The 72,089-nt window shown below is 38.6% G+C and overlaps 1 protein-coding gene across 1 annotated transcript; it reads right to left on the bottom strand.

Moving 5' to 3' along the window:
* Positions 1-28,451: 28,451 nt before the first annotated feature.
* LOC137242622 (uncharacterized) lies at positions 28,452-29,210 on the bottom strand. Its single transcript, XM_067769894.1, has 3 exons — positions 28,967-29,210; positions 28,751-28,891; positions 28,452-28,691 (listed from the first exon to the last, which is right to left on the bottom strand). The coding sequence occupies exons 1-2, from the start codon at positions 29,011-29,013 to the stop codon at positions 28,789-28,791; spliced, it is 150 nt and encodes a 49-aa protein (XP_067625995.1). The 5' UTR covers positions 29,014-29,210; the 3' UTR covers positions 28,452-28,691; positions 28,751-28,788.
* Between the last annotated feature and the right edge of the window lie 42,879 nt (positions 29,211-72,089).

Genomic DNA, 72,089 nt, shown 5'->3' on the forward strand with positions numbered 1-72,089 from the left:
TATGCCGACTCCGAACGGCATCTGCAAGGCAGATGAGTTTTCACTGAGAACTTTTCATGGCACAAATACACCCGGAGCGCTTGCCAAACACTGCCGAGGGGCGACCCCGCTTAGAAAAATTTTCTTCTAATTGAAAACCCTTATTTCTAAAAATTTTGGTGTTGCTTTGCCCGAGGTTTGAACCCAGGGCATCCGGTGTGGTAGGCGGAGCACGCTACCATCACACCACGGTGGCCGCCAGGGAAACTAATAGGCCCATCCTTTTTAGCGACTAAGCAAATGATGGGGACGTATGCAAGTTGCTTTTCATTAAAGATAAAAATTCTAAAATTTCCTTTTTGATAGATACTGGCGCGGAGATATCTGTTGTTGCACGCAACAGCAACGACAACCCTCAGGCATCGCTGTCGAAATTGACAGCCGCAAACAACACATTCATAAATACATATGGACAAAAGCAACTAATTTTAGACATTGCCCTCGGGAAGAAGTTTGTATGGATTTTTGCCACCGCCGATGTAACACACCCTATATTGGGAGCGGATTCTTTGAAGCATTTCGGTGTAATGGTAGATGTAAAAAACGGAAAGATGGTACACGACGCGTCTGACACACGTAGTTCATGCAAAATGTTTTGCCAACAACATCAAAATATAACCACGATTAAATCAACTAGCGTATTTCATGATTTGTTGATTCAGTACACGGACCTATTGAAGGACACAAATATGTCACTTCATTGAAACGAAGGGTCCGCCGGTGTTTCAAAAAGTACGTAGGTTAGCACCTGAAAAGTTCACCATAGCAAAAAAGGAATTTAATTGTCTTTTGGACATGGGTATATGATCTCGTTCGAAAAGTCAATGGAGCAGCCCACGGTGCAGTGAAATAACTCCCATGAAATAACTCCCAATGAAATAAGTACCAATAAAAATGAAATAACTCCCAAAGAAGGAAATGAAATAACTCCCAAATGAAAATTTGAAATGGTATCTTTATGCTATATAATCAGTTACAATGAGATTTGAAAAATACAGCAAACTATTATGTACATATGTAAAAGTTACAATTACAAGAAAACTTGAATAGTGTCGTCGAAGTAAACGTAATTTATTTTAAAAAATCGCATTTTTTTTATGAAATTAACATAATTTATTAAAAGTAAAAAATAAAAGGAAAAAGTCTGCGTAGAACACCTTTCTGCATAGGCGGCCTTCGGCCGCGCTTATTAAAAATAACCCTGGGCTACGCCATGCCAAGTCCGGGTGTGTGGTATAACCGTGGCTACCGCCACCAGCGTTGACAAATTGACGACGCCGTCGTCTTTTTGACGATTTTTAACTAGAATGACGCTTGGACGATTTTGTAATGAAAAATGACGATTTAAGACTGCCTCTAACATTTCTGTGCAAGAGAAAGTTAAATCTAAACAAGATTGTATTATCTTTATAGTGAACTGTATGATCAAATTAAAAAGCATTTCGATTTTAACAATGTTGTACTACAAAACTTAAGTTTCATGGATCTAAAAGAAGTTGTTCTTTGCATTTGGTCTTGCAACATTCTTTACACACAATAGATCAGAAAATTGTTCTGGATATTGATAGCGATTATAGGTAATTGAAGTTTTTAGAATTTAAGAGATATTTTGAAGACATTTCTAAGGTTCCACCAGAAGTTTTTTGAAAACTATTTCTACTACTAAAAGAGCTGACTCTACATAGGCTGCATTCGTTGCAGATGTAACGTGCTTGTCATACTCATCAGCGAATGTAGAACGAATTTTTCTAAAATAAATTTAAACAAAATAAAAATCAAAAACCTCCTGGAAACTGATACATTAAAAGGAATATTGCGGGCTCAAAATTACAATTTTTGTTGTTATATCGGTCTACTGACTTGTAAGATCGCTTGTTTGAATCGAGCTCAAGGCCTAACAATAATTATTTTATCTTATTATTGTTATGATAAATTTTTTCTTAACTGAATTTTTTTTTTTAATTAAATTATAATAGAAGAAAGAAAAAAATTTATCATAACAATAATAAGACAAAACAATTATTGTTGGCCTGGAGCTCAAGATTATTTAAAATTAAATAACTTTTCCTGTCATAATATTGAACCGCAAATAAATATGCTAAAAAAATTTACGTGAAAATGTTTGACTAAGAAATGAAATAGACTGAAAACAAGTACCTTTTATATGAAATACAAAAAAATATATGGCAACGCTGACCGCCACGGTTATACCACACACCCGGACTTGGCATGGCGTAGCTCAGGGTTATTTTTTATAAGCGCGGCCGAAGGCCGCTTATGCAGAAAGGTGTTCTACGCAGAATTACTGTGCATCGCGCGATTTTTTATTCCAAATTTTCTATTTTTTTGTAAAATAAATAAATTGAGTTGAATGAAAAAGGTCCATTTTCCTCGCTGGTACTATTTAAAAATTTTTCATTCGTTGGAACAATTTAAAGCATCTGCTACCACCGAGCAAGCAGTGAATTAGATAAAATGGTTGTATGCTTGTGTTCGCGGAAAGTAAACAAATTAATCATTAAATTTTACAATAATACGCAAATTTAACCAAATAAAAATATTTGATTGTGGTTTTACAAACATTGTAAAGTGTACTTATGTATAAAATTCTTGTGAAAGTGTTCGTATATTGATAAAAAGTGATAGTTATACCATGGTAAGTTTAACTACTAATTACTAGTAAATTGTTAATAACAATTAAAAATTACTTACTGATTCTCGTTGGGGAACTCCCTGAGAACCTATGTGCAAAATTTCAAAGTTCAAACAACTTTGGTTTACGAATAAAACCAGTTGGTTCCTTAATGTATAGCCGACCCATAGAAACTGTTAGAAGAACGTCAAAGTTTGATAAAATTGTATTTTTAAGAAAATGAAATAACTCCCAACAAAAATGAAATAACTCCCAATGCCTGAATTACAAACAATGAAATAAGTTCCAATAAAAATGAAATAACTCCCAATCTCAAAAAAATATGAAATTACTCCCAAAGAAATTTTATTGGGGATTATTTCATTTGGGAGTTATTTCATTATGAAATAATTACCAACAAAAACTATGAAATAAGTCCCAATGAATTGGGAGCTATTTCATAATGAAATAAGTCCCAATTTGTATGGAAAATATTCGGGAGTTATTTCATTTTTTTGTTGGGAGTTATTGCATTTGGGAGCTATTTCACTGCACCGCAGCCCACGGCAGTTGGTAAAGAAAGCGTATGGTTCGTGGCGACCGTGTGGCGAGTACAGGCGCCTAAATTCCAAGACGATTCCGGAGAAATATCCAGTTCGCCATATTCAAGACTTCGCTAGTGAGTTAAGGCTCCATTACTGATACTTAGCATAGACTTGACTTGGCTTGCGAACTGTCACTTACAGTTCTGTTAAATGAACATTGCATGTTACTGATTACTCAAAACTTAACTTGACTTAGAAGTCTGTTGAATTTTGATTTTCTATGTAAGTTCTAAGTGACGTTTACATTTTGAGATGCCATTTGTTTGTTTCCATTTCATTTTGACATTTTGTCATACAAATTGACATTTATTTAAAAATAAATTTCAATGCTGATTATGATGCCAGATTTTATGCGCCAAGTGGAGTATAATCGTGGCTAAGTTGCCAAGTTTACGCCAAGTCAAGTCAAGTCTATGCTAAGTATCAGTAATGGGGGCTTTAGCGGGAAAAAGATATTTTCAGTGATCTACTGCAACAAAGCGTACCACCAAATTCCGGTGCATTCGGCAGACGTGTCCAAAACTGCGATCAGCACACCGTTTGGGTTATTTGAATTCCGATACATGACATTCGGTTTGCGCAACGCAGCACAAACTTTTCAGCGCTTTATGGATAACACGCTAAGGGACCTTCCTTTTGTGTTCCCCTACTTGGGCGATGCATTAGTGGCATCAACTTCAGTTGAGGAGCATGTGGAACATCTGCGCGCGCTTTTAAATCGGTATAGGGTTAGTCATAAACATAGACAAATGTCAGTTTGGCTTGCCCGAGGTGAAATTTCTAGGACATTCGGTAACAGTTGAGCGTATTAAGCCATTGCCGAGCAGAGTCGAAGCTTTACTGGCCAGAACAAAGCCTAAAGTGGCACATGAACTGGGAAGTTTTTTGGGCGCCGTCAATTTTTACAGACGGTATCTACCACACGCGGCAAATATTGAGACACCCTTGCAGAATATAATGGGCCCATGTAAAAACGCGAGAAATCGGTGATGAAGTGGATGCCGGAAGCTTCTGTAGCCTTCGATAAATTAAAGCATCAATTAGCAAACGCGGCTTTATTACTTACTTACTTACTTAATTGGCGCTTAACCGTCTAAACGGGTATGGCCGTCCAACAAGGCGCGCCAGTCGGTCCTTCGCTCCGCCAACCGGCGCCAATTGGTGACACGAAGGGAGTTTAATTCGTTTTCCACCTGGTCCTTCCAACGGAGTGGGGGCCACTTTCTTGGCCGGAGCATCATCTTTCATTCGCATAACATGGCCTAGCCAGCGCAGCCGCTGCGTTTTAATACGCTGGACTATGTTGATGTCTGCGTATAGCTCGTACAGCTCATCATTAAATCTTCTTCGGTACTCGCCATCGCCAACGCGTAGAGGTCCATAAATCTTTCGAAGAACTTTTCTCTCGAACACTCCCAAAGCCGCTTCATCTGCTGTTGTCATGGTCCATGCTTCTGCCCCATATAGCAGGACGGGTACGATAAGTGACTTGTAGAGTATGATTTTCGTTCGCCGAGAGAGGACTTTGCTTTTCAATTGCCTACCTATTCCAAAGTAGCATGTATTGGCAAGATTGATTCTTCGCTGGATTTCAGTGCTGATGTTGTTGCTAGTGTTGATGCTGGTTCCCAAATAAACGAAGTCTTTTACTATTTCGAAATTATGGCTGCCAACAGTAGCGTGGTTGCCACGGCGCGTATGCGCTGACTCTTTGCTGGATGACAGCAGGTACCTGCATGCGCCTTACCAACTCCTCGCCGCCGTATTTGAATAGCTCCGCAGGCAATCCATCAGCTCCCACGGCCTTTTTGTTCTTCAATCTGGTTATTGCTATTCTATCTTCGTCATAATCGGGCGGGGGGACATATATTCCATCATCATCGATTGCGGGATCGGGTTCTTCATCTCTGCGCGGTGAATTTCTGCCTCCATTTAGGAGAGGAGATAAGTATTCCCCCCATAGTCTAAGCACTCTCTGGACATCAGTTACAAGGTCGCCGTTTGATTCCTGCAGGAGTTTGCCCCGGTCTTAAAACCTTCCGTTTTTTGGTAGAATTTTCGGGCGTTATTCCTGGTGGCTAGCAGCTCAAGCTCCTCGCACTCACGCCTTTCTCCTTCTGCTTTTTTCTTCCTGAAAAACGTCTCGCTTTCCTTTACAACTCACGATAGCGTTCACACACTCCTCTTGTCGCGCTCGCTTTTAACGTAGGCCTGTGGGCAGCGTCTTTTCTTTCGGTTGCAACGCGGCATTCTTCATCGTACCAGTTGTTTTTTCGTGGCCGCCGGTAACCAATTTTTTCCTCGGCGGCAGTACGAAGTGCTTTGGAGATATGCTCCCACTGCTCCTGTATTCCTTCACGATGAGTTGTGCTCTCAGAGAGCAGGTGTGAGAGTCGAGTTGCGAAATCATTGGCAGTCTGTTGTGATTGAAGCTTTTCGACGTCTAGCTTTCCTTGTGTTGTTTGTTCCTTGGTTTTAGGCGCGTTGAGGCGGGTGCGTATTTTGGCTGCAACGAGATAATGGTCCGAGTCGATGTTAGGTCCTCAGATCATGCGCACATCTAAAACACTGGAGGCATGCCGTCCGTCTATCACAATGTGATCGATCTGATTGCGAGTATTTCGATCAGGAGACAGCCATGTAGCTTGATGTATCTTTTTATGCATGAAACTCATGCTGGATATGGCCATGTTTCGAGCACCCGAAAAGTCAATCAGCCTCAGTCCGTTAGGAGAAGTTTCATTGTGTAGGCTGAACTTTCCGACTGTAGGGCCAAAAACACCTTCTTTGCCCACCCTGGCGTTAAAGTCGCCAAGCACGACTTTTATATCATGACGGGGCAGCGCTCGTATGTGCGTTCTAATTGTTCATAAAAAGTGTCTTTCACATCATCGTCTTTCTCCTCTGTCGGGCATGGGCGCAGATGAATGATATATTAAAAAAATTTTGCTTTTATTCGGATAGCGGCGAGACGCTCGTCCACAGGCGTGAACGCCAGCACTTGGCGACAAAGTCTCTCTCCTACCACGAATCCGACGCCGAAACTGAGCTTGTTCGTATGGCTCCAATAGATGTCACAATTTTTGATACTTTTTCTTCCTTGCTTCGTCCAACGCATTTCTTGGATGGCGGTGATGTCAAATTTTGCTTTGACGAGGACATCAACCAGCCGGGCATCTGCACCCAGGGAGCGGACACGTTCCAGGTGCATGCCCTCAATTCATTGTCCTCCAAACGTTTGCCATGGTCGTCATCAATAGAGAGTGTATTTATCCATGGCTTGTTGTGGCGGCTTTATTAGCGTATCCAAGTAAAGGAGCGGAGTTGACTGACGCGTCTGATAAGGCAATGGGAGCAGTGCTACAGCAACGTGTTGAAAGAGGTTGGCAGCCATTGGGATTTTTCTCCTGTAAGTTCAGCAATACTGAGCGGCGGTATAGTACATACGATCGGGAATTGTTAGCTATATACACGGATGTGAAATATTTCCGCTATTCTTTGGAAGGTTCGCAATTTATTATTTATACAGACCACAAACCGCTGGTACACGCCTTTGAGCAGAAATGGGAGATACTTTCGCCCGGCAGTCGAGGCAACTGGATTTTATTAGTCAATTTACGACTAAAATTGAACACATTCAAGGGGAAAGCAATGTTGTGGCAGACATGTTATCGCACATCGAGATTATCAGCGGTGGTACATTGGTAAACTACAAAGCGCTTCGAGACGAACAGATGGAGTGCAGAGAATTGCAGAACCTGTTGAAATCCAACTCTACATCGTTGAGGCTGAATAAGCACAAGCTGCACATCTCGGATGTGGAGATTATCTGCGATAGTTCTACGGGACGACTCCGACCCTATGTGACTAAATCATTTCGCGAAATAGTTTTTAACGCTTTGCATGGGTTAGCTCATCCTGGTGTCAAAACCATTATTAAACTAATTGCAAATAAGTTCGTATGGAAGGACATGAATTCAGACATTCGCACGTTGGTAAAAAATTGTCAGCAGTGTCAGCGATGTAAAGTTTAGCGCCATACGCGCAGCGAACTTCAGACCTTCGCCGTGCCAGATAGACGTTTCGAGCAAATAAACATTTATTTAGTGGGCCCGTGCCCGCAATCGAACGGCTACGCGTATTGCCTCACCTGCATAGATAGCTAAAGCTTTATTCAGTGGTTGGATATGAAGGTTTGGGGTATCTAAATATATAACGACGGATCAGGGACGTCAGTTCGAACGTGACCTCTTCAATGAAATGACTAGACTTCTTGGCATTAAGCATTTGCGAACTACGGCTTATCATCCACAGGCCAATGATTTAATCGTGCGGTGGCATTGGGTGTTTAAAGCAGCGTTGCGGTGTCACGCGGAAAGTGCTGACTGGATGGATCAGATTCCGGTAGTTTTGATGGGTTTGAGATCCGCAGTCAAGGAAAATTTAGGGGCGGAGTTGGTCTATGGTCAGACGATGAAGCTACCCGGGGAATTTTTCTTTGAGGCGGACACATCACGAATTAATCAGCACGATTTTTTGCAAAAGTTGCACATTTACTTTGAAAATTTTGGGCCCATTGCAACAACGACACACGGAAAGAGGGCAGTTTATGTACCTAGAGACTTACGGTTTTACAGATATGTGTTCCTGCGGGATGACACAATAAAAGCACAATTAAAAGCTCCGTACGAGGGTCCGTTCAAAGTGCTGGAGCGCCATCATAAAACGTTCATTATTCCTCGGTGAGCATCGATTTCAGGATAGGATTTTAGTGTACGAGGATTCTTCTAAGGAAGGGGTGGTGTAGCGGTAACACTGAACACTGAAGATCGATAATCGTTAGTCGATAATATTCCTGTAGGTGGTGTAAGCGCTAACAAAAAGACTTTTCCATTCGTCATTCAATCGTACATAATATAACACACATAGTTGGACTTTCATATTTGCTTTATTTATTATATCCTTTGTATCAGTACATTTGTTATTAAATCATAATATCAACAAATAAACTACACATGTATGTATGTTCACTCAGTGATGTCTAATCACTCTTAATAATATACCGCAGAGCTCGCCTTGTAGGATGTTGATAACAGAAGGTTATAACTAAGATAAGGAGAAGAGTGATAGAATAGGGTCAAAAGACTGGGCAGATGATATCGACCTCCCGTAAATTTGGTACTACCACCGACCATATTCACGTCGTGAGCTGGGCGATTGCCGGAATTATTGTGCAATTACGTTGATGGCATTGCGGTATCGACTTTCCGGCACTCGAAAATATTGGATGTAATGTTCGGTAATGACCTATACTTTGGCGACCAATGCAGCCGTAATTATACTTATACATATCAGAGTCGTAACAAATACCTCAAGTCCATCGCAGGCAGCACTTGAGGAAAAGACAAAAAAGGCTTATAGTTACCTATGAAGCAATTGGCCAGGCGCTTGTTGATTTTGCGTCTTCGATATGGTCTTCGAGCTCAAAAGATACACACTGCAGGAAGCTACAGGCCTGCCAAAACATCGTGTCTTATAATCGTATGAGACGGGAGTACTTTCTATAAAGGAGGGAAATGAAATACTGAGCAAATTTTTTGTATTAAATACTCAGAAGCCTGGACATCCTTGCAGGAATCTGATTGACGAGGTCTCAGGGCATTTAGGCATAGTCTCCGCAAGCACTATGAATAAATTCGGAGCGTAAGAACTGAGCCGTTTGAACCTGATGATAATAAACAGACTCCCGGCATCATACATGATGAGTTGGCAAAGTCCTATGCTGATAAATGCACAGTGCACCCCGTTCGCTGAGTCAAAAACTCCAAACTTGCAGTTGAGAAGAACAATTTCCCAGGGAGACGACCGTCACTCTAGCTGAGCTTCGATCAAGGTACTGTAAAAGGATAACTCTTAATTATTCTAAATCTACCCCGACATACGCAATAATTGTCCCGCTGATAACGTGTCCCCACATCACTCCAACCCATGTCTCTTTGGCTCAATCCTATTGAAATTGCTAGTCTCCTTGGACTTCAGTTAGCGGAAATCGATGACATTTTTGTGAGTCATCGCACCTATTGGATGGGGAGAAGCACTGTTACGAGAAGAAGAAGAAGGTAGAGGTTGAGACCGAAGCTAACGGAGAGTCAATGAGTTTGGCGAGGGAGCTCTAGGTGAGGCCAAACAGTACCGGACAGCATTAAGAATTGTACAGCGCTTAGGAGCTGTGCTTGATCCAAGCGAGCGAAAGCGAGCGTTGGCATGGACTCCCGAGGCTGTAGAAACGGACTGAGAATAGATCAATGTAATTCCTTTGGATTTTTTTTTTCAAATGTAAAAGAGCCAGATTATGTCTGGGACCAAAGCAAAGCCGTCATGGTGAAACAAAGAGCTGGCGATTCTTTGGAAGCAGCTGAGAGCTATTTTCAAGCTGGTAAGTGAAGTAAATGAGAGGAGAGCTGTAACCAATACAAGCATCTGTATAAGATCTAAAAGTCGGAAATGACCAAGGAAAGAGAACTTCATGTGCAGATACCGCATGCTCTAGCGAAACGGTTTAAGATTAAGAACAGTCTTATCGGGGAGCGAGTCCCGGTAGTGATACTAGAAGGACAATGGCGCTCATCGACGCAAGTTTTTCTTGGGAAGATGACGCGAAAGATGGCAGCCACCGTAGTGAGGTTGTAGCGTGCTCCGCCTACCACATCGAACCCGGGGCGAAGGAACATCAAAAATTTAAAAACAAGTTTTTTCAATTAATTCTAAGCTTGGTCGCCCCTCGGCAGTGATTTGGCAAACACTCCGAGCGCATTTCTGCCATGAAAAGCTTCTCAGTGAAAATTCATCTGCCTTGCAGATGCCGTTCAGAGTCTAAGTCTCTCGTCCTGCCGCCAATTTATTTTATTTGTTTTTTATGATGAAGAAGAGCGCAAAGACAGTAATAACAATAAAAATTGTAACTTTAAGAGTACCTGCCGACGTCGGCCTAACCTTATGATGCACCAATAACAAAGCACCCCGTGGTAGGAATTCAAAGTCTTTTTTCAGACTTTAGACAGTACTCACAGTTCGATCACGGGACGAACAGTGTCAAGTTTGGTGACTAAGACCAAAATCGATTGGGTGGAAAACATTTTCACCAGGCCCAAGGGGAATATTTCCGGCCTTCCTACAAGTGTCACTGTAGTTTAGACTAATCATAGATATGTACAAGGTAAACTATGGCGGGTGCATTCAGGTATTTTCCTAGATATTTACGGGGCTTTCAATTGGACATTTACATGGATTGTGAAGCCCATCCTGAACTACGGCGTCATTCTTTGGTGGACAGCCTGCACAAAACCGAACATACACTAAAAAACTATAGCGCGGTATGCAGACTGTCAATGGATGGTATTCGTCGGGACAGCTTTAGCGCAGGCCGTACTGCCATATTAGTACGTCGTCATCTAACATCAAGAGGACTGTACAAAAATTCGAACTAGAGTGGTTGGTATGTATCGATGTCTCCAAACAAATAGAAGGTGTGAGTTGTATCACTGTAGTGTCTTTAAGGCGGAAGTGGTAGCCATGACTAAAAGAGCAAAATCAATATCCTGCTTTCTTTCGTCAAACTCCAAATGTTTTTGGAGAACATATAATCAAGGTGAGTCGACCTGGAGCTTCGAAGGCACAAATCGTTCCCGTGACATTTGGATTAGTACTGAAATTAAGCGGATTCATATACGGCTGCAACAACAACTAGAGAGCATGGCTGGCATGCTTTGTTGAACTCCCCCATAATGGCCTAGGCGGTTAATAACCTAACCTATAACGAAATCGATCTTGTTGTATACGGTAAAATCATCAGAGCTTAGAAAAAGCTAGAAAGGTGAAATTTCCGCAGCTCACAGTCTATAAAGCGTTGGATTAAAGTTCGCTTGTAAAGAAATTTAATTTTAAGTGATACAAGTGACTATACACAAACAAATACTTAAATTAGCACCTATAGATATTTATATGTAGATAAATTTATGAATATTTATAAACATACATGCATGCTTATTAGAGCGGGTCAAATTGTATGGGGAAACATGGGAAAAAAACTTCAGGTGCACATCCAGTTTCTGAATCTAAGGGTCATACTGAGTAATATTGTCCATGGGACCATAGGTCTGAAATGAATTTCGAGCCTCCCTAATTTTGTTAGAAAATTTTATATCCCAATCCGAATAGCAGCTCCCACAAATAAAATACATGAAAATAAATGTCAAATTCGGATTCGGATTGGGATATAAAATTTTCTAACAAAATTAGGGAGGTTTGAAATTCATTTCAGACCTATGGTCCCATGGGCAATATTACTCCGTATGACCCATAGATTCAGAAACTGGATGTGCCTTTTCAACAATAAATTTTACCCACCCTAATGCTTATGTAGTACATATATATGTGCATTAACCTGGGTCGATTTTTATGGACGAAAGTTAACCGATATCGCGCCATCGATTTTTCGATAAGATTTGGGCTCAGGAAAAAAAGTTCCACTACGCATCACCAAAAAAATAATTTTCGAGCATGCGAAAAAAAAAATGGCGAAAGAGTAAATTTTTGACAGAAACACTCCCCAAAACCCAAAAAATATTGTTTTTTTCGGAGGCTCGAAAATTATTTCTTTGTGTATGCGTAGTGGAACTTTTTTTCCTGAGCCCAAATCCTATCGAAAAATCGATGGCGCGATATCGGTTAATAAATCAACCCAGTCTAATGTACATACTTACATACATGTGTAGCCATAAACATTATCAAATTATGCATAAATCTTCTCTCAATACTGTTGCTAACTTGTCTAAAACAACTTTTATCAAATCTGTTTTATAACCAGTTCGTTCATAAATATGTATTTATGTATGTGTTTTCCTTAAGTCAGCTGATTTTGTTTTTTAATTCAGATAAATTTAAATATGACAACAAAATCTGGCCGAGATACAAAAATTTGCATAAAATCAAAACAAAGTCATAAAACGTAAAAAGTTAATTCTCAGCTAATTTATTCATTGCACCATGGTACAGAGATTTGATTTTTGGGCTAAAAAGTGGTTTTTATTTTTAAATATTTTAGACATTTTTTGAACAAACTTAAGACGTAATACTAGGAAAAAATATAAAGTTATCAAATAATTAAAATTTTTTTTATAAGGAAACATATATTTTAAGCGCCACACTTAACTTATGGACTATTCCGGAAAAAAAAATAATAAAAAAAAATTTAAGCTACACGGTTTTATTGAAAACAATATTTACATGAAGTAATAATAATACTAAAAGCTAGAAAATAATTTGGTAGGTCCTAGGTACTAGTCATTACACTCTCCATCAATCTAGGGCGTTGATCAGATAAATAAATAAAAGCGTTGGGCGCGTGAAATTTCTAAAAATGTTAATCGTAGCATAACCTGATTAAGGTTCAGTTGGTTTTACTTATGACTATCAATAGAAATATGACGGATAAGGAATGTGATGACTAGTACCTAGGACCTACCTAATTATTTTCTAGCTTTTCGTATTATTATTACTTCATGTAAGTATTGTTTTCAATAAAATCGTTTAACTTAAAACTTTTTTTTTAATTATTTTATTTCAAGTTTTAGTATTGATTTAATTGCCTATTATTTCTCATTCTATTTAGTTCATTTAGTGCCTTATTATTGCAAGGACTCTTTCCTGACAATTTGTTACAATCTAAGTCCTCAATACATAATCCTTCCAAAGACTTTACTCGACTCTTCGTCGCGTATGCTTGTCCCCCCTCCAACTCCAAAATATTTTGATGTCACTTCTACCGAACTGTATGTAATATTTCTTCCAAATATGAGCCAAATCGGACATCATAGGTCGCTTTCTATTCATGTATGTATTATGTGTTCCAAATATGGACCAAATCGTACCACAAAACGATTTTTTTTTTAATATCTCTATCCTTGCTCCACCTAGCGGCGATTTTTTCGTAGCTCGCTTTCTATTCATGTATGTATTATGTGTTCCAAATATGAACCAACTCGGACCACAAATACGATTTTTGGAAATATTTCGAACCATGCGCCACATATCGGAGTTTTTTTCTTATTATTTCATTGTCATCGGGTTTTGAACTATATTCCACGTTTCAAGGTGGTAGCTTATCGGGAACTTACTTAAATTTTAATTACAAAATTCGTTCACAACGGCCGTGCACAGATAGTCAACCTAAAAAAAACCGTTTAAGAAGTGCGCACTATATTTTGATTGTAATTCGACGGGCTTGCACTTCATTGTATACAAAACAAATGTGATACCTTATCCGTCAACTTCCTGAGAGGATATTCAAGATGTCTTCTTTTTAGTGTTTTGACAGGATATTCAATATGGCGGCGCATAGGCTCGGCTATCTTCAGCGGGTGACAGAAAGAGATACAGAATGAGACCACGATAGTCAATTAAAAATAAGGTGATCGGTTCTATTTGTTATTATGACGTATATGCAGAAGTTATCACATTTGTCTTATCCACAATGCTATACACTTCTTTTTCATGCTCTTGTTCTTCGATTCGAGATACAGCGAAAACTGTAAAAATCATTCGGTGAAGTATCAGCCTCTTCAAAGCCAGAAAAGACCCCACTCTGTAACAGTGCTTTACCAATAATGATCACACACACACACCTCCAGAAATAACTAATTAAGATGCATGCAATTTCTTTTCGGAACATTCCTTACTTATTTGGCGCTTAGTCGTTTAAACGAATATGAGTTTTGAACGGCGTCCCCAGGGCCAAATTAACAAGTAGGCAGAACAGGCAGTTGCCTGGGGCCCCCGATTTTAGAGGGCCCCCGAAAAATGAAAAAGACTTCTAAAATAGACAATTTACAACATAACAAACATAAAATTCTAGAGACTGAAAGAAAAATATAATCAGAACTGAAAATAATATGAAGGTTCCGGGATATTCCTCCAGCGGGTTAGGGGATCAGAATATACTCGCGGTAGGTATGCCTGTCGTAAGAAATCGTTCCCGAGATGGTCAGGCTAGCACCTTAATGGTGCTGTAGTACCGGAGCGTACCGGATCTGTATCCGGCAAAGGACCATCACATCGATAACACTCCCCAAAGCCTTCGGGGAGCAACCTTATTGCTACAACAACAACAACAACATTTCGGGATATCGCCATAAAGGTGGACCAGGGGTGACTCTAGAATGTGTTTGTACGATATGGGTACCAAATTAAAGGTATTAATGAGGGTTTTAAAAGGAAATGGCCCTTAGTTGTATATGTGAAGCAGTTTTCGAGATATCGACCACAATGGGGACCAGGGTGACCCCGCGTACCGCTAATTTATTTATATATGTAATACCACGAACAGTATTCCTGCCAAGATTTCAAGGGCTTTTGATTTCGCCCTGCAAAACTTTTTCATTTTATTCTACTTAATATGGAAGGTGTCACACCCATTTTACAAAGTTATTACTAAAGTTATATTTTGCGTCAAAAACCCAATGCAATAACCATGTTTCATCCCTTTTCCCTTTGGTATAGAATTATCGAATTTTTTTAATTTTTCGTAATTTTCGATATCGAAAAAGTGGGCGTGGTCATAGTCGGATTTCGGCCATTTTTAGTACCAATATAAAGTGGGTTCAGATAAGTACGTGAACTAAGTTTAGTAAAGATATATCGATTTTTGCTCAACTTATCGTGTTAACGGCCGAGTGGAAGGACAGACGGTCGACTGTGTTTAAAAACTGGGCGTGGCTTCAACCGATTTCGCCCATTTTTACAGAAAACAGTTATCGTCATAGAATCTATGCCCCTACCAAATTTCACAAGGATTGGTTAATTTTTGTTCGACTTATGGCATTAAAAGTATTCTAGGCAAATTAAATGAAAAAGGGCGGAGCCACGCCCATTTTGAAATTTTCTTTTATTTTTGTCTTTTGTTTCACCATATCATTACTGGGGTTAAATTTTGACATAATTTACTTATATACTGTAAAGATATACAATTTTTTGTTAAAATTTGACTTAAGAACAATTTTTTTTTAAAAAGTAGGCGTGTTCGTCATCTGATTTTGCTAATTTTTGTTGTGCACACATATAGTGATACGAGTAACGTTCCTGCAAATTTCAGCATGATATCTTCAACGACTGCCAAATTACGGCTTGCAAAACTTTCAAATTACCTTCTTTCAAAAGTAGGCAGTACCACGCCCATTGTCCAAAATTTTACTAATTTTCTATTCTACATCACCTACCAAGTTTCAACGCTTTACCTGTCTTTGGTAATGAATTATAGCACTTTTTGTGTTTTTTGAAATTTTCGATATCGAAGAAGTGTGCGTGGTTATAGTCCGATTTCGTTCATTTTAGCGATCTGAGATGAGTGCCAGGAACCTGCACACCAAATTTACTTAAGTTATCGTGTTTACGGACGTACGGACAGACGGACGGACGGACATTGCTAAATAAATTTCTTTTTTTGCCAAGATCATTTTGATATATAGAAGTCTATATCCATCTAAATTAGTTTATGCCGTTACGGATAACCGTTATGCGAACAACGTTAATATACTCTGTGAGCTCTCCTCAGCTGAGTATAAAAACGAATTATTTCAAAATGTACACAGGTTGTTTTTATTTTGGAAAATTTCGGTTATTTTTGGAACAGAGGGTGTAGAAGCCTTCAACTCTAATTTGACTGCTATGCGTTCAGTGAGTAAGTCATTGCCAAGTAAAAAATCAGATTTTCAAACGTGTGCTTTTTTCGTCGTGTCGTTAGAAGATAGTTTAGTTTCATTCCGTGAAAAGTTCAATGATGACGAGGAAAAAACAAAACAATTATTACCTGGTGTAGGTTATACAGAAATCGTAAAACGTACTCGTCGTAGAAAAAACAACCTAATGACGGAAATGCTCGCGTCGCGATGACTTTAGCACAAAAGGTTTCCTTGAAATCATCGACAATCTTCACAGTGAAAGTATATGGAAGTTTCAGAGAAATTTGCATTTCTCATCAACTTTTCTCTAAGTGATGGAGACCTCCACGAAGCAATAAATAACTTAATTCGCTTTTATTCTAGAGATTTGGAAGCATTTTTCATTGAAATGAAACAATTCCAAAGTTACGTGAACTTCAGATACACCGATGCACAAAAAACTCATAGTCATTCGTATAAGATTCTAATCGAAGATCAACTGGCCGATGTATTTCCTAGCACAGAAATAGCTCTTCGGATGGATTTTTTAACATTGATGATCAGAAATTCTTCTGCCGAACGATCCTTCTCGCAATTAAAAAGAATCAAAGCTGCCGAAAGAGCTACACTGCGACAAGAGCGACTCGAGATGTTAGGTATACTTTGCATTGAGTCGGATTTATTGAACAAAATCGATATTGATGGTATAATTGATGAATTTGCCCAAAACAAATGTAGAAAACGACACGTTTAAAATGTAGATAGTAATTTTATTGATATTATTACATTGTGACAATAAGCTTTTTATGAAAGACATGTTTGTATTTCTTAATCGAAAAAAGAAAGAACGGACGTGAAAAAAGGGTCCCCAAATTGATGGTTGCCCAGGGCCTCGTTGAGACTTAATCCGGCCCTGGGCGTCCCCATGGAGAAGAAAACCTTTTGAAAGCATCTCCCTCCACTTGCTCTGTTGTAGTAGTAATTTATTTACTCAGATAATGACAAACGAATGATAGGAAAACTATTCTTACTTCGCGTCTAACCCATACTTTTCGTGATACTTATACTGCAAAAAAAACGGTGTTTTGCCCACAGTGCCGTTGTGGGAATAACGGCATAAATGTTGATATTCGCACAGCCAAATATCTTGAACGATAGTTTTTACCAGTTTTGCCAGAACTTTTTTGGCGGATCGGCTAGATTTGCAAAAAAAAACTGTTAAATAAAATTTCTAGACTCATATCACATTCACACTGCACCAAATGCGTCATTTTGGGCGAAAAATTCCTCATTCCTCATACAAATTGCTTTACTGAAATGAGTAATTTGATCTTACTCTAGAAAACTACTTTGTAACATATTTTGTCTCCTAATAATTTGTTTAAATGCCGTTGTTAATTGTGGAAAATGTAAGAAAAGTACCAACGAGTGGGAAAAACAATATCACTTGCAAAGTCTGAAAGCACTCAAAGCCAAAACACATGTCAAATTCTTCCTCTTATGCTTTGCTTGCAACGGCTATAATTTCCGACTGAAAGAGGCTGGAGTAATCTGGAAGCCTGTACGATCTACTTATTTCTGGATCGCCACAGTAAACAGCAGACCCGACCGCGTCAATAATGTGTCACCATTCGTATACTCATTTATGGTATGTTCTGCCATTTCTGTACCCTGTCACCAACCCTATGGCTCAATTGTGACCGCAAGATGTCTTTCGAAGCTCAGGCATGGGACTATATATTCCGTTTTACCGATATTAGATAGCGCTATACTGCTTTCGCCATAAGGCCTGCACTCAAGCTTTCCTTAAGCCTTATGCCCGGTTGCAGTTGCTTAAGCGATATTTTTGACCATTAGGTCTGCAGGCGGGATGTGTAGAATGGCATGCAATGCTGCTGTCGCGGTAGTTTTTAGGGCTCCCGTTATGCTAACAATTGATACTCTGAATACCCCCTCAAGTTTTTTGGTACACGTACTTTTTTGTGTGACTGACCACCAAACAAGAACCCTATAGTATAGGATAGGGTATACAATCGCAGTAAATACCCAAATAGAAAGATAGGTCGATAAGCCTCATGTACATCCTAGCATCCTTTTATATACATACAGTGCCGCGGAGGCTTTCGTCGCTCGCTCTTCCAAATGGAGTTTCCACGACAACTTAACATCTAGTATAACTCCTAAACACTTTGTGCTATATTTTTCTTGTAGAGTTACAGCTCCAAGCTTAGCCCCAGTCAAATTAGGGACCTTATATTTCCTTGTAAATAATACTAGATCGAGTTTTACCACGTTGGCGGTTAAAGCGACTCCGACTCCATCAGAGAGCTGATTGTTGTTAGATATGTTCCGCTTATCAGACTTACATGTAATCTATATATGCCGCAAGTTTGACTGGTCGTCTTTCGAACCGCCTAAATAATTGGTTTATAACCAGTGTCTACAGCATTGATGATAAAATCGCACTCTGCCTTGCTTCTCTGTTTACAGATTTTGTGGCCTCCATAGGTCCCATTGCGACGTGATCATTGACAAAGAATCGTGATAGAAACTCATTTTTTAAATCACAATCGCTTTGAAATGGTGGATCGGATTAATGACATATGTGAACTAGCGACAGCTAGTATTCGTTAAATTAATAACATATTGTGATTTTTAAAAATAGTATGACAGTTGCATAGTTCAGATAAGTAACCTCTAGTTCCGTTGTACTTGATATTCTCAACGTAGTAGGGGTTATTCATTGCAGCACTCTGTACGTAGGCTCCCTACACCATTATGGCTCGCGTTTGAGTTTGCCTAGGGCTTACAACTTTCTAGAAGGATTTTCCTGCCTTATTCCTATTAATTTTCTTTCCTTAAAAAGGTCGTAGGTTTTACATTCTCTTTGCTTAATGATATCGCTCTCCGACACTCAGGGCCGGATTAACCCTCAACGGGGCCCTAGGCAACCATCAATTTGGGAGCCCTTTTTCACGCCCGTTCCCTTCTTTTTTTTATACCTAACATCTCGAGTCGCTCTTGTCGCGTTGTAGCTTTTTCAGCAACTTTGATTATTTTTAATTTCGAGAAGGATTGTTCGGCAGAAGAATTTGTGATCATTAATGTTAAAAAAATCCGAAGAGCTATTTATGTGCTAGGAAATACATCGGCTAATTTATCTTCCATTAGAATCTTATACAAATAACTAGGAGTTTTTTGTGCATGGGTGTATCTGGAGTTCACGTAACTTTGGAATTGTTTCATTTCAATAAAAAATTCTTCCAAATCTCTAGAATAAAAACGAATTAAGTTATTTATAGCTTCGTGGAGGTCTCCATCACTTAGACAAAAATTTGATGAGAAACGCAATTCTCTCTGAAAATTCCAGCAACAGCACTTCACAGCATGCTCTCCAACCAAATTAAAGGGAATGCGCGGTACAGGGAACATAGATCGCATTCTCATTCAAACTCAACATTCTTGCTTGCACACCTTTATACTTTCCGGACATGTTTAATGCGTTGTCATATTATTGTCCTCTACAATTTTGAATATCTAAACCACAGTCTTCAGTAAGAAACTTTAAAGTTTGATTCGCCATACTTTCACCAGTATGACCTTCCAACTGAAGAAAAGTTATACACTTTTTTTATTATTCAATATACTCTCCTTTCTCTTCGATTCACTTCTTTGCACGCTCATACAATTTGTCAAATGATTCGGAAATGTCCTTTTTAGGAACCTTGTCTAGTTTGTCGGTCGTCGCCGTTTGAATGCGCTCAATTGAGTTTTATTTATTTGAGTAAAATTTATTTTAAGTTCTGATTATATTTTTCTTTCACTATTTAGAATTTTATGTTTGTAAGAAAATTTTAGAAGTCTTTTTCATTTTTCGAGGGCCTCTGGCAACTGCCTACCTGTTAATCCGGCCCTGTCGACACTGCTCATTGGCCCTTTGCGCAAAGTGGCGTTGTAAAATTGAACCGCCCCACAGTGGTCGGTCTTATATGAAGTTGGTGGCCAAAAATACTTCAACTTCAGGGCTTTACAAATATGTGAGAATTATTTTTCATAAAATTGGTGCGGGTGATATCTTCATACCGACCCACAACCACCAACTTTCACCGCATGCATACAAAAAGTAAGTAGATGTGGGAGGAAAAGTGGTAAGATGTGTCTATCGCAAATACATTGTTTAATAGGATTAAATAAAGAAATTAAAGTTTTTAAAAAATCTTGCATACAAAACAATAACAAAACAACAAACATACGCAAAAGTTTACATTTGCATATCGTCGACTGCATAAAATAATGTCGTATGTTACATGCGAGCACAAATAACATACGCCAATAATGTATTAGGGTGACGCTTTCAGAAAACCGTCGCAAAACATAGTTAGTGGCAGAAAGTTGCAGCTGATATTAACACTTTAGAATCTTAAAACTTTAACTAATAATAAGATATAAGTCATAACGTGAGGATCGGTGAGGAACCCAACTAAAACTCTAGCTGAAATTGAAATATTTGTGCAAATAAACACTAATAAAGGCACTGGTGAAATTTTAAATAACAAAAAAAAAAAAAAAAAAAATAACACAACAAGCTAAACCCACTAAAATTATTTCAAAATGAAGCAAATACCTTTGAATTCAACATTCATTTCTATTTAGTTCAATACAATGATATTTTATGTATTTTTCAATAGCTTAACTTGCACTTTATTTTTATCTTGCTCACACTGCAAAACCCAACTAATACCATAGACTCAATTTTGAAGCTATTTTTAAGGAGTACAGTTCGAATACAACAAAAACAAATATACCTTTTAAAGGGCTGTTCTAATTATTAAGAATTCATGAGCTTATCACCGGCTTATAATAATTGAATATTCAATTATTATGTTTTTTCTAAGAGAAACTGAAAAGAAAGAAAGAAACATTTCCTGTCATATTGCGATGGTACAATTTCGAAAACCGCCACGAATTCATCGTCAGGCAATTTCGTAATGTTATCAAAGGTTTCACCGAGTTTCGAACCGCGCATCACACGGTGAAACTGCAGTTGCCGTAACCACTAGGGCTGTTCTAATAAGAGAACTAACGACACATTTGGTGACAAACTTTTCACTTTGATTTTTTTTATTTTTGGCCTATGGAACCGACCACTGTGCGCCCCAATAGGTTAAGTACATTTACTTGTTCACTTACGAATACAAATACCTACATTGTAATCTGCATACGTTTTATGGCTTCAGCAGGATGCAAAATGTGACATCAATAACGTAGACTAACGATGAATTATTTGCGGCTGAAAGCCATTTTGTGCATTTATGAAATATTAAAAATTATACAAACAGCCACGGAAAAATGTAATAATTTAGTTTCGCGGAAAATCAGTGACAGCGCAAAAATAATAAATTGTTACATAGTGAAAATTTATTTGCAACATTTTTCTCATACACATAGCTACCTATGTTAATAGAGCAGTAACAATATATATTCACATTTACCAATTGACGACTCCAATACATATTTACGTACTCCCATGTACCTGGATGCGCTGTAGGTATTTTGGTTCCCCGCCATTTTGGGGGTTAACTGCCCAACGCGTGCGAGATTACCATTCGTACAAAAATTTGTAAAATCTGCTTTCGAAATTTATATTAATATTGGACACGTGTGGTGTTGTCATCTTTTTGCATGCATTAATATTGTGACGAAATAAATGCCACCGTGGTGTGATGGTAGCGTGCTCCGCCTACCACGCCGTATGCCCTGGGTTCACACCCCGGGCAAAGCACCATCAAAATTTTTAGAAATAAGGTTTTTCAATTAGAAGAAAAATTTTCTAAGCGGGGTCGCCCCTCGGCAGTGTTTGGCAAGCACTCTGAGAGTATTTCTGCCATGAAAAGCTCTCAGTGAAAACTAATCTGCCTCGCAAATTCCGTTCGGAATCGGCATAAAACAAGTAGGTCCGTCCCGCCAATTTGTAGGATTAAAAAGGAGCATGACGCAAATTGGAAGAGAAGCTCGGCCTAAAATCTCTTCGGAGGTTATCGCGCCTTATTTATTTATAAATAAATGCACAACAACAAAAACATTAAAGCAAGCTACATAAACACATTAATCATCATTTACCCACATACATACAAATCAACGAAGAGATAACTCACACACAGATGTAGTCATCAGCTGAAGTAGTACTCACGCATACACCCGCATATGGCTATAAGATAGACATAAACTACAAATATACATGTATATAGCTAATAACCAAGCAAGGGATAAAATTGTTCTGGAATACAGTTTCGCGAAATGACCAGACCTTCGGAGAAATGGATGAACGAGAAAACAGAGAGTATAAAAGCAGCGCAACCCGAGGCATGACTAATCAGTTTGATTTAAACACGCTATCAGTTGCGAAGTGAAGTTTAATTATGAAGTATAATTGTACTACTCCCAGTGTAGTCTAATAAAGACCATTTTCAATACAGAATATTGGAGTGATTTATTCAAAAGTTTAGCGATTCGAACGTTAGCAGAAGGTTGCAAATAAGCAGAATTTCTCGAAATTTGTTACAATATGCTATTTAATTTAATCAAAAAGCGTATCATAAGATTTATAAATCCGATCTGCAGAAGCTGAACTACTTGGCGATATTGAAATGGTTTCAAGAGATATTCTATTGAGCAGCGTCACACATTTCACTGCTATACAAATTTTCACTGTAAGTAGCAGCCTCCATACCATATGGCATGGGAATGCGATTTTTCTTGGGGATCACCATATGTGCATTTAAGGCTGAAATGCCAGGAAGAATACATATAAAACTACGGCTAGGTGAATCGTTCTGGCGGCTGCCGTGCTCCATTGAAAATTTAGAAAAAAGTTTTTTCAATTACAAAAAAGTCTTTCTAAGCGGGTTCGGCCCTTCGGCAATGATTTGGCATACACTCCGATTGTATTTCTGCCATGAACAGCTTCTCAGTGAGAATTCATCTGCCTTGCAGATGCCGTAGATCCCAAATTTGAAGAGAAGTTCGGCCTGAAATCTCTTCGGAGGTTACCGCGCCTTGCATTTATCTATTTTCTTGGTTACAAACATTTATAATAATTAGCTCTGTTTTCTTTAGCAGGACATTATTAATAACGAAGAAAAATGTTGGCTGGTTTCGTGACATGTAAGTACTTTCATTAAGAACAAGAAACATTGATTAAATCGAATTTATTTAAACACATTAGACTTGAGTTTCCCTGAATTTGGAAAAGTAATCAGTTCTATCTTGCACTAATCTCCAATAAACACAAAATAGTTCAGCAAGGCGTTCACATATGTTCCACCCCTAGGAACTAGATTATTACGCTGTAAAATTTTCACGTTTCCCCTTTATTCGGGCTTCCACCTAAATATCACACCCAGAGGTGGTTCCTTGTCTATGAAAAAAATTGGCGTCTCTAAAATTTGTACATAATAACCGACTATCGAGGGTTGCATAAAACTGAACCACGTCCCGGAATCTTGGAGAACGGCTCGCGTAGTCTTCATACCGGAAGCGAGAGGAACTTGTCATCTGTACCTGATAGACTACAGGCCTCTTAGTTTTACATATTTTCTGTCCAAAACCCTAGATAGATTCAGCACAACATTCTTACACCAAAAACAAATCAGTTGATGATGCATTGAATAAGCTTAAGCTTGGAGGGGTAACTAAGCTGCTACTAAATAAATGCACAACAACCATAAAGCAGCCACTCTTATGTAGAAGGCGACGAAGAGATATCTCATCTCACACATACGAATATGTAGGTAGTCATCAGCCGAAGTAGTTACTCACATATACACAGGCATATGGCTCCAAACTACAAATATACATGTATATGGCTGGTAACCAAGCATGAAGTTCGCGAAATTACTAGACCTTAGGAGAAATTGGTGAACAAGGAAACCGAGAGTTTAAAAGCAGCGCAAGCTGAGTAATCAGTTTTGATTTAAACACGCTATTGGTTGTGAAGTATAATTGTGAAGTACTACTCCCAAAGTAATCTAAATAAAAACCATTTTGCAATACAGAATATTGGAGTGATTTATTCAATAGTTTAGCGTTTTGAACGTTAGCAGAAGGTTTCAAATAAGCTCAATATCCCAAAATTCGTTACAGTATGTAGAAATTATACTGGATAGTAAGTTGTTCTGGAAACTCAATATGGACGAGAGACTATATACAAATATACAAGAGGTTGCTACGTTGCACGTTGGCCCTATCGCTCAAACTCTCCCATTGGGTTTTTGGCAAGCCTATATTATATTATGGATTCCTAGTTTGATAAGCAGCCACACAAAAGAGTACGTTTACCAAGAAATTTCTTCTAAGGCAAGTAATTTACCTCAGTTATATCCAAAAGAAAATATCGAAAGTATATCGATAGTAAATTTAAAACGATCTCGTATGCGAACGTTAATCATCGGCTAGATGTGTTGATTTGCGTCACTCCGAAGCTTATTTATTAACATTATCTATCTCTCAGAAAAATGTAAAATTTATGTTGAACGGTGTGATGAAATCATGCTTAATAACTTAAGCTGGTTTGTCTATTTATTTTTTTATACCCAGCTGTACTTGTACCCAGGGTATTATGACTTTGATTGGATAACGGTTGGTTGTACAGGTATAAAGGAATCGTGATAGATATAGACTTCCATATATAAAAATCATCAGTATTCGAAAAAAATTTCAGCGAAATCGGATGATAACCACGCCCACTTTTTATATATATACTTTTATATAAAAGATTTTTCGAAGGGTCGTGGACGAATAAAATAAACTATATCTTTGCAAAAAATAGCTTTATATTGTAAAGAATTTACTTGCAAATCCTCTTATTTGCAATCTTCTTCTAACGTTCGAATCACTAAACTGTTGAATAAATAACTCCAATATTGAATAATGGAAAATTGGCCTTTATTAAAGTACTTCACAATAACACTTATACTTTGCAACTAACTAGCATGCTTAACAACCAAACTGATTGATAGTTCAAATGAAACTCTACTATTGTCCGCCAGATTGCGTACTTTATCAATAACTGCTTGATAGCTCAACTCAAACTGAATTCCAGCGCCTCTACATTTGCTGCCTTTTATACTCTCTGATTTCAACGTTCGCATCTTCTAGGCGCTTCCATTTCCAGAATCTACTATTTGCCATCAGCTCTCAAACTTCTCAGCTGTAACTACAATTGCACGATTTTATAGCTTCTCTCATTGCATACTTTCAGGAGTTTCTCAGATATATGCATGTGTTTGTGCATTGATTCTCCGCTGCTCGTATACGTACATGGTACATATGTGTAGACGCAATTATTGTTTCGTTTATGTAGATACATAATGATTGAATTATTGATGTGAATTCACGTCACTGCTTAGCATCGGCTTAGAGATAGCAGCACCCTTAGGTTTGCTAATATTCGTAACAATATCAATGGTATTTCATTTCCCAAGTGGATTTATAACAGTAAATACGAAAAACTTCAAATTAAAAAAAATGGGCGTGGCACCGTCCCATAACTCGAAGAAAAATTAGTTCTGAATAGAACCATATGTATATGTATTTATGCGCAGCCTTGTAACACTATTAAGCACACAAAACAAGCAACAACAGCATTTCAAGTGTACAGCTGGGCATGTAATGATCGGTTTCAACCGAATTTAGACTTCCTTACTTGTTTCTGTTTAGGTTTAAATGCATATTAACTTTGCATTGAAATCTGTTTTTCAGTTTAATGCTTTTGATATCCAAACGGTTCAAATGAATATCATTACACTACGCTACAAATATATTGAGGAGTTCAGGATTTTGTGCAAATGATCTAGCATCATTCCATTGCAAAGTTGCATAGCATATTGTTTAACAATACCCTACCAAAATATAGGGCGAGGCATTTGCTACATCATTGCAAAAACCCAACATCAAAATCCCTAGTTTATTTTTTATATATTAAAATTTAGGTAGGTTTGATCAGCTGTTTTATCTGGTTATAAGTCACCACTAATTGGCCCTTTATTCTGAGAATAAACTGTTGCACGGCAAGAAGTTTAGGTAATATATGGACCTATTGAAGAATAAAATAATTTAAGTAAACATCCATGTTAATGGGTTCAGTAAGTCGGCTGTTTTGCTTTAATTGTATATACAGTAAAGATAAGTTTAGGTCCCAATAAAAAACCGTTAAGGTGTGTCGCCTAGTTGCCAAAGGTCAGATTTGAATACATTGCGTGTTCATAAGGTAATTTCAGCTTGGCCCAGCTGTACTTGTAAACAGGGTATTATAACTTTGATTGGATAACGGTTGGTTGTGCAGGTATAAAGGAATCGGGATAGATATAGACGTCCACATATCAAAATCATCAGTACCGACCAAAAATTTTATTGAGCCATGTCCGTCCATCCGTCTGTCCGTTAACACGATAACTTGAGTTAATATTGAGATATCTTCACCAAATTTGGTACACGAGCTTATCTGGACCCACAATAGAATGTGTGTGGTATTGAAAATGAGTGGAATCGGATGATAACCACGCCCACTTTTTATATATATAACATTTTGGAAAACACAAAAATCTCATTATTTAGTAAATAATACACCTATAATGTTAACATTTGACGTGCCGACTGATATTGAGTCCCTTGATAAAAATTTTAAAAATTTTGTTAAAATGGGCGTGGCACCGCCCACTTGTGATAAAATCAATTTTACAAATATAATTAATCATAAATCAAAAATTGTTAAACCTATCGTAACAAAATTCGGCAGAGAGGTTGCCTTTCCTATAAGGAATGTTTTGGAGAAAAATTAACGAAATCGGTTAAGGACCACGCCCAATTTTATATCAAAGAATTTTAAAAGGGTCGTGGTCGAATAAAATAAGCTATATCGTTGCAAAAAAGAGCTTTATATCAATAGAATTTTACTTTTTTTTTTAACGGGCGGTGCCACGTGTTATGTAGAAAAGTAATTTGTCTGAAATGAAATGTGCAATTGAAGCTCACGCTGAGTTTATAATGCTCGAGTACACCCGAACTTAGACAACATGACTTGTTTATTTTCTAATTAATTTTTTATTTCATAGAAAAAAACCAGAAGTGGAAAATTTTCAAAAAATCAGAATGTGAAACTGGTGGAAATTATGAAGGCCAATAAAGGTGGCAATGTGGATTTTTAGCGGTCCCAATAGTGTCTTCCTGAGCCGCAGTGGGAAAGCCGTTGCTCTTGAGCTAAATGCGGTGGGGGGAGCACGATCACAAAATAACAATTTGTATGACTTAATTTTTGTTATTCAGCCCAATTCTAAATATTCCCTCGGGATTTTATTCTCTCGGCAAAATTCCTCCAATTATTTTCTCCTAGGAAGAACAATAATTTGGGAATAGGAATTTCGAATTTTCGAAGTCAGCTGTTTTGTGAATTGAAATTTCGTTACGCATTTCTTATTTTGTTTAGAAAATTGGAAAGTTGAATTATTGTTGAGAATTTGTTTGAAATTAAGAAATAAAATATAAACAATTGCACAGTATTGCATTTCACGTGGTATTTACCGAAATGAGTAATGAATTGGTGCCATAGCAACATCAACAGAGGAGCATAATAAGAAGAAGACGGTGGGATAACACAAATCCGCCGGAGTTGCCTGTTTCCATTCAGTAAAGCAATTTTCTGGTGACCAATTCGAGTTGAATTCGTCTTTCGTCATATGCCAAAATCTCTTTAAGCCTTCTTAAGATATCCTTGCGTAATTTCTGGATGGCTGCATGCAATATACCAAGAGCTCTTCCGTTGCTTATGATATACTTTTCGATTTAAAATAAAGAATATTGTGGTAGAATGTACATATTTTAGCACAAATTTGTACAAATAAGTGTTTTTTCTTAAAAGAACCAATTTCCTTTTACTATTTTGATGCATTCCCTTTAACTTAAGAAGTTAAAAAATTTCTAAGAAGGGCAAAATAATATATTTTTGATACTCGCTAATGCCCAACTTTATTTTGGCCACTCATATAACCCAGCTTAATAAAGTATAGCTTGTGTAGAGCTTTAAGCTCAATATGACTAAAACTATAGAGCTATGGTTCTACTAATTTAATGATAGTGAGATGGGTATGAGTGTAAATGCCCAGTTATCTGCAAAAGGGGTTTTTACAACCATTATCCGTCAATGATTTTGTTTTTAAGTTCCATAATGAATTTATTCACAATTATATAAATTTGCAATTAAAATTAAAAGAACTACTGCTACAAACACCTTTCAGCTTCTTTGTCTATTCTGGGCGAACTATTTTGCCAATTTTGCTGCTGCTATGTTCGTATTGTCTTTGTTCCCTGGCCAGGCGCGATCGCCAACTGGACAGTTCACAGCACCTACAATACTCCTCTCCAGCATAAATTCCCCTTAACAGAAATGGAGACTATTAAATTGTTCACGTTGATTATTCACCATATTATTGTATTTAAATTTATCGCCATTATTGTAGCTGCTCGCCGATGTTGTTGCCGACGCGCTAAGCCTTTCACCAAAGATGGTTGCAGAAGTTGAGCTAAACGCTTGCTTGTTGATCTCCATATTGCGCATAGGGCTTACATCTTTGGCGTTGGAGGCCTTAGCAGCTGAGCGATCCTTTTGACCCATTTTTGTTTGTTTGTTTATTTGTTTGTAATTTCTTTCTTAAATAATTTAGTAAGTAATTAAAAAAAAAGAAGATTGAATTGCGCTTGATAGTCACTTTTCAGTCAGGAGATATTAGTTGTGGGGGCGTGTGATTCAAGGAACGTTCTGGCGTAGCGTAAGTAAGGCAAATTCTAGACGATTACCGCAACTGGTTGTGCGCGATGCTCCTTGTTTGGATGATAAATGTTTAGAGAGACTAAAACGAGAATAATGAAAATTGTGTGGATTAGTACTGTTGGAACAAAGAGACTATTAAAGTTTTAAAACTAACCTTAAATTGTTAAGTAGTTTGGCTTTCGTATCTGCGCGGTCATTCATTGACACACAAATTTGTTTCTCATTGGTTATGAAATTATTTAAACAGCTGCACTTTTTCTTAAAATTATTTAAGCTAATACTTTTTTTTTTAATTTGTAGATTATTTAATCTCGCGGAGAGATTTTCTTAACAATTCAGTTACTTTTAGCGATCTGTTGGGGCTGACTTTGAATAACGAAATAATCGAAACTCAGATCGCTGTTTCCATTTATAGGAGAGCATCTGTGCATGAGCTCGTGGCGTGCCTTTTAATGTAAATAAATTTGCTAATGTAAAAATAAAAAATTTTTAAGCACTTCCTTTATATAAATGGACAAAAATAAGCGAAAAATGTCTCCTTATATAAAGACATATTCTTGCTAAACTTTGATTTTTAAATTTTGACATAGAAATTGCAAAAATATTTATGAGAAGTAAAAATATGAAGATGGAGACAATTGATTGACTAATAATATCTCCTTTCCTACCAATTTTCCAATCCAAGTAATGTGCACTCCACCTTTATATTTTTGCAATTTCTGTGTCAAAATTTAAAAATCAAAGTTTAGCAAGAATATGTCTTTATATAAGGAGACATTTTTCGCTGATGAAGTGCTTAAAATTCTTTTATTCGAATTTTATTTTCTCCTTTTCTTAAATTTTTTCGGTGTCTTGACCTATCTGTTAAGTTTAACGCTTGTAGCTCAATGAGAACTTACATAAAAATCAATCCCAAAATTTCCTGCGTTCTGTTTGATTTTTCTAAATATCCGTGCGTCCCCTAGCGAACTTTTTGTATCGTGTCATCGGCTGTCATCGACCTCTGAATTAAGTTTGAAATTTTAAGTCTCTAGCTCAACGAGGAGTTACTTAAAACCCGGTTTCAAATTTCCAAATTATTTCTAATTTTTTACCTAACGGAATAGTTTTCTCCTTTTGTTCCTTTGTCGCGGTGTCTTAACCTGTCTCTGAGGTTGCATGTTTGTAGCTCAATGATAAGTTACTTTAAAATCGATCTCAAAACACCAAATTTCCAAATTCTTATCTAAATATTTCGATCAAAGCGTCAGCTAACGGATTTTTTCTCCTTTTCTTAAATTTTCTCGGCGTCTTATCCTATCTGTGAAGTTTTACAGTTGTAGCTCAATTAAAAATTACATAAAAATAAATCCCAGATTCCCTCCGTTTCGTCTAAATATCTCATCGACCTCTGAATTAAGTTTGAAATGTCAAGTGTCTAGCTCATCGAGAAGTTACTTAAAAGTTGGCTTGAAAATTTTTAAATTCCTATCTAATTATTTCGATCCGTGCGCCACCTAACGAATTTTTTTCCTTTTGTTGCATTGTCACGGTGTTCTAACCTATGTGTAAAGTTTCACGTTTGTAGTTCAATCAGAAATTACTTAAAAATCGATTGCAAGATTTGTATGAAAAGCGGACAAACATTCAACCGACCCAATATAAACGAAGTAAAATATCAGTAAATACATATTTGCTTATACACATTAGATTGGGGCGGCCCATACGAAACATAAATGAAAGATGTACGTTCGTGAAAAATGTGCGCCCAGAAATCTGAGTCGTTTTGTGCCTGGACACTGATAAAGATACTGATGAATATTCTGCTTTTTTCTTGGTTCTCACAGCCTCTGCAAAGGGATTTAAGGAATTGGGTAGCGTAACCCTTCCAAGCACGTCACAGCGCAAGGTATGGCTCCTCAAACTCAATTGTAAATCTCATCTACCCGTGGAGAATCCTGTTCATTTAACAAAGCCACAGGTTCTTCACTCAAGGACGGAGTTGTATGACTTGGAAGGTTCTACGTCTTCATATCACATCATATCCCGAGGATTTCATGCTAGTATCCTAAAAAAATACACTGCACGATTTAAATCGGAGGAGGGGGCAAAGCCACTGTTTTAATTTGCGCCGTGCTTCTTTTTAATTTTTTCCTATAAACTGACGAGACAGAGCCTACATCGGTGGGATAGCAAAATGTCTTGTGATGGCGCTCGTAATTTTTTTTTTTTAAGATTTGTTAAGTTTGAGAAGAAAGTTCGTTCCTTGAGTTGGTGCATGTGAACTTCGTTGTGTAAATCCAGATTTTCGTCATAAGATCGCCAATATCGTCGTAAAGAGTTGCCGCCAGATTATGTCCATTTCGGAGCCTTTTCTGGCTATCTTAACTACTATTTGGTCCCGCTCGATATTGCTATGCTCAGATGAGCTATGAACGCCAGATTGACTCGATACATTCGCACAATTATCGACTAGATTATAATGTCTTTTAGGCATCCGGCTGTCAAGAAAGATCGCCATGTTAGTAGTTTGATAGCACTATTCTGGAGCAATCGAGCTGCTCTTTCCATGGCATAGACTCCGGCTTGGAAAACAAAGTAGTAGTCAGGAAGTCAGTAATATTACCTTACCTACAGATTATTCGAGTAAAGCCCACAAACAGCTCCCTCTTGCAATATTTGAGCCGTCTGTCTAAGCGCTCCTCAGACTACTTCCTCAATTGGTACTTAATATTCAGTCTGTCTTGTAAAATTTGGTTTAGAGACAAACCGGTTTGTCGCTGGGTCATCCTCAGAGCACGAAAAATTACACTAAAGACGGCAAAACGCTCAACCCGGATTGTCTTCAAATAAAATATAACAACTGACGACAGATAGTCGTACCTGATCTTCCTTATCTGGAAGGCAACAATTGACTTGATGTAGTCCATGCCAGTCTTAAGGTCATCAAGGGATCATCTACTATAGTTGCGTGCCCGAAGTTAGGCAATGTTGGTTTCTTGCAATCTGAGAGCGTTTTTTATGGCCAATAACAGTTCGGGCAGATGTAAAGGCAACAGGTAAAAAGTGGTACTTAGACTGCCCTGCAATGCAATGCAAGCACCTTCCAATTTTTAATTGAGTGATTTTTTTTGTTTAACATCCTCTATGAGACTGGGGACAGACGCCGTTGTCCCATAACCACGAGGCAAGCTATCAAGAAAAAGAGAAAAGACGAAAAGGTTAATAAGCTAAAGCGAAGTACGGAAAAGACTCCAGTTATTTGGTGATACTGAAGGGAGCTAACGCTGGGACTTCGGTTTTTGCCGAGAGGGGGGCTAGCAATACATCATCCGAATAAATAAGGTAGCGTAATCAAAGCGCTATCTACTAGAGCCTGCAAAGTAGCCAGATCACGATGAAGCAATCAAGCTGAGTCCTAGAAAAATTCGAGTTTTAGCCAAAAGGACGGAGTTATTATAAAACATAAGTACCTGCACATAATTTGGGTTTCCAGTTTGGTTGTCAAACAAATTCTCGTAACACATATTTTTGTGGACACATTCAGTCTATGTGAGACTAGAGTGTCAATTGTTAGTTAAGGTGGAATACCTGCGTTCTTCACACCAAGGATAGGGTACATAGGCAACAGGAACCAACGTTGCGTTAAACAATTCTACTTCTGACTATAGAGTCAAGTCATCCAACCACAGTTTCGTGAAGGCACCGTCAATGTGGGAATATCTACCAGGGTATACTCCTTGTATATCGAAGATTTCTCTATAATGCTATCGACCTCAAGAAAGACCGATTAATCTTCCGGAGTGCGTGCTGATCTGCTTGCAATTGACAAGTTAATGTCCTACGTATTTTAGATAGTGAAAGAGCGCCTTATTGGCGTTTAGTCTGTGGCTTCTAAATAGCTTGGATCGCCAGCTTTGGAAATTAAAAAAACACGCGTAAAATTATCTAGGATTCTGATACATAGCCATCTTGAAGGCATCTTGATATGCCATAGCTGGTATGTTGTTGTTATTGTTGTAGAGATAAGGACACTCCCCGAAGGCCTTGGGGAGTGTTATCGATGTTGATGGTCCTTTGCGGGATGCAGCGCCGGTACGTTCCGGTAACAAGCGCCAATAAGGTGCTAGCCCGACCATCTCAGGAACGATTTGGTATCACCGCATGAAACCTTTTAGACCATACCACCCTGTCACCCCCTAGATCCATGTCGAACTAGAGAGAGCCTCAGCTGTGAAAGAAACAGGATTCGCCACGAGTAGGTGAGGTTAACAATTGGGTTGGATAAGCTATATATTGCGCTAGCAATCTCTTGAAAAAGTTGCGGTACACACCACTTGAATCAATGTATTAGTCGCCTCTTACGACAGCCATACCTACCGCAGGTATATTCTAAGCCCCCTAACCCACTGGGTGCCTATAGCTGGTATCAGTTGGATGGTTGAAGGCTTGTCCTATTCTGCGATACTTGTGTCGTCGGTTTTCGACAACCAAAGCAACGCTGGAAAGAGTGTATCCATCAAGACTTCCAAAGTTTGTTGGCTGAAGACGCTCCATGAGCCAACAGACCTCTTATGCTTCTTGCAAACATATTCGAAATACAAGTGTTTGGAAATTGTACTAAACATTTTGTATGATGCCGACAACAGGGATGGACTTTTAAACTTTCTTTTTCGACCCGGTCTAATATAAACAAATATTAATGTTAACGATATTTAAAGAAAGATTTGGTTTGATATACTAAACTCGTTTTGAAGATTTTTTTATGATACATATACATAAATACGAGCTTGTGGCTTTCCGCTTTGAATAAAATTAAGCCAAAGTTTACGTGTAAAAAATCACGACTGGGCTGACATGAAGATTTTATCATGTAGCACAAGAATTATAATTTGTAGATGATTTGAAATGTTTTTAATGGCTTAAATATATATTTTCGTTTTGTTTTTGGGAATAAGTTTTTCAAATCTTTGCCATGGTTGTGTGTGTGCTCGAGTAAGTTTTGGGGGAATCTTTTCTGGTGGCTTAGTCATCAAGAATTAGTCTAGATTACTTATGCATTTCAAAAAATTCTTAGCATTGTAAAATACGTCATAATTGTGGAAACGTGGGAAACATGAAGAAAACAATTACAATATTTTGTTGAGGCATATTTTATAATATAATTTTGCATAACAAGTTTTAAATACACTACAATGTAGTGTGTTGCGGGGGGATATGGCACCCGGGGTAATCGGGCGCGATGCACGCAAATAAAAAGAAATAAAAAAGTAGAATTAATAACGAGCGACAATATTATCTTATAACTTTAAACGAGCAATTCTTGTATATTTGTATGTTTGTATAGCCGAACGATCACGGGAACGGCTCAACCGATTTAAATGAAATTTGGCACAAAGATAATGTATCACCTTCTAAAGGGCCAATTACTGATACTTTGCATAGACTTGACTTGACTTGACTTGAGAACTGTCATTTACAGTTGTGTTAAATAAACATTGCATGTTACTGATTACTCAAAACTTAGCAACACTTAACTTGACTTAGAAGTCTGTTGAATTTTGATTTTCGGTGTAAGTTCTAAGTGACGTTTACATTTTGAGATGCCATTTGTTTGTTTCCATTTCATTTTGACATTTTGTCATACAAATTGACATTTAAGTCAATAAGTGGAGTATAATCGTGGCTAAGTTGCCAAGTTTACGCCAAATCAAGTCAAGTCAATGCTAAGTATCAATAATGGCCCCTTAAGACTTTCTACCTAGGTGTTGCCACTCAGAATGTTACACAAGGTTGCCACCTAATCGAAAAAAAATTACATGAGATATGCCGATATGGGTATCAAACGAAAGCTATTTTACTCCGCATTACAATAGGGACATATTTGAGTAGGGTTGTCATTTAGGGTTGGGGTAGTTAGACGAAATCGTACTCTACTTACACATATTCTATTAAAGCTTTAAAGGTGAACATTAAAGTTAAAAATCTTCGTAAAAAAATCTTACACATGATTCGACTTAATTTTCTTAATTTCACACACGCTAATAAAATTTAAATTCAATATCAAGGCACCGTGGCAAATTCTAGCAAAATATATTTAAATGCAAATTTTTGGCAAATATGAAATGAATAATTGCAATTTGTCACAGATTACTATTAGAAAGATTTCTCACCATAGCAAAAAGATATCTCACCATGGTAATTTTCTACCCTTGAACACTATAGGCATATGTTCAATTTGAAAAACCCATCTAATCATTTAACTACTTACCAACAGATGGCGCTTAGGGAAGTAAGTTGACATTTAATTAAACTAACTGATAGTTGTCATTCGTGAAATTTACAAGTTTTTGGAACGTAATAAAATTGTGAGACTTTCATAGTGTATAACTAAAAGAATGTTTGAAATTAATAATTCGGCGCATGAAGATACTTGATAAACGTTGTCAGCACAAAGTCCTACACGTGCTGCAAAATCGAGATGCTTGGAAAATATGACAAAAACTGTAAGTGAAGAAAAATCTTATTCTGTTTATGTTGCCAGGGAGCAAAACCGTTTGCGCAAAGCGCAACGGTTAGCTAACGAATCATTCGAGGAACGCAGGCAGCGTTTGGAGGATTTGCGTTAACGTGCGTCCATACGCAGGGCCACTAAAAATGTCGAAGAGAGATACCAATGGCTTGAGGATCAGCGGCAGCGCACATTAGAAAGATTAAATTTCGAAAGTGATGAGGAGCGTACATAACGTTTAGAGGAATTGTCTCAGCGTGAGTTACAGCTCACAGCTCACGAATGTATCGCGGATCGAGAACAACGACTTGAGGATCAGCGGGAGCGTACATCACAAAGGCAAAGTTGTGAAACGGATGAGCAACGAGTACACCGTTTAGAGGACCTGAGACAACGTAAAAGTACAGTTTGATTATTGATGACATGTAGAACAAAGTATGTTATGCGGCATACTTGGGGATTGCCAAGCAAAGCTCGGTCGCCCCGGTACTGGTTTATTCACTGTATAACAAGTAAGGAAGGTTAAGTTCGGGTGTAACCGAACATTACATACTCAGTTGAGAGTTATGGTGACAACATAAGGGAAAATAACCATGTAGGAAAATGAACCGAGGGAAAACCTGGAATGTGTTTATATGACATGTGTATCAAATGAAAGGCATTAAAGAGTATTTTATGAGGGAGTGGGCCATAGTTCTACAGGTGGACGCCATTTAGGGATATCGCCCTAAAGGTGGATCAGGGTTGACTCTAGAAATTGTTTGCACGATATGGGTATCATATAAAAGGTGTTAATGAGTATTTTAAAAGTGAGTAATCCTTAGTTCCATAGGTGGACGCCGTTTCGAGATATCGCCATAAAGGTGGACCAGGGGTGACTCTAGAATTTGTTTGTACAATATGGGTATCAAACGAAAGGTGTTAATGAGGGTTTTACAACGGAGTGGTGGTAGTTGTATAGGTGGTCGCCTTTTCGAGATATCGCCATAAAGGTGGACCAGGGGTGACTCTAGAATTCGTTTGTACAATATGGGTATCAAACGAAAGGTGTTAAGGAGTATTTTAGGAGGGAGTGGGCCTTAGTTCTATAGGTGGAAGCCGTTTCGAAATATCGCCATAAAGGTGGACCAGGGGTGACTCTAGAATTTGTTTGTACAATATGGGTATCAAAAGAAAGGTATTAATGAGGGTTTTACAACGGAGTGGTGGTAGTTGTATAGGTGGTCGCCTTTTCGAGTTATCGCCATAAAGGTGGACCAGGGGTGACTCTAGAATTTGTTTGTACAATATGGGTATCAAAAGAAAGGTATTAATGAGGGTTTTACAACGGAGTGGTGGTAGTTGTATAGGTGGTCGCCTTTTCGAGTTATCGCCATAAAGGTGGACCAGGGGTGACTCTAGAATGCGTTTGTTCAATATGGGTATCAAACGAAAGGTGTTAATGACTATTTTAAAAGGAAGTGGGCCTTAGTTCTATAGGTGGACGCCTTTTCGAGGTATCGCAATAAAGGTGGACCAGGCGTGACCCTAGCCTTTCTTTGTACGATATGGGTATCAAATGAAAGGTGTTAATGAGTATTTATAAAAGGGAGTGGGCCTTTGTTCTATAGGTGGTCGGTTTTTCGAGATATCGCCGTAAAGGTGGACCAGGGATGACTCTAGAATATGTTTTTTGTACGATATGGGTATCAAAGGAAAGGTTTTAATGAGTATTTTAAAAGGGCGTGGGGCTTAGTTCTATGGGTGGACGCCTTTTCGAGATATCGCCATAAAGGTGGACTAGGGGTGACTCTAGAATGTGTTTGTACGATATTGGTATCAAATTAATAGTATTAATGAGAGTTTAAAAGGGAGTGGTGGTAGTTGTATATGTGAAGGCTTTTTCCAGATATCGACCAAAATGTGGACCAGGGTGGCCCAGAACATCATCTGTTGGATACCGCTAATTTATTTATAAAGGTAATACCTGCCAACTTTTAAAGGGTTTTTTATTTCGCCCTGCAGAACTTTTTCATTTCCTTTTACTTAATATGGTAGGTGTCACAACCATTTTACAAAGTTTTTTCTAAAGTTATATTTCGCGTCAATATACCAATCCAATTACCATGTTTCATCCCTTTTTTCGTATTTGGTATAGAATTATGGCATTTTTTTAATTTTTCGTAAAATTCGATATCGAAAAAGTGGGCGTGATCATAGTCGGATTTCGTTAATTTTTTTATACCAAGATAAAGTGAGTTCAGATAAGTACGTGAACTAAGTTCAGTAAAGATATGTCGTGTTAACGGCCATGCGGAAGGACAGACGGACGACTGTGTATAAAAACTGGACGTGGCTTCAACCGATTTCGCCCATTTTCACAGAAAACAGTTAGCGTCATAAAATCTATGCCCCTACCAAATTTCAAAAGGATTGGTAAATTTTTGTTCGACTTATGGCATTAAAAGTATCCTAGACAAATTAAATGAAAAAGGGCGGAGCCACGCCCATTTTGAAATTTTCTTTTACTTTGTATTTTGTTGCACCATATCATTATTGGGGTTGAATGTTGACATAATTTACCTATATAGTGTAAAGATATTAAATTTTTTGTAAAAATTTTACTTTAAAAAATTTTTTTTTTAAAAGTGGGCGTGGTCCTTCTCCGATTTTGCTAATTTTTATTAAGCGTACATATAGTACTAGGAGTAACGTTCCTGCCAAATTTCATCATGATATCTTCAACGACTGCCAAATTACAGCTTGCAAAATTTTTAAATTAACTTCTTTTAAAAGTGGGCGGTGCCACGCCCATTGTCCAAAATTTTACTAATTTCCTATTCTGCGTCATAAGTTCAACTTACCTACCAAGCTTCATCGCTTTATCTGTCTTTGGTAATGAATTATCGCACTTTTTCGGTTTTTCGAAATTTTCGATTATAGTCCGATATCGTTCATTTTAAATAGCGATCTGAGATGAGTGCTCAGGAACCTACATACCAAATTTCATGAAGATACGTCAAAATTTACTCAAGTTATCGTGTTAACGGACGGGCGGACGGACATGGCTCAATCAAATTTTTTTTCGATCCTGAGGATTTTGATATATGGAAGTCTATATCTATCTCGATTCCTTTATACCTGTACACACAATACAATTGGCAAAATTCAAATTTAGTATACAATTGTGCAATTGATAAAATTAATTAGGATTCGAAATTGAAAAAATATGTGGTCGGTTTGTTCACCTGGGGCTTGCTGCTGGCTCGGAAACGTTCCAAAAAAAGTGTAAATCAAAGAAAGTCCGCCCCGCCTACCGATAGCTAACTTTCGTCGAGTTTTTCCCCTTCGCAGTTAGAGCTCGGTAGGGGTAGGCCGTAACCGGTAAATAATGACATTATTAATAAATCTGCGTTGGTGGTGCTGGTGGCCTAAATATGCCGACCCCCTTGCAGCGAGCAACTTGAAAACACGGTGAGTGCGCCAGCAACCGTCCCAAGGCATGGTAAGTTGTGTAAATTAAAACTAGGATACTAAGTCTGGCGGACCTCCATGGTTCCGAGAATACGACCTCTCTCGACGGCGCTGTGAAGAAAAAGAAAAAGTTAGTGTTCAAGTACGTGGGGATACGGTGGTCCTGTCCATGGTTAGTGCGAACAGTTAGGAATGTGGATTTGTTCACAAAAAAAAAAAAAATGCATTTCTACGCTGAAAAATAAACAAGCTGTTTGTTTGCCTTATGTAGCTAAAATTTGATTTCCAATTTTGAACTCCTGAGACAAGAAAAAAGGTTCAACAGCGAATGAATGTGGCAGTTAAATTACAAATATGTTTTGTGCATTGCTGTTAGTATTAAAAAATATCGAATAAAGAGTCAAATTTATTCAGTTGTGAATTGCCTAGAAATCGTCCCATTCGACCTTCGTTGGATATTTATAATTTTGCAAGAAAATATTATTTGTGTTTCGCCTCTTGGTATATAGTTTTATAATTATGTGCCATAATTTGGGTATGTCACCTGCGGGTAATGTCTTTATCGCTAAAACAACAATATAGCAGCAGGAGAGGGTAAGGGGCTAGGGGATATAGATAGGGATAGGGATATAGAGGAGGGTGGGAAGAGGTAGAGGGGAATCGAAAGGTAGTCTTATAAAAACACCTACAGGGTATAACCGTGGCTGACACGTCTTTTCGCAATGAAACAAATTTCAAATTCAAATTCAATTTCATAAATCAACTGCACAACATTGACATGTTTATTTTTTCTCAAACAATAACAAATTTGAATATTTAATTTAATTTATTTTTTGATTTCTTTTTGTTTTGAGATTGATTTTTAAATATTATATAACATCATCAGTGACTATAACCCATGTTCACTCAAACGATAACTATGCAACGGTCAAGGAAAGTAATTTGCCGTGGAAGCTTAACGTAACGTGGAGGTGACAGCGAAGAAGGCTTCCACGGCACTTTATGCATGTAAAAGAATGCTGGCTTGAACGTGGGGTGTATCGCCCTCTCTCTCTATTTGGGTATTAACAGCGATTGTAAGCCCTTTCCTATACTATGGGGACCTTGTTTGGTGGACAGCCACACAAAAACGAGCCTAACCCAGAAGTAAAATTAGATGGAGTGTACCAGCTATCAATTCCTAGTATAACGGGAGCCCTGACAACAACCCCGATGACTGCACTATATGCCGTTCTGCACATTCCGTCTGTAGACCTTGTAGCAAAGAACAAAACGAAAACAACTGCCTTAAATAACCACGGCATTCATTTTGCTATATAAAATATCAGTCGCGATATACCTCCGAAGAGAATCTAGGTCGACATTCTCTTCAAACTCGCATTTTTGCCGACTCCGAACGACATTTGCTATTAGGAGTGATACGGCTCTCAGATCTAGAAGCAGCAAGTGACATAGGTCCTTGAAATCTTCTATTATTTGCCAAGAGGGCGGAGTTATTTTATAACATGGGTCGCGGATTTTGATAGGGGTTTTCAGTTTGGTCTTTAAATAAACTTCTGGCAACACCTCGGACTCTTTCAGTCCTTATGGACCGGCCAGTTCAACCTAACCTATGCAACTGTCAAACTATTTCTATTTGTACTATTTGTTGCTAGTTCACATATGTCGTTAATTCGATCCACCATTTCAGAGCTATTGTGATTTGAAAAATTAGTTCCGATCACGGATCATAGAACTTAATACGGGCACAGGTCTTTTTTTTTTTGGTGATCGTCTAATGTTATAAGACTTGTACATGATCTTTTCTACCGTATATGTCAGTTGGTTCAGTATAGATGTGAGTGTCTCCCTAACATAATCTCATCTTCATTTAGACAGTTTACGACCACTCGGCTGCCTTTGCAAAAGTAGCCGCTGCTGCAGGCTATGCCATTTTCACCACCATTTCGTAGTGTCTGCTTATTGCTGTGTATCATCATAGTGTCCGTTTGAGGGGAAGTTCATTACTATGGTTAAAGTTAAATTGGCTATAATGTCGTTCAAGCCCTTCAAAGCACCAGGGCCGGATGGATTGGCCCCGTACAACTCCAGAAAACAATCGAGCTGAGCTCTTTGTGGTTGTATATCATCTTCAAAGAAGTTTGTGCTCTTAATCATATTCCACGGGGTTGGAACGATTCAAGGGTCACCTTTATACCAAAAGCTGGAAGGACTGATCACGCGACCCCTAAAGACTTCAGACCGATATGTCTGACATCCTTCCAGCTGAAGACACTCGTGAGGTTAATGGACTCCACATTAATGGAGTCCTTGGACGGAGAGTTGTCTACATCCCAGCATGCGTATATGAAAGGGAAGTCAACGAAGACAGCATTGCATGCAGTTGTCTCCTAGGTCGAGAAATCCTTGGCGTTCAATGAATTCACACTCATAGCCTTCCTGCTTTATCCACTTCTATGGGTTGCCACACTTAATGAGCTTTTGGTTATTCTTGAGAAGGACGGATGCAGCAAGGTAATCGCATATTTGACCTCGCGCTGTTCGTTAGCGGGAAGTTTCCGCAGACACTATGCGATCTAGTGCAAACCAAGCTGGGACTGGTGGAGGACTAGACCAGGAGTAAAGATCTATCGGTCAATTCAGCCAAAACTGAACTGGTTTTGTTCACTAGGAAATATAAGATTCATGTGTTGCAGCTACCGGTGTTAGCGGGTACGACCCTGACGCTTAGGGACTCTGCCAAATATCTAGGAGTAATTTTGGATAGGAAACTATCCTGGAGGGAAAACGCTCAGGAACGTGTGAAGAAAGCAACGGTGGCACTCTACAGCTGTAGGGGAGCTGTTGCACGAAGATGGGCACTATCACCGGATATTACCCTCTGGCTCTACACTGCTGTGGTTAGACTAATCCTTCTATGCGGGGCTTTGGTCTGGTGGACGACCTTAGATACAAAATCGAACCTACGAGTATTCCAGAAGGTACAAATAAGTGCTCTAGTCTGCGTGGCGGGCGCTCTACGCACCACCACTGCGGAGGCGCTTGATACCCTTTTTAATGTGTTGCCAATAGATTTAATGGCCAACGAATGTGCGGCCTTTTCTGCTCTACGACTGCGGGAGTTATCCGGCTGGAGAGATAATGTGGTTGGCCATGCAGCCATCCTTAAGAATTGATTCGCCTTCGTCGGATTATTACGCTCCGACTGCATTTTTCGATATGAAGTATGAGGTTGTTATCCCGGCTAGGGATTATAGGTCGAAGGAGCCGTCTGACCTGAGCGATAGGCTGCAGATTTATACTGAAGGCTCCAAACTGGATAAAAAGGTGGGCAGTGGGGTCTATGTTGCACCTCAACTAGGGTGGAACATATCCTTTAGCCTACCCGATTATTGTAGCGTCTTCCAGGCGGAGGTGGTTGCTATAAATGTGGCCGTTGATCACCTGGGGAATGCTGTTCACGGCTATAATAAAATTTGTATTTACTCTGACAGCCAGGCTGCATTAAAAGCGCTTGGATCGGTCACATGTAAGTTCAGGACAGTAGAGAAATGCCGCAAATCTCTTAAAGAGATCGCTGAGCAAACTTCCCTCAGTCTGGTATGGGCGCCTGGGCACTCGGAAATACCGGGCAATGAGATGGCTGACGAACTTGCAAGAGGGGCACATCTGTTCCGCTTTCGTCGTCCTGGAAGGGATTGAGCATGCCGCTCGCTACCTGTAAGCTCACTTGGAAAGGAATTTTCCTTAGGGAAGCGGGTGTCAGATGGAGCAATCTCATATCCTGCTACCACACTAAGCTCGTGTGGCCTGAATGGGATTCGAGAGGTACAAGAAGTCTCCTGCTTCTTAGAAGGGAGGACATATCTCTGGTGGTTGGACTTAAAACCGCCACATAGCAATCGGGAAGCAGGCACAACGGCTGGGTGCTCGTTATAATGACTACTGCAGGAGCTGCAAAGACGAAGAGGAGATAGAAACAGTCAAGCATTATCTGTGCGTTTGTCCTGCGCTTTGGCACAAGAGGAAGGAATCTCTGGGATCTCCCTTCTTCGACGATCTTTGTGATCTGGCTTAGTTGGAACCTAAGAAGTTCCTGACATTTGTTTGAATCGACCTGTTGGTTTGAGTAGGGGAGAGATCCACGTGGTATCGCAATGGGAGCTTTTGGGCCTAAGTGTATTGGTGCTCGCACCGGTGGCCACTCTAATCTAACCACCTAACCTATCATCACAGTGTACTCCTTCCATTAGTTGGGAACCATCTGCACTTGGTAATACATTATAATCGTTTGTATTTCAATGCGGCGGCATGATATAACGCATTGGCTTGTTACTTTATTGAGAAACAGAAATTGGCTGATGCAATGCGACCGGTAACTTTCATCAGTTGTTAATCTACTTAAAATTAGCATCATTACCTCAATGGAGGCCGGGGCCTTCAACGTAATTATTACTATTACTTTACATATGTGAGGACAAATCACTTTTGATGTTTTTAATGAAATTATGTTTTTAGCGGTGAAAGTTTTTCGGAAAACGTGTTCTGTTTAAATGTCAACATTGCAGTTTTTTGGTGCAAATAATGTATGTAAATCACAAGAAACTGCGTCATTAAATCTGGTGAGACAGAGTACCTATGACGATCTGTGATTATTCCAATTAGCATAGTTACTAAACAAACTTAGAGGTATTTTGGGCTCGTAAATGTTGTTGTTGTTGTAGCAGGGCTTCGCCCCATCCAATAGGTGCGACCGATCACAAATTGTCATCAATATACTCTATCGGGAGTCCAAGGAAACTAGCAATTTCAACAGGGGTGGATGGACCATAATAAAAAGGGGTGTTAGAAGCGTTACAATTAAAGAGATGGTTAGTGTCATGTGGGGAGACATTGCAAGCAGGGCATATATTTTGTATGTCTGGGTTGATTCTGGATAGGTAAGAGTTTAGTCTGTTACAGTATTCAGATCGAAGCTGAGCTAGAGTGACTCGCGTTTCCCTCTCCGCTAGTTTTGGGTACTGTTCTTTGAGTACTGGATTCACCGGGCAATTCCTGGCATAAAGGTCCGACGCCTGTTTGTGGAGTTCACTGAGGACCAGCTTGTGTTTTTTGGCTTCATACGGCTGAGTTCTCAGCTGCCGTATTTCCTCATAATGCTTACGGAGATGAATCCTTAAGTCCCTGGGCGGTGTTGGCTCATCAATCACATGTCTGTTGGGATGCCCAAGTTTCTGGGTATTCAACAGGAACTGTTTGGTTAGCATCTCATTTCTCTCCCTGATGGGGAGTATTCTCGGCTCATTATGTAGGCGGTGTTCTGGGGACATAAGAAGACAGCCCGTGGCGGTTCTGAGAGCAGTATTTTGGCAGGCCTGTAACTTCTTCCAGTGAGTATTTATTTGGCTTGGCGATCATATAGGGGATGCGTAGCATGCAATCGGCTGGCCAATTGCTTTGTAAGTGGTAATGAGCGTTTCTCGGTCTTTTCTCCAAGCACTGCCAGCGAGAGATTAGAGGATTTTATTACGGCTTTGGATTTTCGGTACAATTGCGGCTGCACCCAAGATTTTGGGGTGTAGGACAGTCGGTAGCGTAGTGCCATCGACGTGGATGTTCAAAATGGTCAACATTTGGGACGTCCATGTTGTAAATAAGGTCGCGGAGGATTTAGGCGGTGATAATGCCAGGTTTCGCGAGGCGAAAAAACTGGAGAGATCAGGGAGGTAGCCGTTTATTCTGTTGCAAAGCTCATCGATCTGTGGGCCTGGGTCTGTGGCCATTATTGTACAGTCATCGGTGTAGGAAACGATAGTGACTCCTTCTGGTGGCGAAGGTGGCTTTGATATGTAGAAGTTAAACAAAAGTGGGGATAGGACACCAACCTGTGGCACCCCTTCTTTAACTCTTCTTGGTTTTGATGTTTCGTTTCTGCTCGTTGGGCTCGTAGTAGAAAATGGCAGTAGCCCTTAACACAAGGCGTGACTGATTTGTCAATTGTGAATATACCAAAATGTTAGTGATATTTCCATTATCAAATCATCTTATTTCGATATCATTAGATACTCGATATTTTAGGGGTTATAATTTAAACAAGGACCAGATTGATACATTTTTCTTAACATGCGCATGGAATTAATATGCATTTAACTATTATTTTACCATCATCAGATTTTTGCCAAAGTGACAGTTTGCATTAACCGAATATGTTGAAAACAAACATTACTTAAATAATTCTTCAACAGTAAACATTCATAAAGCATTTCATTGTTTTCAAATACATATGAGAATTAGATTTGTAAACGCACAACAGCTACTCGTTTGACAGTTGTTCAGAATTCGCAAGCAAATAATTTTGTAGCTACTTCTTCTTGATACCTTATTTAGTCTCTGTAGTCCTCTCAATACCCCTGCAAAAATCGCGAGCACTCCACGCATGCATGTAATCCATGGAGTACTCCAGTATGACACAAGTGGACCACATGATCCAATGATTTTTGCAGGGACACGACAGAGAACCGTGCAAGGAAAATACTTCCTCCTGTTCGGTAGTTGCTGATTGTTTACTGACTGATGCTGAATATTTCTGACTGTTGCGGAACGAAACTAATATCAAGAGATAGCAAGTAAGGAAGGCTAAGTTCGGGTGAACATTACATACTCAGCTGAGAGCTTTGGAGACAAAATAAGGGAAAATCACATGTAGGAAAATTAACCTAGGGTAACCCTGGAATGTGTTTGTATGACATTGTTATTGTAACGAATTTAATGCAAATCCTCTTATTTGCAACCTTCTGCTAAGTGCGAATCACTAAACTGTTGAATAAATAACTCCAATATGTAATAATGCAAAATGGCCTTTACTAAAGTACTTCACAATAACACTCCAACTATTTTCAAAATAATACTGCTATTTCTCGCTAGATAGCGACTTAATCGAAACTGCTTGCAGCGCCTCTACTGTTCATGCCTTTTATACTTTTTGATTTCCTCGTTGCATCTTCTAGGCGCTTCCATTTCCAGAATCTACTAGTTGGCCATCAGCTATCAAATTTCTCAGCTGTAACTACAGATGTACGATTTTATAGCTTCTCACATTGCATACTTTCGGGAGTATCTCAGATATATGCATGTGGTTGTGCGTTGCTCTCCCCTGCATGTACGTACGTGATTCGTTTATGTAGATATATAATGATTGAATTATGGATGTGCCATACAATCACTGCTTAGCATCGGCTTTGAGATGGCAGTACAGCAGAACTTTTCGCCCTGCAGAACTTTTTCATTTTATTCTACTTAATATGGGAGGTGTCACACCCATTTTAAAAAGTTTTTTCTAAAGTTATATTTCGCGTCAATAAACCAATTGAATTACAATGTGTCATCCCTTTTTTCATATTTGGTATAGAATTATGGAATTTTTTTTAATTTTTCGTAATTTTCGATATCGAAAAAGTGGGCGTGGTCATAGTCGGATTTCGGCTATTTTTTGTGCCAAGAAAAAGTGAGTTGAGACTAAGTTTAGTAAAAATATATCGATTTTTGCCCAAGTTATCGTGTTAAGGGCCGAGCGGAAGGACAGACGGTTGACTGTGTATAAAAACTGGGCGTGGCTTCAACCGATTTCGCCCATTTTCACAGGAAACAATTATCGTCATAGAATCTATGCTCTTACCAAATTTCACAAGGATTGGTTAATTTGTGCTCGACTTATGGCATTAAACGTATTCTAGACAAATGAAATGAAAAAGGGCGGAGCCACGCCCATTTTGAAATTTTCTTTTATGTTTGTATTTTGTTGCACCATATAATTACTGGAGTTGATTGTTGACATAATTTACTTATATACTGTAAAGGTAATCAATTTTTCGTTAAAATTTTACTTTTAAAACTTTTTTTAAATGGGCGAGTTCTTCATCCGATTTAGCTAATTTTTATTTAGCACATATATAGTAATAGTAGTAACGTTCCTGCCAAATTTCATCATGTTATCTTCAACGACTGTCAAATTACGGCTTGCAAAAATTTCAAATTACCTTTTTTAAAAAGTGGGCGGTGCCGCGCCCATTGTCCAAAGCTTTACTAATTTTCTATTCTACGTTATAAGGTCACCCCACCTACCAAGTTTCATCGCTTTATCCGTCTTTGGTAATGAATTATCGCACTTTTTGAATGTTACGAAATTTTCGATATCGAAAAAGTGGGCGTGGTTATAGTCCGATTTCGTTCATTTCAAATAGCGATCTGAGATGAGTGCCCAGGAACCTACATACCAAATTTCATCAAGATACCTCAAAAGTTACTCAAGTTACCGTGTTTACGGACGGACGGACGGACGGACATGGCTAAATAAATTTCTTTTTTCGCCCAGATCATTTTGATATATAGAAGTCTATATCCACCTCGATTAGTTTATGCCGTTACGGATTGCCGTTATACGAACAAAGTTAATATACTCTGTGAGCTCTGCTCAGCTGAGTATAAAAATACAGAAAGTGCGAATTTTCACATAGCCTATAAGCGGAAGAATCAGTTCCTTCGTATGTCAAACGTTTGGTCGCTGATTCAAAACATATTCCAATAGAGTTAGAACTACCCAAGAGCGAAATCGTAGTAAGTAGCTAAATAAACCGTAGAAAATATTTTCAGTGCAGCTTCAAACTACAGTTAAAGTTGAATAGAGTTTATCCTTGCAATTTGTTCGATTACATAAAATATTGGTGCTCATCTCAGCTTAAGCGGCAAAATTGGCAGGGTGTAAACTTTAAATGTAGTTTAAACTTGCACTGAAAAACCAGGCCTTCGTGTTCCTACACTTTCATTTGAGCCATTATATTATACGAGCCGTAGCCGTGCGTATCTTGCGCAACCAGTATTAAAGTATTTTATCAAATATCAACAGAAATCAGCTGTTCTATCAATCAATTAAATTACAGCTTGCGCTGCCATATGGCCTATGGTAGCAACTGCCGGTAATGCAGTGCAAATATTCACAATAGTGTCATAGTACAAATAGATTTCTGTGTTCGCTCACATTCGTTTATTTTTAACAAATTATTTTAATAAAATATAGCTAAACAAACGCACTACGATCAAAATTGCCCAAAGCTCGCTAATAGCCCGAATCTCTATATTTACAGCCAACACTTTATTTATAGATTTGGGTTCTAAATAAGAGCGAAAAAGGGACCCGTACATAAAAACAGCAATTAGAAATCTATCTATAAATCTTATAAAATAAATTCGCTAAATGCCATGTACGCACATAACTTCATAAAGGATGCTCCGATTTTAAAACGGTTTTTTTGCATTTGAAAGCTTAGCTACGTGAGATGGCACAGTAATTTGAAGGTATATATTATAGGGGCGTGGCAAATTGCCAAAATGTAGTAAAAAAACCATAAAATTTTTGTTTGCACAGCTATAAGTCATAAACGGATGGATGGATTTAAAAAATTCTACTTTTCAGTAAAACTTTGAAATATTTACCTTAATTCAGCATCAAAAAAAAAAACGTGATTCCTTTCTTATATCCGCCAAATTGTTTAAACAAAAGTAACATTTTTACCAAAAAATGCGTGTGTGGTTGTTCGGTGTCAACTGTGCGCGCAAATTGATTTTGAGTGAGGCAGGCGACACATATGTAGCATTCGCTGCGTTATTTAACTTCGGGAGTACATTAAATGCATGGATGTATGTATGTGTTTTCATATCATATCAGCTTGACATATGTATGTACAAACATATTTATGCGTTGTTGCCAAGTTAATGCAACATATGTGGTTAATGCTTAAAACCAGGCATGCTTAACCAACGAAACGATATCATTTCGTTACGATAATCAACGTTAATAAACGGAACGAAGTCATTTCGTTTCGTTTATTAACGTTAAGATCGTCAAATTAACGAAATGATTTCGTTTCGCTTTCTGCCATATCAAAACGAAATCAAATCGTTTATGTTGATTATTAATTTCAAACTATGCTGGCAAAGCTGATTGATGGCGGAGTCATTAAAGGTGAAAGCATTAGCCAAGCTGATTGCAACTTTTCTCATGAATTTTGACAGTACAAACATTTCTCAGAGTATTTTTGACATTACCACCAACGAATTACACAAACAAATTACATAGAGTTTGTGTGTGTATTCGCGCTCGTTGTTGCCACCTTACGGCTTCACCATGGTTATAGCATTGCCAGCACAATTCAAACATAAAGTATCACGTTTTTGTTAACGTTTTTAACGTTAACGAAAGCTTTTCGTTTCGGTTAAAAACGAGATACAATTTATCTTGATAATTTCTTTATCGATAATATTTCGAAGTGTTTCAACGGAAACGGTGGAAATTTTTTGATAAACGATTAGCTTAACGTTAAGGTGCATCCCTGCTTAAAACGCAATGCCGACCGACGATGATATACGCCGCGTCGGGCGATGACATTTTTCAAATTACGCCCAGACATTTCGTCTACTTAAAACACAATGCCGGCCGAAATTGCCGCTGTTTATTCAGAGTGGCCATTATTTAGAAATAAAGATGAAAACAATTGAAACTTTTTTAATTCTCTGCTTTAGCACTTGACTGCTAAAATACGCCCAAAATATTAAGAAATTAACAAAACAAAACAAAAATGTTAAGAAATTAAATTAAAAATTATATTTAAAGAAAAAAAATTTGTTTTGGATATTATGTTTTCTTTTTTTATACTTAAAAAATTGAACAGCAGCAACCCTTGGGATGTTTGTCGTCATCGCCCGGCGGCGACGATAGAAATAAATCTATCGTGGCAAAATGACGTCGCGTAAATTTCGCTCTTGGCGTTCATTGTGTTCACCTTCATGTAATAATGGGGATTCTATTTTTGACAAGGCGATGTTCGTCGAGTTTATTTCGCGGCGTCAGCGCATTGGGTTTCAAGTTTAAGAATGCAAACATCTCTTGAAAAATACTCTTTCGTTAAAAATATTGAACATTCCCTTAAACCTCTTAAACAAAAGTTTTATTTTTTGGTATTTTTGCATATACATGCAATATTTGTGCGCTAAGGAAATTTAATTCTTCAATATATTGTTTATGCTAAGGTAATCCTGGGATGTGTTTGTACAATATGGCTATCAAATGGAAGCTGTTTATGAGAACTTTAGTAAGGGGTACTTTTCATACCTATTTGCGACTAGGGTCTCTAGATATATACCAAAACGTGGATCAGGGTAACACTAGGATGTGTTTTTACGTTATGGGTATCAAATTGAAGCTGTTGATGTGTGCTTTAATACAGGGTAGTTTTCATACCTATTGGTGACTATGGTTTCGAGATATAGGCCAAAACGTGGACTCGGATACCCCTAGAATGTGTCGTATTATATGGTTATCAAATGAAAGCTGTTGCTGAGAGCTTTAAAGTAATTTTCAGAGCTTTAAAGTAATTTGCATCAACCTGGCAATAATGATAAATATTCATGCGAAGCCGAAATAAAGATATGAATTAATAATACCCACAGACCTATTTACATATTACTATTCGATTTGCCTGAAATTTGGTATATAAATTTGCCTATATTAGTATTTACGATCCTTTTTCCGGGAAGTAGACCAGAAACGGACTGGGACTGGGATTAGGACTAGGACTGGGACTGAGACTCGGAGTGGGACTGGAACAAAATAGATACCACCATCTGGGACTGGCAATAAGGGATGAAGAAGAATGAGGAGAACTTGATAGAAGAGAAAAGAGGGAAGGAGAAGGAGACTGAGAAAGAGATGGATGAAGCGAAAAAGACGGAGGGAGGAGTAAATAAAAGGATTAAGAAAAAGGGGGAGGGCAGAGTTAGGCGGATAAAGGTTATTAAAATATATGCAGATAGACCAAATTTAGGGCAGAACAATGTCTGCCGGGTCTGCTAGTAATATATATGATAGTGACACGGTGGAAGCACGATGACATACCTACAAACATAAACAATAGTCCCATGTACTTTGTTTTTGTAAATCGATGCACTAATGTCACTGCGCCGGAATTTGAGTGTCAAATCATATTAAAAAAGTAGCAATCAGCTGATTTCCGGTAGCTATCTGTTACTGGTTCCGGCATGAGGGACGTAAGTCCACTGGAACAAATTTTTTTCGAGATTGTTTGAAGAAAGTTGTGTTTTTACTTCCTTTATATTAGGTCGGTTGAATGTTTGTCCGCTTTTCATACAAATATTGCAATCGATTTTTAAGTAACTACTCATTGAGCTACAAACGTGAAACTTTACACATAGGTTAGAACACCGTGACAATGCAACAAAAGGAAAAAAATCCGTTAAGTGGCGCACAGCTTTTAAGTAACTTCACGAATGAGCTAGAGACTTGAAATTTCAATCTTAATTCAGAGATCGATGACAGACGATGACACGATACAAAACGATTCGCTAGGGGCGGACGGGATGAGATATTTAGAAAAATCGTACGAAACGGAGGGAATTTTGGGATTGATTTTTATGTAAGTTCTCATTGAGCTACAGCTGTAAAACTTCACAGATAGGATTAGACGCCGAGAAAATTTAAGAAAAGGAGAAAAAAAATTCTGTTAGGTGGCGCACGGATCGAAAAAATTAGATAATAATTTGGAAATTTAAAACCGGGTTTTAAGTAACTTCTCGATGAGCTAGAGGCTAAAAACTTAGAGCTTAATTCAGAGGTCGATGACACAATACAAAAAGTTTCGCTAGGGGGCGCATGGAGATATTTAGAAACATCAAACGGAACGGAGGGATATTTGGGATTGATTTGTATGTATGGTAGTTCTCATTGAGCTACAAGCGTAAAACTTAACAGAGAGGTTAAGACACTGAAAAAATATAAGAAAAGGAGAAAATAAAAATAAAATAAAAATTTTTAGGCGCATCGTCAGCAAAAAAAGTCTCCTTATATAAAGACATATTCTTGTTAAACTTTGGTTTTTAATTTTGACATAGAAATTGCAAAAATATTTATGAGAAGAAAAAATATAAAGGTGAAGCGAAACTGATTGACTAATAATATCTCCTTTCCTACCAACTTATCAATCCAAGTAACGTGCGCTCCACTTTTATATATTTATTTCTCATGAATATTTTTGCAATTTCTATGCCAAAATTTAAAAATCAAAGTTTAACAAGAATATGTCTTTAAATAAGGAGACATTTTTTGTTGATTTTTGTCCATTTATATTTATTTTATTTTTATTTTTATAATTTGTTGGTAATTTCTTTTGCAGAAGAATGTCAAAACTAAAGATATTCTCTACCTTAAATATCATAGAAGATCCTGAGCAAAACGTATGGCCTTTTCAAAGAAACTAGTACTTAAATCCGCTATGCTCATAATGAGGTACTTATCCTGTATGCCACTAATTTAAGTAATGGACTTCGAAATTGCAAAAGGTTATATGAAATGATCATACCGAAATAATACCGAACTCGTCCCTGAAATAATTCGGAGCTAATCCTGAACTAAAATAGCTCAGAAACTATCAAGAACGAAATAATTCCAAATTATTACTTAGAAATATCAGTCACCGACTACCTGAAATCATTTCGACAATTTATCTTGCTACTATCTGTCACCGACTCACTTGAATAACTTCAAAAATATCATTTGGTACTACCAGAATTTCTAAAAAATTTAGAAGCTATCTCTTGGTACTAACAGTCAGCGACTACTCGAAAACATTTCTAAACTATCATTTGTTGCCATCACTCACGGACTACCTGACTATAACTTAGTGCTATCAGCTATCGATTCCCTTAAATAACTTTGAAATTATCACTTAGCATAATAAGTCGCCGCATAAGTGAAATAATATCGAGACTATCTCATAATACTATCAGTAACCCACCTACTGAAATAATTTCGTAATTATTACTTTGTACAATCAGTCACCTGATAGTGGCTAGTAGTTATACATTACGATATTTTAATATATTGTGGCGAATGTTGACATCACTAGGCTGTTAGTAAATAATCACGCAACTTTAAAAACATGAAGCAGCCACTCGTATATACATGTACACATTAATGCTAGCAAAAAGTGTGTACAAAGCAACGAAGAGATCACACACACACATGTGGTCATCAGCCGAAGTAGTTGCACAAACATACACACGCATATGACTATGAGAAACACATAAGCTACAAATATACATGTGCCAAGCAGGAGGTTGTAGAAGGTGAAACGTCTAGACCTTTGGAGAAATATGCAGACGAGGCAACAGAGAGTATAAAAGCAGCGCAAGCTGAGGAATCAGTAATCAGTTTGATTTAAACACGCTATCAGTTACGAATTGATGTATAATTGTGAAGTAGAATTGTACTACTCTCAAAGTAGCCTAATAAAGACCATTTTGCAATACAGAATATTGGAGTGATTTATTCAACAGTTTAGCGATTCGAACGTTAGCAGAAGGTTTCAAATAAGGGGAATTTCCCAAAATTCGTTACAATATATACTCCGCTGTACTCAGTCAGGGTTGATGGCTTTGTCTGAGGGCGTTCGCCTTAAACTGCAGCTAAATTACTATATGTGGCCCGGCCTATGAAAAGGTGGCTTATGACTCAAAAAAAAAAAAAAGAAAACTACTAAGAAACTCCAGAAATGCAATGTGTATCTTTAACAGCTGTTTCTCGCAATTTATGTTTTGAGTCATAAGCCACCTTTTCATAGGCCGGGTCACATATAATATTGCGTTGATATTAGCTTACATCTAGGGAACTGGGGCGGCAAATTTACAAAGCTCCGATTGCTTTTCATGGGAAGGAGGGAGGCGACTTTGATCTCTTTTCAACTTCCGTTCACCTTAGTTTGGAGATGAGAGTAAAGTCAATATATTTAATTTCAAATCAGAGATTTGCCGTTGTTTCGTTGATTGTTCTCAGAGAGAAGATGTGTAGTGTAATTCAGGTGGAAAAAGTATGTGCGTGGAAAGTCTATGTGTCGTAAGTAGATTTTCTACGGCAAACTTTTTTTGTCTAGCAGTTTTTTCGCCGCTTAGAGGTATGCCCAAATCCTCAGCAGCCACATGGTGATCGGCCGAATCGATGCTGGTACTTCGTAGAGTGCCCACATATGGGTCGGTGGATATATCCTTGCTCCCGATCGTGACATTTTTATTTTCGTTGCACGTTTTCGATCGGAAGATATCCAGGTAGCTATAACGCATCATATTTCTAGCCCCGGTTAAATTCATCAACCTCACTCCTTTGGGAGTTTTTATATTGGTAATTCAAAATGTTTCGGCTGTAAGACTAGGAGGACCCTCTCATTGAAATGAGGGAGCCACGGGCAAGCACTTTTTCTTGTCTATAATAGAACGAGCTCGCATACACTTCGGCCATTTCATCTGTCTGTGCATAGGCACAGTGCACGATCAGTTCAAGAACTTCGGAGTTGTCTTTTATTTCTAAAGCTTGTTTTTGCCTCTCATTAGTTGTGATTAGTACAAGAGCTTCAGGTTTTCAAGTGGATTGACCCAGTGTGTCCATTTGCCGTGACCTTTAATACAACTGGAGTTGGCTACCGCATTTCGCACCTTGGACGTGCACCTCAGACTGCTTGTCCAGCGATCGATATAACTCTGACCTATTGCCTACACTGCTAAATCAATCAATTAACTGTTAATTAAGTAGTTTACTTACAGTCGATCAATCTGAAAACATAATTTGGCTGCTCAAATCATTCAAACACTCCACTGTGCTTCGCTAGAAGTTGTTATGATAAACAACAGACACGATACTCACTTCCCAGAGCACCCTCCGCTCTTACGTATGCAGCAAGTTATAAAACCCATTAAGCGGCTGATTTGCATTTGAGAATTGAACGAAAAACGAAAAAGCGAATTGCTGTCCGAATACAAATTGTTAACCTGCTTGAAATGCCCGCCAGCTTGACGCTCAACAATATTAGAAACGCAGCACACTGCACGTCTTTAGTACCGTTTATATTTTCAGTACACAGCCACCTGCAGCAAGCCGTTTTTATTTAAGAGCAATGTAAGGCATGAATTCACTTTAGTAAGGTTCCAGAGATCAACTTAAATAGCTGTAGCAGTGACGAAAAAAAAGTTTTAAATAAATTGGAAAAATACTCACATTCCTCAAGCATTTCGTCAAATTCAAGTTTTTTTGGAAGCGTTAAGCCCTTGGAAGAATTAAAAGCTCTTACTTTCGCCACACAAAAGCTGGTGTATCTTCAATTCTAAATTATAACAGATGACAATTTGTCAGACAGATTGGTGTCAATGCTGAGACCTGTGCCCATCGATACCAAGCTGAAGCTACTGAAGTCCTTGCAGTAAGTATTTCAAAGATTTGATTCATCTTAATATCCCGACTTGCAGTATCCTGAAATGACATAATTCAGAAATATAGGCATAACACAATACAAAGAGGCCAAAACATAAACAAAAGCCCAACAAGGCGAAATCCATGCAAGACAATAGCTCGATAAATCAACATCCCGAAAACCCACAAGACAAACTCTAGAAAAAATGTTTGAAATAAAAGTACAAATACCGAAATATGAAAATTTAAGCAATTTTTTAAAATAATCTTCACATTTTGTTGGGTTTTCGATCGGATTTTGTGTCAGGGCAAAATAGGATTATGTATGATCAGGATTGGGACAGCTTTGGATTATGTTTGATCGGGTTGGGGTGAGTCTGGAATATGATTAGGCAGGATTTGGTCATGTCTCGATTATTAATTTAGGGATATGTAACTTGGGATTTTTGATTTCAGGATTTTACTATACCCTCATCTATATTATTCACATTTGGAGGATTTTTAGACGGGATTTTGTGTCCGGGTACTATCGGATTATGTATAATCAGGATTTGGGCTACTTTGGTTTATATTTGATCGGGTTTGGGTGAGTCTGGATAACGATTAGGCAGGATTTGGTCATGTATAGATTATTAATTTAGAGATAATGTAACTCGGGATCTTTTATTTCGGGATTTTATGATTTTATGATATATGATCAGGATTTGGACAACTTTGGATTATGTTTGATCGGGTTTGGGTGAGTGGGTCTGAAATATAACTAAGCAGGATTTTGTCATGTCCATATTATTAATTTAGAGATATGCAACTCGCGATTTCTTATTTCGGGATTTTGCTATACCCCCATATACATATATTATTCACATTTAGTCGGGTTTTTGGAAGGGATTTTGTATCCGGGCACAACAGGATTATGTATTATTATTATTATTATGCTACTTTTGGATTATGTTTGATCGGGTTGAGGTGAGTCTGGAATATGATTAGGCAGGATTTGGTCATGTCCCGATTATTAAGTTAGGGATATGTAACTCGGTATTTTTGATTTCAGGATTTTACTATACCCTCATCTATATTATTCACATTTGGAGGATTTTTATACGGGATTTTGTGTCCGGGCACAATCGGATTATGTATAATCAGGATTTGGGCTGCTTTGGTTTATATTTGATCTGGTTTGGGTGAGTCTGGATAACGATTAGGCAGGATTTGGTCATGTCTAGATTAATAATTTAGAGATAATGTAACTCGGGATCTTTTATTTCGGGATTTTATGATTTTATGATATATGATCAGGATTTGGACAACTTTGGATTATCTTTGATCGGGTTTGGGTGAGTGAGTCTGAAATATAACAAGGCAGGATTTTGTCATGTCCAGATTATTAATTTAGAGATAATTTAACTCGGTATTTCTTATTTCGGGATTTTACTATACCCTCATCTACATATATTTTTCACATTTGGTCGGGTTTTTCGATGGGATTTTGTGTCCGTTACCAACAGGATTATGTATGATCAGGATTAGGGCAACTTTGGATTGTGTTGTATCGGGTTTGTGTGAGTCTGGAATATGACTAGGCAGGATTTCGTCATGTCCAGATTATTAATTTAGAGATAATGCAACTCGCGATTTCTTATCTCGGGGTTTTATTATACCCCCATCTACAAATATTATTGAAATGAAAAAATTTAGCAAATAATAATTTTCTTTCTTCTCTTCCAGTTTATCAAAGAATCTCGTTGTAAGCAAAGGTTCACGCACCGGTAATACTGGTAATATTTTAGAGCTTAAAGTTTTAACTCAACTACAGCACGTGCCGTGAACACGCATTCGCGTATCTCTTAGAAAAACCTGCAAAAAAGAACCCCCTGTTGAGTTTTTTTTTTCGAATTGACTATATTGTCCCGTATCATGGTCTACACTGAGCGTACCGATCGTCATATCGAACCAACGCATCACTGTTCTTCCGATTCCGGTTTTAATAAGTCTACGGATTCACCATCTAAATATTCGATGAAACAAAGTTCGCCAAGCAGTTCGAATACGTCGACCAATTCGGCTTGGGAGAGGAAACATTTGCCATCGGAAGATAAATGGAAGTACAATAATATGGTTCGCAATGATCGTGAAAATTTCAATAACTTGCATTTTTGCTAATTTACAAAAAGCGTTAACAATCATGTCTCATAACACCTCATTGGATTTGTCATAGCTTCTCGCCATTTTTTAAATACATTTTTACTGCATACTTGCCTAAGTTGATGGTTGCTTGAGAGCCCTACAAATGTGATGTGTAAACTTAGTCTTAAGATGAACAATAAAAATAATAAAAATGATAAAACTCGCCCTTTTTGGCATTCTTAAGTTGTTAATTAGCAACAGGATGAGGCAGTGGACAAACTGGAATATGCTCCTGCAATATCATACACCAAATCCATCCCTGTCCGAAGAGCTAAGGAAATCGAGAATAAAAGCAAGAGCCTATATAAAGAAAACGTCAATAGAACAAAGGATGAAAGGTGGACGGACTTAGCGCAAGGCTCCCTTAGCCTCGTAATGAAAAAATATTTGCCTTTTCATGCCTATAGTCCCAGTTAATAGTCCTTTTCCTTACATATATATTCTTTTATGAATAAACATTTCTCCGACAGAAAACTCACACCGCTTAATGAGACCATTTCTTGGGGTTCACAGCCACCGCAGGAACTACCGGAAACGTTGATAAGTAGGAAGCAGATAAGTTACGTAAATAACAGCTCCTCTGTTTACAAAGGATCTGATCGTATCGCTTCTGTGTTGCTAGAGAAACTAGGTGTTCCAATGGTCGTTCTGACCTACACACCCACAGCCGAAGGAGAGCTAAATTAGTATTCCTACTAAAGGTGAGTATACCAATGAATATAGACCCATAAGTTGTAACAGTTTTAATGCTGAAGACTGTGGAAAGGTTATTATACTTCTCGATAAGGTTGATAATAGCGGGAAGATTTAGCAGCCTTCAACTTTTACAGATTTTCAAATCTCTTCAAAAGGCTTGAGTAAACAGCCAGGGCGGGAGTGAGATGGCTTGCCCTAGACAAGAAATATACAGAGGCACTTCGGTCATGTTCGATGAACCCATAATGCTAGACCGATTACCGCTGTAACTTCAGCTTTAAGACTGAGGGTGTCGGGCTGCTGAAACGAGAAGCAGCATGGTCACAATGGTATCCTGAACTAGCTTCTGAGTGTGGATGTGCCATAAGGTTACCTCCCGAAATCCTTGAAATTTGGCAGAAACTTCGAGTTAAGTCCGACACAGTAATTAAAGTGGACGACTGTAAGATTACCGATCGATCCTAAAAAATGGAGCATTGGGTGGTGGAGTGTAGTCACAGTTAACTACATAAGTAATATGTTGGGAATAGCTCAACGACATGATTGCATTGGTATCAACCTTTTCAATGATTTTGGACATAAAACAATCACTTATATTTCTTTACCTTTGGTTCCAATTGGATATTCCAATGGGCCGTACATCGTTCTCCACTTAGTCCTCCCTCGTTCTCTGCTTTCATAGGCGGGTTCATCTATCTGGTGAACGCGGCGGTCCATTCCTTGAACTAGAATCTTTTTCAGTAATCGCCAACGCCTGCACGTATAGAAACACACAACGCGCGCAGAACTCGTGCACTCACACAGCAGTCGGATGTGATGTTGTCAGCGCCATATAGTAAGCAACGATAAGTAACTTGCAGACCTTAATTTTCCTCGTGTCCACAGCGGTCGATACAAACTACAGATCCCTCTTTCCTACATGACATCACTGGAAAGATGATCACACTGATGATTTCACTTGTGGATCTAAAATGGCTTGAGAAGTGGGAATGGAAGTCGTTGCAAGACTCGAAGCGGCATTGAAATCTTTGAGTATCTCGAATTCAATGAGTGAGTTATGGATCCAGTAAGCTTGTGCTTAATTGAATACAAATAGTACCGATTACAAGGTAGCCTAAGTTTTTATAAGAGGTTTTTGGCTCTTGGGCTTGCGAAGAATCATCAAGTCTGGTAAGTGAGTGTGGGGAGTGTGCCATAAACCCAACAATTATTTTGATTTGTATGCTGGAGAATTGTAACATAGATGGAAATAAGTTACCTGATAAGTTGAATCGGTTATTGGTGTCGCCGCAGGGAATGATGTCCGCACATGGAACTCATCGACGGTTACATCTTTCAGCACTGGCTTAACAAGGCTGTGGCCATACATGGAAGACTCATACAACGAAACACGATCTTCGGCAATCATTAAGACGAATCGAACGTATATATTCAGATTGGTTGCGGTACTGTTCGACTACTGAATAATCGCGATTCAATAGGGTTGGAACTCAACACCTCATATTGCAGCTGCAATCTTTAATGGTTATAGGAATCGTTGGTACCCCTAATCTTCGACTATCCAGTTTACTTCTAAAGTAGAAGTAAAGCTTATTGGAAACCCCACGAGAACCTCAAAGAACTGAAAAATGTTAGGCATAGGGAGAATTTCAAATCTTGAACATATTGGGGCGGAATGGCCTTTAAGCATTTGGCAATCTTTTCATAATATTTTGCATTGGTAAATTCTTGAGCAGTGGTATCAAAACGACGCAGTAACCTTAAATGGTGTGAAAGGAGACTCACCACACCAACCAATAAAAGAGATTTACTAGATTTGAAGCCGCATTGACGATTCGATATCTATCAGACCGATTCAATTGCTCATTTACATGGCGGCCTTGTCTCCAATCCATACCTCCGCTTTTACTACTTGCATACTCCGCAGTTGCGAAGGCCGTAATTCCAAACTTTATGTTGCCTGGTATCCGCTGCAGCGTCGCAGCTTTTCCTCTCGGAAGGATGGTGTGCCACTATATATATGCATAGTAACTTTCGCTTCTCCTAGCTCAGCTGATACCTCGCCATTAAAAGGAAGAGACAAGATTCGGTTCCTTATTGGCTTCTCCACCTCTGTCCTACCGAGGGCTGATCCAATCGCGTCAGCTTCACGTTGTTGAAGACGCCTATCAAGAAGTTCCTTTGTGTGCATATCTCCCAAGTGTTTTTAACACGAAAGATGTGAGGCTTATTAGCCCGAAATCTTTGGCCAGCTCATGTAAACTTTTCTGTACAAAGACGATTTTTTTGTCTAGAGCATCTTGGGCATCATGAGTCAACAAAAGTACAAGGCAATTGATGGTTCCTCGTTATAAAATTGGCTCATGTAAAATACAGCTAAATCTTCAGCAGAGAATTGTTTGCATCATCAGTTAACAATATTCTTGCGCCTAAATGTATGCTATGTTTTCATGTTAACAGTCAATCAAAAACTGTTTTCATAAACAATCACAAATAAAAAATTCACTGTTAAATTAACTTTACTGTGTCTAAATTTTTCCATTAAAATCATTTTTTAGCTACAATAAAAATTTAATGAACTCTCTAAATTAAATTGCACGCCTTTGTTACAAATTTTAGATACTTCAATTGATGGTTTTTCTCTGAATTTTTTTTTTTCGTTTTACTTTTGTTCGGAAGTAAACTTTTAGCCACAAAAAGGAAAAAGAAATTTCTGTATCAAAGCATCAGCAGGACATTTAAGTTATAGAGACTTCCGAGCTGATCTCACACGCCATCTTCGCTTCATTTATAACAAACACTCTCTAACATATCGACATACAAACAAACCCTAAGTCCGTTATTGGTTGGTCGCGTGTCATTACAGCAAACCATCATCAACGATAGCGTGACGGTTATGGCCGATGAACGACGCACACTAAGTAAATCTGGATAAACAAGTGTATCTCTCAATGTAGCCCAGCATCCATTAGCTTTTCGTTTGTAATATATAGGAGAGCAATAACAACAAGGAGTGAAAATAAAAAGACATATTGTGCGAACGACGTTACACCATAGAGATGATAAATATATTTCGCACATTAGCAATTTTTTGTTGTTATGTTTTGCCATTTTAAAAATTGTATACCCAGTGGTCCCTCGCATGTATGGGGCTGAACGGTTTATGGGCCTGAAACTATGGCGAATCGCTTCATAGGACGGCGGCATGAGGATGAGGGTATAGAGTCAGCGAAGTAGCATGAAGGGAAGAAAAAAGCGAAGGAAGAGTGTATTCACAGATATGCGGCGGGTTTTCGGTGACCAGACCCGCCGGTGATGAGACGGAGAGCAGAAGAGAGCCTTCTTATAATGTCGGGCAGCACTAGAAATTGTTCAGTACTAGGGTGCAGTACGGCCGTGAGCTAGTGGTAGCAAGTCCGAGGCAGTTTGCTGTCGCAAATTTAGCTGGAAACATGAGTACATTATGCAATTGGATTGGGGAAGAAGCACCGAGCGGGAAAAAGAGGCAGCGATCGGCTAACTAAACATCAGTGCTTGGGTATAGTATGGCCGATATACAGCGGTTGCAGGTCCGAGGCAGTTCGCTGTCAAAAAAGTTATCAGGAAGCATGCCCAGATTATGCAGTTAGCGTGAGGAAGAAGCCCCGAGTGGGAAGAAGATACAGCGATCGGCTCAAGGCAAGAAGCTTGATTTTAAGAAGTGGACAGGAAATAGTGGTGTTATACCAAGAAAAGAAGGCCATTCCCGGTTGATAAGCGAAAGCGTCATAACAAGAAGACTCCGGATTTCTAAAGGAAGTTAAAGTTGAGACTCCGACTGTAATCTTAGAGATAAATGCGACGCTAATAGATTGCAGTAGCCCCTATGCCTAGATGTTTACCAGAAAGCGGATATCTCTAGGCAGTGATCGGATTATTTTCATGATCAGAGGGATGAGGAAAAAATTACCTTAAAATTACTGAAGGGTGTTGGTCCATACCTTCAAATTCAAGGTAAATGATGATATATAAACTGACAACGTATGCTCAATAATGCTGCGAGTCTTACACATAAACCTCCAACGAAGTAAATGGGCAGATGTCAAACTCTCTTCACCCTTGGGGTGGGTTCGTTCGTTGTCAGACTTATACGAGAGACATGACTGTCATCTGGAATTTTCTGGAGCACGAAGATGGAATATAAGGTTATAGCAATGGTCTTGATAAGGAAATACTTAGACTCATCTACACCATCTAATTTCAACACTGCAAACTTAGCAGTGGTTGCAATCTAGCGGAAATGACAGTAGTCCCTTGTCGCGGCGTCCTGCTACAGATGGAAGCGCCGCGAGAACAGTTAGCTGACAGATGAAGTAATTGTTGTCTGTTGGAACGTGAACGGAAACATTACAATGAAGATAGCACAACACCGAAACCCATTTGTCTTTGAACCAAAATTGACAAGGCGTGACGGAAAATCGTTCGAAAGTGATTCTAACTCTTATTTTGTCGGAAAAACCAACACAAAGAAGTCTTACATCCTTTTATCAAAAAACCTGAAAACAGTGTATCGCAGAGCTTGCGCTCTAAGAAGATTTAGAGGGAAACGCAAAGGCGTTGACTATGGGCAGCTGATGGAGAGAAAAAGGCAGTATTGGGATCTGTTGAGGAAATATAGACATAAAATCAAGTAGTCTAGGAGAGTTTCATGAACAATTTTTGTGCAGTTATCGAAGGCTCCAGCAAAGTTGGGGACAGTTCTGTGAACGGAGCTTATACTCCAGGGAATTATAGAGCAAAATATAATGGGTAATGGTCACGTAATCCGGCTTCTTCGAAAAGTGTAGGCGTAGTGGGTGGTATCGGTATGCTGAATGGGAAAACAGAATGTAAAAAGAAAGCAAAGGAAGGAAAAAGAGAAAGGAAGGGGCGAGGAAAGGAAAGTTTAGAAGTCACCGAAGCCGAAACCAAAGCCGACCCGCGTACTATAAATGTTTTTATAGAGTTTATTTCGATGAGTATGTGCGCGTTATCCATTTCTTATCGACGGGTTATCGATTTGATATCGAAGTGTTATAACAAGGATATAACAAATGATATCGATGAGTAATAGACAAGAAATCGATTTATCATTGACGAGGCATCGGTTTTGCTATCGATTGTATATCCAATGTTTATTTAAAAGCTAACCAAGCCTTACCAAAAAAATTTCTGTTGGTTATTGAAAACTTATAGATTTGTTATCCAAGAGTTAAGGATTGGCCCTCCAAAATCTGCCGTTAGTTATAGAAAAGTGATTGCTTTGTTATCGAAAAATTATCGATTCATTTTCAAAAAGTTATCCATTTAATATAGAAAAGTTATAGCTTTCCTGTCGATACTCGCCGACAGATCGATGAGCTTTGTAACAAAATAAACGGCTACCTCCCCCATCTCTCCAGTTTTTTCACCTCGCGAAACCTGACATTATCATAAACTAAATCATCAGCCACTTTATTTACAACATGGACGTCCCAAATGTCGACCATTTTGAACATCCACGTCAATGGCACTATGCTACCGACTGTCTTACACCCCAAAATCTTGGGTGTGACGTTCGATCGGGATCTACATTTTGCAGCCGCAATTGTACCGAAAATCCAGAGCCGTAATAAAATCCTCATATGCCTTGCTGGCGGTACTTGGGGAAAAGATAAATAAACGCTCAGTACCACTTATAAAGCAATTGGCCACTCGATTGCATGCTACGCGTCCTCGATATGGTCGCCAAGCCTAAAGACTTCTCACTGTAAGAAGCTACAGGCCTGCCAAAATACTGCCCTCAATACCGCCACGGGTTGTTTTCTTATGTCCCCAGAACACCATCTATATAATGAATACTCCCCATCAGGGAAAGAAATGAAATGCTAACCTAACAGTTCCTATTGAATACCCAGAAACCTGGGCATCCCAACAGACATCCGATTGATAAGCCAACACAGCCCAGGGGCTTAAGGAGTCATCTCCGTAAGCATTATGAGGAAATACGGCACCTGAGGACACAGCCGTATGAAGCAAAAAAAGACAAGCAGGTCTTCAGTGAACTCCACAAACAGGCGTCGGACCTCTATGTCAGGAATTGCCCGATGAATTCTGTACTCAAAGAACAATACCCTAAACTTGCAGAAGGGAAATGCGAGTCACTCTAGCTCAATTTCGATCTGGATACTGTAACAAGTTAAACTCTTACTTATCCAGAATCAACCCCGACTTACAAAATGTATGCCCCGCTTGCAATGAGTCCCCACATAACACCAACCATCTCTTCCATTGTAATGTGGAACCAACGCCCCTAACACCCCTCTCATTATGGTCCACCCCTGTTGAAACAGCAAGTTTCCTTGGACTCCCGTGAGAGGATATTGATGACAATTTGTGATCGGTCACACCTCGTCGGTTTTTATGAAACAGATACCGGTAAAACTTCAATATGACTCGATGACACATCTGCTACTCTTCACGCGTATTTGCTACTCACGACTTTCGGGCAACGATGCTGAAGAGCAGGCAAGCAGCATTGATACTGCAAATACAGAGCGAACAGCACCAGGGATAATCAAATGGGCCATAAATTAAAAATCCATATTCTTGTGTTAGCTCCTTCGAGCTGCTGTCTGGAAATATTTTAGCTCTCAAAAAGGGCCACTGGTTATATATTTTTTCTGTTGCATCCGAAGATAAAGTTCCTTATATAAATTTTTTCCATTTTTTGAAATTTTAGACTAAGTACACATTTTCTTTTTTTAAATTGATTGCGAATGAGCGGTTTGCCTTCGTAAATGACTGCAAGCGATTCCTCGATGAATGAATGAACTGACAGTCAGTCACGTGCTATGGGAGCGTGGCAATAACCTCTTGGCAAAACCCACGATACACACATACTAACATACTACGTGATACACTTGATAGTTTACATACAAAAAAAAAAATTCAATGTAATTTAAAAGCATTAAAATTAAATAGGTAGACACGCAGGATTAGAGTTCTTTTTGTGTATGTGTGTGTGTGGTTGATATATTGCATATGTAGATATTTGTAAGGATGCGTTTATTGCTCGACACATGTTGCACGCTTATTGCCAACAATTTATCACAGCCAAGCGCAAATGTGCAAAAATTCACAACTACATACATATATTAATAGATGATTTTGCATGTATTGTATCTAAATTGGGTATGGGGCCATAAGGTCAACGCTCATAAGGTCAATTGACGTTAAGACAACATCTAGTAGCAATGAGTTCAGTTGACCTTATGAACACTTAAAATGATCATAAGGTCAATTGACTTTATCACCTTTCTTGATTTGTCTTTATGACCATTTAGGAAATTTCTGTTTGAACTTATGACCACTTCGGGAAAAAGACCATATATAGCAAATTTAGATTAGCACTAGCGCAAAAAAAACTTCTGCAGGACTGGTTAGACGTTTAGTTGAATTAGTTCTTCTTATTTCAAAGTAATCCTCAACGGCCGAGCTTTTATTGCAAATTTGTACTTTATTGAAACCAGAATTAGAAAAAGTAACACCACAGGCGAAAATTTAAGCTAAGCTAAAGTTTTAGTTGAACAAGTTGTTCTTATATCAGAGAACCTCATCCTGGTAGTTTTTTGTGTCCGATTTATCACCAAATGGGACCAAAATAAAGGAAAACGAACGCCATATCCGATAATCTTAAATAAAACAAGTAAGGAAGACTAAGTTCGGGTGTAACCGACATTACATACTCATCTGAGAGCTTTGGAGACAAAATAAGGGAAAATCACCATGTAGGAAAATGAACCTAGGGTAACCCTGGAATGTGTTTGTGTGACATGGGTATCAAATCAAAGGTATTAAAGAGTATTTTAAAATGGAGTGAGCCTTAGTTCCATAGGTGGACGCCGTTTCGAGATATCGCCATTAAAGATGGACCAGGGGTGACTCTAGAATGTGTTTATACTGTTACGAATGTTAGCAACACTAAGGGGTACTGCCATCTCTAGGCCGATGCTAAGCAGTGACTTGAATTCACATCAATAATTCAATCATTATGTCTACACATATGTACGTATACGAGCAGCGGAGAAGCAAAGCACAAACACATGCATATATCTTATCTGAGTTGCTCACAAGAGAGGGCAATAATGTGTGCAAGTATTACTCACACATATGAGAAGTTATAAACGTAGTTGTGGCTGGTGATTTTGTAGCTGATAACTAACTAGTAAGTTCTGGAATGGAAAAGCCTAGAAGTATGCAACGAGAAATCAAAAAGTATAAAAGGCGCGACAGTCGAGGCGAAAGAATTCAGTTTGATTTGAGATTTTGATTAAGACGCTATCTAGCGAGCAAGAGCAGTATTATTTTGAATAGTAGAGTTTCTTTTGAGTTATCAATCAGTTTGGTTATTAAGCAAGCTATTCGTTGTACAGTTTGAGCGTTATTGTGAAGTACTTTAATAAAGGCCATTTTGCATTTTTTCATATTGGAGTTATTTATTCAACAGTTTAGTGATTCGAACTTAGCAGAGGGTTGCAAATAAGAGGATTTGCAGTAAATTCATTACAATTGCTGTCAGAAGAGGAATTGTTGAATAAATTCCAGAGGACAACAAGGACATAGCAAAGTTCAGTGAATTGAAGATCCAGCAACTAAAGAAGGAGTTGGAGAGCCGTGGATTGAATACAAGCGGCGTTAAACTCGAACTTCAGGCACGGCTACAAGAGGCAATGGAAGCAGAAGGAATTGATGTGGACGAGTATGTCTTTTATCCTGATGGGGACGAGGCAACAGCAAAAATTGAAGAGAAAAATGAAACACCGCAGACAATGGCGAACACAGACCTGAACATGATATTGGCTGCAATATCGGCACAAATGTCCGAAATGTCATCAAAAATATCTACCAACATGTCGTCACAATTGGCATCCCAACTGGAATCGCAAAAGACAGAAATAACATCTCAACTGTCATCACAGATGGAATCCCAAGAGACACGTATAACATCAAAGATTAAAGCACAAGAAACGCGTATTACGGAAATATCAGCACAAATTTCAGCACTGATATCATCTCAGATCTCCACACAACAAAAGAGCAGGAAGTTCATATATCATCTAAACTGGAAGCGCATATGGAAGAAAAACTAACCCAGTTTCATGAACGCTTCAGTGGTCGACAGGATAAAATCGAGGACTAGGTGGATGCTTTGAGAGGACGTATCGAGCAACTGTACGTATTGCAACTAAATCGCCCAGCAGTTTCAACGAGTAATCCAAAGGTAAAAACACCATCCTTTGACGGTTCTGTTCCTTTCCAGGTCTTTAAGCTACAATTTGAGAAGACCGCAACAGTGAACAACTGGAATGCTGAAGATAAAGTTGCTGCACTGTTCATGGAGTTGAAAGGGCCTGCAGCTGAGATATTACAAACCATTCCAGAGGGTGAACGGAACTGTTATGAAGCATTGATGGGCGCTCTAGAGAGACGATATGGAAGCGAGCATAGAAAACAGATATTCCAAATTGAGTTGCAAAACCGTCACCAAAGAGCGAATGAGACTTTGCAGGAGTTTGCCTCGGATGCTGAAAGGTTGGCATATTTGGCAAATGCGGACGCAACCGTGGAGTACACCGAGAGGGTAAAAATCCAGAGTTTTATAAATGGCATACGGGACGTCGAAACGAAGCGAGCCACATACGCAAACCCAAAGCGAACATTTGCAGAAACGGTATCCCATGCACTGACTCAAGAAACAGCATTGCTTCTGTGTAAGCCAGTTTACAAAGCACGCCGTGTGGAGGTAGAAAGGCCAGAGTGGGTAGGCGCAATATTGGAGGCGCTGAAAGGATCGCAAAAGCAGAGTGAAAAAGTTATCAAATGTTTCAAATGCGGGAAGTCCGGTCACATTGCCCGTCATTGCGATCTTGATCCTAGTAGTTCCAACAATGTGGGTGGCCGTAAACGCAAAGCTGGAGGAGATGAGCAAGAGCGAGTAAGAGGTAGAGATCGAGAGCTAGATCCAGCTATTTAATGCCCTGTGATATCTGTGTTGCAAATTGGTAGAAAATCGAGCAGTCTTACCGTCAAAGGGAATGTGGATGGCAAAGAACATGTACTGACTGTAGATACGGGCGCATCTCATTCCTTGATTCGATCTGAGTTGGTCTACAAGAGAGTTAAGCCATTACCTGGAGCAAGGTTGCGTACGGTCACAGGCGAGTATAACCAAGTCCAAGGAGAAGTGATATGTGAAGTCCTAATTGGGAAGGTCACGGTTTTACACAAATTCGTTGTGGCGGAGATCGTTGATGAAGCCATATTGGGGGTGGACTTCTTGGTTGACCATGACATCAGGATCGATATGCGGAGAAAAATTATGCGCTGTAAGAACCAGGACATACCACTTAACTTTAGTTTGGAAAAAGAGTTCAGCAGTAATCGGGTACTGGTGGAGAAGACTCGACAAAGGCCACGAAATTCAAAGGTAAAGTTTGATGGAACAAATGGGCCAAACAAATCAAAACCGAAGGTACCTGTGAGAGAAACACTGGCATTGAAAAGCCCTATCGGACGTACTAAAACGAAGGAAAGGATTTCGCAGAAAGAATGCAAGGGTGGTTTCAAGCCAAGGCACACTACTGTTGTGAAGCGTCGGAACGATATTGATTATGCAAAGCAAATCCGTCCAGCGCAAGCTCTACGAAGTAGTTCATTGGCCAAACAACAGAGTGTGAAGGAACGGCCCAGGGTAATGAGTAGTAAGATGAAACACTGGCATGACAAGAACTTTAATTCGGAAGGTTTCTTGGCGGGAGATTTGGTACTGTTAAACAACCCTCACCGGCGGAAAGGTGTTCCAGCCAAATTTCGGTGCAGTTGGGAAGGCCCGTACAAAGTTGTGAAGAAGATCAGTGACACCATCTACCGCATACAAACCATTGGGAAACCACGAAGTAGAAGAGTGGTACATTTGGAGATGCTGGCAGCGTTTAGATCGAGAGATTTGTCTGATCGGCACGATCAGACTTAGGTGGATAGCAGTGTTACGAATGTTAGCAACACTAAGGGGTACTGCCATCTCTAGGCCGATGCTAAGCAGTGACGTTAATTCACATCAATAATTCAATCATTATGTCTACACATATGTACGTATACGAGCAGCGGAGAAGCAAAGCACAAACACATGCATATATCTTATCTGAGTTGCTCACAAGAGAGGGCAATAATGTGTGCAAGTATTACTCACGCATATGAGAAGTTATAAACGTAGTTGTGGCTGGTGATTTTGTAGCTGATAACTAACGAGTAAGTTCTGGAATGGAAAAGCCTAGAAGTATGCAACGAGAAATCAAAAAGTATAAAAGGCGCGACAGTCGAGTCGAAAGAATTCAGTTTGATTTGAGATTTCGATTAAGACGCTATCTAGCGAGCAAGAGCAGTATTATTTTGAATAGTAGAGTTTCATTTGAGCTATCAATCAGTTTGGTTATTAAGCAATCTATTCGTTGCACAGTTTGAGCGTTATTGTGAAGTACTTTAATAAAGGCCATTTTGCATTATTACATATTGGAGTTATTTATTCAACAGTTTAGTGATTCGAACTTAGCAGAGTGTTGCAAATAAGAGGATTTGCAGTAAATTCGTTACAGTACGACATGGGTATCAAATTAAGGGGTTTTAAAAGGGAGTGACCCTTAGTTGTATATGTGAAGGCGTTTTCGAGATATCTACCAAAATGAGGACCAGGGGAACCAGACCATCATCCGTCGGGTATCACTAATTTATTTATACATGGAATACTACGAACAGTATTCCTGCCTTTATTCCAAGGGCTTTTGATTTCGCCCTGCAGGTAGGAGGTTTCACACCCATTTTACAAAGTTTTTTATAAAGTTATATTTTGCGTAAAAAAAAAACCAATACAATCACCATGTTTCACCCCTTTTTTCGTATTTGGTATAGAAATATGGCATTTTTTTCATTTTTCGAAATTTTCGATATCGAAAAAGTGGGCGTGGTCATAGTCGGATTTCGTCCACTTTTAATACCAAGATAAAGTGAGTTCAGATAAGTACGTGAACTAAGTTTAGTAAAGCTATATCGATTTTTGCTGAAGTTATCTCGTTAACGGCCGAGCGGAAGGACAGACGGTCGACTGTGTATAAAAACTGGGCGTGGCTTCAACCGATTTCGCCCATCTTCACAGAAAACAGTTATGGTCATAGAAGATATGTCCTTACCAAATTTAACAAGGAATGGTAAATTTTTGTTCGAATAATGGCATTAAAAGTGTTATAGATAAATTAAATGAAAAAGGGCGGAGCCACGCCCATTTTGAAAATTTCTTTTTGTTTTTTGTTGCATCATTACTGGAGTTGAAGTTTTACATATATTGTAAAGATATTAATTTTTTTGTTAAAATTTGACTTTTAGAATTTTTTTTAAAAAGTCATCCGATTTTGCTAATTTTTATTTAGAACACATATAATAATACGAGTAACGTTCCTGCCAAATTTCATCATGATATCTCCATCGACTGCCAAATTACAGCTTGCAAAACTTTTAAATTACCTTATTTTAAAAGTGGGCGGTGCCCGCCCGTTGTCCAAAAATTTATTAGTTTTCTATTCTGCGTCATAAGATCAACCCACCTGCCAAGTTTCATCGCTTTATCCGTCTTTGGTAATGAATTATAGCACTTTTTCGGTTTCTCGAAATTTTCGATATCGAAAAAGTGGGTGTGGTTATAGTCCGATTTCCTTTATTTTAAATAGCGATCTGAGATGAATGGCGAGGAACTTACATACCAAATTTCATTAAGATACCTCAAAATTTAGTCAAGTTATCGTGTTCACGGACAAACGGACGGACGGACATTGCTAAATGAATTTCTTTTTTCGCCCAGATCATTTTGATATATAGAAGTCTATATCTATCTCGATTAGTTTACGACGGACAAGGTACAAGACTGACCATCAAAGAAGAAACAGAATTCGCCACGGTTCGGTGAGATTGAAAGCGCCACACAACCACTTGAATCCCAATAAATTATTGCTGTAACTTACTAGTTAAATAAACAAATGAAAGGGGCGAAAAATTTTTGGACGAGCTTCTCTTCCAATTTGCGTCGTGCTCCTTTTAATTTTTTTCCACAAATTGGCGGGACGGGACCTAATTGTATTATGCCGACTCCGAACGTCATCTGCAAGGCAGATGAGTTTTCACTGAGAAGCTTTTTATGGCAGAAATACACTCGTAGTGTTTGCAAAATCACTGCCGACGCAGAACTCCTCTTGGCAAAACTTTTTTCTAATTGATACAACTTGTTTTTCGATTATAATGTTGCTCTGCCCTGGAATTGAACTCTGAATCTTCGATTTGGTAGGTGGAGCACGCTACCACCACACCTTGACGGCCGCCTAACTCAACAATTGTGACGATTTTAATACGTGAAAGTACGAAACAAAATAATTGACCTTATTTCGTAAAAGCAGGATGGTCATAATGTCAATTTCGCTGAAACTGTAATTATATGAAATTTGACGTTGTGACCATTTCATTCATTCATAATTGCATTGACTTGTGGCAAATTGAAGTGGTCATAAAGTCAAGTGACGTTATGGCCGTTGACTTCATGATACTCCTCCTCGAAGTTGGTAGCGATAAATATACGTCTTTATGCTTATTCATACAAATCGAGCTCTACAAACATACGAACATGATATTCCTTAAAAAAGAAGAGTTAAAAATTGTTGCTACATTTATCCGTCTGTTGCACGTCAAGATTAATTCGCAAACGTCAACACAAGTTGTAACGCAATTCCGATTTTTGTTTTTGTTTGCTGTCAAAATCGCTGCCGATTTTTTTTTTGTTTTTTATGAGCAACAACCCTTTTTTGGCCATCCAAAACTCAAACTTGTACTTTTTTGATGTTTGGTGTCTTGTCTATCACATTCACTCACTTTATAAACAAATTGTGACCGTTACATAGTGGATGGCAACAGAAGTGTTTTGCATAATTTTGTGAAATCTGTTTATGCTGAGATTCGTCAAAATCAATTCCTTATCCCTGTTGTATTTATCTCGACGTTTGATCTTCTAGCGCAGCAGGTGCTGTCAGAAATTTTCTACAAGTTTTGCAGCTCCTT

Source organism: Eurosta solidaginis, chromosome 2 (assembly GCF_040869045.1).
Source record: "Eurosta solidaginis isolate ZX-2024a chromosome 2, ASM4086904v1, whole genome shotgun sequence".
In the NCBI taxonomy this organism is placed as follows: Eukaryota; Metazoa; Arthropoda; class Insecta; order Diptera; family Tephritidae; genus Eurosta; species Eurosta solidaginis.

What these genes read in the sequence shown, in the direction of transcription:
- LOC137242622 (XM_067769894.1), bottom strand. Translation starts at nt 29,013, where the DNA reads ATGAATGACCGCGCAGATACGAAAGCCAAACTACTTAACAATTTAAG. An exon ending in AAACTACTTAACAATTTAAG is followed by an intron (nt 28,892 to 28,966) that starts GTTAGTTTTAAA and finishes TTCTCGTTTTAG; the next exon opens with TCTCTCTAAACATTTATCAT.